Source organism: Dendropsophus ebraccatus, chromosome 7, assembly GCF_027789765.1.
Source record: "Dendropsophus ebraccatus isolate aDenEbr1 chromosome 7, aDenEbr1.pat, whole genome shotgun sequence".
Lineage (NCBI taxonomy): Eukaryota > Metazoa > Chordata > Amphibia > Anura > Hylidae > Dendropsophus > Dendropsophus ebraccatus.
The window spans coordinates 115,236,434-115,308,522 of record NC_091460.1 but is presented as its reverse complement, the minus strand read 5'-3'; the positions used below and the strand labels follow the sequence as shown (position 1 = coordinate 115,308,522).

The 72,089-nt window shown below is 46.4% G+C and overlaps 1 long non-coding RNA gene across 2 annotated transcripts; it reads left to right on the top strand.

Annotated features, from left to right (window-relative positions):
• Positions 1 to 15,348: 15,348 nt before the first annotated feature.
• On the top strand, positions 15,349 to 30,497 carry LOC138796980 (uncharacterized). Of its 2 annotated transcripts, XR_011363871.1 has the most exons (4): positions 15,349 to 15,542; positions 22,899 to 23,007; positions 24,199 to 24,278; positions 29,608 to 30,497. It is a non-coding gene; the product is annotated as an uncharacterized lncRNA (long non-coding RNA). The 2 variants fall into 2 exon arrangements; XR_011363872.1 differs by lacking the exon at positions 22,899 to 23,007.
• The last annotated feature ends 41,592 nt before the right edge of the window (positions 30,498 to 72,089 follow it).

Sequence of the window (72,089 nt, the reverse complement as noted above, 5' to 3'; positions counted from 1 at the left end):
AGCTTGTGACTATTCATTGGGGAGAGACCCGGGGCCATTTCCCCTTGTACAAGTCCATTGAAAAAGACTGGCCAAAAAATCATGGCCACACTCTTTCCCGGTCTTAATAGTCACTTCCTGAGCATAAACTCTCACCCAAGGAGGCGCATTAACAGCATTTCTGCCACCACCAGCTGCCTCCTCATTTGCATACGGCCCTCTGGCTGGCTCCTCATTTGCATACGGCACTCTGGCTGAAGCCTCAGCCTGTGCTTGTCTGTGGCAGTTGACAACTGTTGCTTAGGGACCCTCAGGTCCTGGGTTCTAATCCCGCATGGGCAAGAAGTGTGGATGCTCTCCCTGTGTGGGTGTGCGCGGGGCGGGCCTGCTTTTCCTGCCACAATCCAAACATACAGCCAGCAGGGGGATTGGGAATTTACACATTCAACCCTAGAAGGGGACAGGGAGCTGCAGTCAGTATATACAGTGAGTACACAGGTGGCTGCTGTCAGTATATACTGTGCGTACACTGGGAGCTGGTGTCGGTATATACAGTGAGTACACAGGTGGCTGCTGTCAGTATATTCTGTGCGTACACTGGGAGATGGTGTCGGTATATACAGTGAGTACACAGGAAGCTACTGTTGGTATATACAGTGAGTACACAGGAAGCTGCTGTCGGTATATACAGTGAGTACACAAGGAGCTGCTGTCAGTATATACAGTGAGTACAGGAGGCTGTTTTAAGTATATACAGTGAGTACACAGGGAGCTGCTGTCAGTATATACAGTGAGTACACAAGAAGCTTCTGTAAGTATATACAGTGAGTACACAGGGAGCTGCTGTCAGTATATACAGTGAGTACAGGGAGCTGCTGTCAGTATATACAGTGAGTATACAGGGAGCTGTTGTCAGTATATACAGTGAGTACACAGGAAGCTGCTGTCAGTATATACAGTGAGTACACAGGAAGCTGCTGTCAGTATATACAGTGAGTACACAGGGAGCTGCTGTCAGTATATACAGTGAGTACACAGGGAGCTGCTGTCAGTATATACAATGTGTGGTATAATCGGTAGTCTGATCTACCCAACGATATTACCTTATTCTTGCAGCACTTCCATCCGGATAAATTTGTCCTTCTGTGATTAGAAAGACACCTACTCACAGTATATACTTTCCATTGCTTTTATTTTTCTTTTGCAAGGTATATCGCAATCATAGCTTAAGTGACTATTTTCCACTACAGCTTTTTGTCTGTTTAACGCAATGTGAATATGTCGGTGAGCTATGATTGCGATATACCTTGCAAAAGAAAAATAAAAGCAATGGAAAGTATATACTGTGAGTAGGTGTCTTTCTAATCACAGAAGGACAAATTTATCCGGATGGAAGTGCTGCAAGAATAAGGTAATATCGTTGGGCAGATCAGACTACCGATTATACCACACATTGTTTCTTATTATGGACTATTGTATTACCGGATTTGTGGAAGTCTGGACTGTGTGGATTTGGATCAGTATCCTATAAAGTGCGATGTTGGTTGTTTGTTTAAAGTATATACAATGAGTACACAAGAAGCTGCTGTCAGTATATACAGTGAGTACACAGGGAGCTGCTCTCAGTATATACGGGGAGTACACAGGGGGCTGCTGTCAGTATATACAGTGAGTACACAGGGAGCTGCTCTCAGTATATACCGGGAGTACACAGGGAGCTGCTGTCAGTATATACAGTGAGTACACAGGGAGCTGCTGTCAGTATATACAGTAAGTAGACGGGGAGCTGCTGTCAGTATATACAGTGAGTACACAGGGAGATGCTGTCAATATATACAGTGAGTACAGGGAGCTGCTGTCAGTATATACAGTGAGTACACAGGGAGCTGCTGTCAGTATATACAGTGAGTACACAGGGAGCTGCTGTCAGTATATACAGTGAGTACACAAGAAGCGTCTGTAAGTGTATACAGTGAGTACACAGGGAGCTGCTGTCAGTATATACAGTGAGTACAGGGAGCTGCTGTCAGTATATACCGTGAGTATACAGGGAGCTGTTGTCAGTATATACAGTGAGTACACAGGGAGCTGCTCTCAGTATATACAGTGAGTACACAGGGAGCTTCTCTCAGTATATACAGTGAGTACACAGGGAGCTGCTCTCAGTATATACAGTGAGTACACAGGGAGCTGCTCTCAGTATATACAGTGAGTACAGGAAGCTGCTGTCAGTATATACAGTGAGTACACAGGGAGCTGCTGTCAGTATATACAGTGAGTACATGGAGCTGCTGTCAGTATATACAGTGAGTACACAGGGAGCTGCTGTCAGTATATACAGTGAGTACACTTAAGTGAACTATTTTACTATAAAGTGACCAACCCCTTTAAAAATTAAACGCCCGTACTCCGCTAGTGGCTGATATGTGACCCCCAACTCCCTCCTTACTCCATGAAGGCAGGCAGATGAGTAGGTAGTTAAAGGGGCATAAGTAGTGGGCGGTGGTTTTTGCAGTGATAGAGGGCAGGGGGCAATGGCTGTGATTCCTCTGTCCCTCAAAAAGCAAATGAAGTAAAAGTTATGTGTAAAAAGAAGAAGCCAAAAGTGTCAGGGAGGCATTGCAATCATTCAAGTCCTCAATGAATCTTCTTGGGTCCGTCGTCGGTCCTTTCGGACATATATCCTGGTGGGTGTCTTCCTTGTGGGTGTCATTGAGGGTGGTTGAATGATACAAGCTCCGCCTTCCTAGCACACTATATGAGTGGGTCATCTTGGTATTTATAACCCCACAGGAGCTTGTGACTATTCATTGGGGAGAGACCCGGGGCCATTTCCCCTTGTACAAGTCCATTAAAAAAGACTGGCCAAAAAATCATGGCCACACTCTTTCCCGGTCTTAATAGTCACTTCCTGAGCATAAACTCTCTCCCAAGGAGGCGCATTAACAGCATTTCTGCCACCACCAGCTGCCTCCTCATTTGCATACGGCCCTCTGGCTGGCTCCTCATTTGCATACGGCACTCTGGCTGAAGCCTCAGCCTGTGCTTGTCTGTGGCAGTTGACAACTGTTGCTTAGGGACCCTCAGGTCCTGGGTTCTAATCCCGCATGGGCAAGAAGTGTGGATGCTCTCCCTGTGTGGGTGTGCGCGGGGCGGGCCTGCTTTTCCTGCCACAATCCAAACATACAGCCAGCAGGGGGATTGGGAATTTACACATTCAACCCTAGAAGGGGACAGGGAGCTGCAGTCAGTATATACAGTGAGTACACAGGTGGCTGCTGTCAGTATATACTGTGCGTACACTGGGAGCTGGTGTCGGTATATACAGTGAGTACACAGGTGGCTGCTGTCAGTATATTCTGTGCGTACACTGGGAGATGGTGTCGGTATATACAGTGAGTACACAGGAAGCTACTGTTGGTATATACAGTGAGTACACAGGAAGCTGCTGTCGGTATATACAGTGAGTACACAAGGAGCTGCTGTCAGTATATACAGTGAGTACAGGAGGCTGTTGTAAGTATATTCAGTGTGTACACAGGAAGCTGTCGTCAGTATATACATTGAGAATGAGTACACAGGAATCTGCTGTCAGTATATACAGAGTACACAGGGAGCTGCTGTCAGTATATACTGTGCGTACACTGGAAGCTGGTGTCAATATATACAGTGAGTACACAGGAAGCTGCTGTTGGTATATACAGTGAGTACACAGGAAGCTGCTGTCGGTATATACAGTGAGTACACAAGGAGCTGCTGTGAGTATATACAGTGACTATACATGGAGCTGCTATCAGTATATACATTAAGAATGAGTAAACAGGAAGCTGCTGTCAGTATATGCAGAGAGTACACAGGGAGCTGCTGTCAGTATATACAGTGAGTACAGGGAGCTACTGTCAGTATATACCGTGAGTAAACAGGGAGCTGTTGTCAGTATATACAGTGAGTACACAGGGAGCTGCTGTCAGTATATACAGTGAGTACACAAGAAGCTGCTGTCAGTATATACAATGAATACACAGGGAGCTGCTGTCAGTATATACAGTGAGTACACAAGAAGCTGCTGTCAGTATATACAGTGAGTACACAGGGAGCTGCTGTCAGCATATACAGTGAGTATACAGGAAGCTGCTGTCAGTATATACAGTGAGTACACAGGGAGCTGCTGTCAGTATATACAGTGAGTATACAGGAAGCTGCTGTCAGTATATACAGTGAGTACACAGGGAGCTGCTGTCAGCATATACAGTGAGTATACAGGAAGCTGCTGTCAGTATATACAGTGAGTACACAGGGAGCTGCTGTCAGTATATACAGTGAGTATACAGGAAGCTGCTGTCAGTATATACAGTGAGTACACAGGGAGCTGCTGTCAGTATATACAGTGAGTACAGGGAGCTGCTGTCAGTATATACAGTGAGTACACAGGGAGCTGCTGTCAGTATATACAGTGTGTACACTGGGAGCTGCTGTCAGTATATACAGTGAGTACAGGGAGCTGCTGTCAGTATATACAGTAAGTACACAGGGAGCTGCTGTCAGTATATACAGTGAGTATACAGGAAGCTGCTGTCAGTATATACAGTGAGTACACAGGGAGCTGCTGTCAGTATATACAGTGAGTACACAAGAAGCTTCTGTAAGTGTATACAGTGAGTACACAGGGAGCTGCTGTCAGTATATACAGTGAGTACAGGGAGCTGCTGTCAGTATATACCGTGAGTATACAGGGAGCTGTTGTCAGTATATACAGTGAGTACACAGGGATCTGCTCTCAGTATATACAGTGAGTACACAGGGAGCTGCTCTCAGTATATACAGTGAGTACACAGGGAGCTGCTCTCAGTATATACAGTGAGTACACAGGGAGCTGCTCTCAGTATATACAGTGAGTACAGGAAGCTGCTGTCAGTATATACAGTGAGTACATGGAGCTGCTGTCAGTATATACAGTGAGTACACAGGGAGCTGCTGTCAGTATATACAGTGAGTACACTTAAGTGAACTATTTTACTATAAAGTGACCAACCCCTTTAAAAATTAAACGCCCGTACTCCGCTAGTGGGTGAATGTGACCCCCAACTCCCTCCTTACTCCATGAAGGCAGGCAGATGAGTAGGTAGTTAAAGGGGCATAAGTAGTGGGCGGTGGTTTTTGCAGTGATAGAGGGCAGGGGGCAATGGCTGTGATTCCTCTGTCCCTCAAAAAGCAAATGAAGTAAAAGTTATGTGTAAAAAGAAGAAGCCAAAAGTGTCAGGGAGGCATTGCAATCATTCAAGTCCTCAATGAATCTTCTTGGGTCCGTCGTCGGTCCTTTCGGACATATATCCTGGTGGGTGTCTTCCTTGTGGGTGTCATTGAGGGTGGTTGAATGATACAAGCTCCGCCTTCCTAGCACACTATATGAGTGGGTCATCTTGGTATTTATAACCCCACAGGAGCTTGTGACTATTCATTGGGGAGAGACCCGGGGCCATTTCCCCTTGTACAAGTCCATTAAAAAAGACTGGCCAAAAAATCATGGCCACACTCTTTCCCGGTCTTAATAGTCACTTCCTGAGCATAAACTCTCACCCAAGGAGGCGCATTAACAGCATTTCTGCCACCACCAGCTGCCTCCTCATTTGCATACGGCCCTCTGGCTGGCTCCTCATTTGCATACGGCCCTCTGGCTGAAGCCTCAGCCTGTGCTTGTCTGTGGCAGTTGACAACTGTTGCTTAGGGACGCTCAGGTCCTGGGTTCTAATCCCGCATGGGCAAGAAGTGTGGATGCTCTCCCTGTGTGGGTGTGCGCGGGGCGGGCCTGCTTTTCCTGCCACAATCCAAACATACAGCCAGCAGGGGGATTGGGAATTTACACATTCAACCCTAGAAGGGGACAGGGAGCTGCAGTCAGTATATACAGTGAGTACACAGGTGGCTGCTGTCAGTATATACTGTGCGTACACTGGGAGCTGGTGTCGGTATATACAGTGAGTACACAGGTGGCTGCTGTCAGTATATTCTGTGCGTACACTGGGAGATGGTGTCGGTATATACAGTGAGTACACAGGAAGCTACTGTTGGTATATACAGTGAGTACACAGGAAGCTGCTGTCGGTATATACAGTGAGTACACAAGGAGCTGCTGTCAGTATATACAGTGAGTACAGGAGGCTGTTGTAAGTATATTCAGTGAGTACACAGGAAGCTGTCGTCAGTATATACATTGAGAATGAGTACACAGGAATCTGCTGTCAGTATATACAGAGTACACAGGGAGCTGCTGTCAGTATATACTGTGCGTACACTGGAAGCTGGTGTCGGTATATACAGTGAGTACAAAGGAAGCTGCTGTTGGTATATACAGTGAGTACACAGGAAGCTGCTGTCGGTATATACAGTGAGTACACAAGGAGCTGCTGTGAGTATATACAGTGACTATACATGGAGCTGCTATCAGTATATACATTAAGAATGAGTAAACAGGAAGCTGCTGTCAGTATATGCAGAGAGTACACAGGGAGCTGCTGTCAGTATATACAGTGAGTACAGGGAGCTACTGTCAGTATATACCGTGAGTAAACAGGGAGCTGTTGTCAGTATATACAGTGAGTACACAGGGAGCTGCTGTCAGTATATACAGTGAGTACACAAGAAGCTGCTGTCAGTATATACAATGAATACACAGGGAGCTGCTGTCAGTATATACAGTGAGTACACAAGAAGCTGCTGTCAGTATATACAGTGAGTACACAGGGAGCTGCTGTCAGTATATACAGTAAGCTGCTGTCAGTATATACAGTGAGTACACAGGGAGCTGCTGTCAGTATATACAGTGAGTATACAGGAAGCTGCTGTCAGTATATACAGTGAGTACACAGGGAGCTGCTGTCAGCATATACAGTGAGTATACAGGAAGCTGCTGTCAGTATATACAGTGAGTACACAGGGAGCTGCTGTCAGTATATACAGTGAGTATACAGGAAGCTGCTGTCAGTATATACAGTGAGTACACAGGGAGCTACTGTCAGTATATACAGTGAGTACAGGGAGCTGCTGTCAGTATATACAGTGAGTGCACAGGGAGCTGCTGTCAGTATATACAGTGTGTACACTGGGAGCTGCTGTCAGTATATACAGTGAGTATAGGGAGCTGCTGTCAGTATATACAGTGAGTACACAGGGAGCTGCTGTCAGTATATACAGTAAGTATACAGGAAGCTGCTGTCAGTATATACAGTGAGTACACAGGGAGCTGCTGTCAGTATATACAGTGAGTACACAAGAAGCTTCTGTAAGTGTATACAGTGAGTACACAGGGAGCTGCTGTCAGTATATACAGTGAGTACAGGGAGCTGCTGTCAGTATATACCGTGAGTATACAGGGAGCTGCTGTCAGTATATACTGTGAGTATACAGGGAGCTGTTGTCAGTATATACAGTGAGTACACAGGGAGCTGCTGTCAGTATATACAGTGAGTACACAGGGAGCTGCTCTCAGTATATACAGTGAGTACACAGGGAGCTGCTCTCAGTATATACAGTGAGTACACAGGGAGCTGCTGTCAGTATATACAGTGAGTACAGGAAGCTGCTGTCAGTATATACAGTGAGTACACAGGGAGCTGCTGTCAGTATATACAGTGAGTACATGGAGCTGCTGTCAGTATATACAGTGAGTACACAGGGAGCTGCTGTCAGTATATACAGTGAGTACAGGGAGCTGCTGTCAGTATATACAGTGAGTACAGGGAGCTGCTGTCAGTATATACAGTGAGTACACAGGGAGCTGCTGTCAGTATATACAGTGAGTACACTTGAGTGAACTATTTTACTATAAAGTGACCAACCCCTTTAAAAATTAAACGCCCGTACTCCGCTAGTGGCTGATATGTGACCCCCAACTCCCTCCTTACTCCATGAAGGCAGGCAGATGAGTAGGTAGTTGAAGAGGCATAAGTAGTGGGCGGTGGTTTTTGCAGTGATAGAGGGCAGGGGGCAATGGCTGTGATTCCTCTGTCCCTCAAAAAGCAAATGAAGTAAAAGTTATGTGTAAAAAGAAGAAGCCAAAAGTGTCAGGGAGGCATTGCAATCATTCAAGTCCTCAATGAATCTTCTTGGGTCCGTCGTCGGTCCTTTCGGACATATATCCTGGTGGGTGTCTTCCTTGTGGGTGTCATTGAGGGTGGTTGAATGATACAAGCTCCGCCTTCCTAGCACACTATATGAGTGGGTCATCTTGGTATTTATAACCCCACAGGAGCTTGTGACTATTCATTGGGGAGAGACCCGGGGCCATTTCCCCTTGTACAAGTCCATTGAAAAAGACTGGCCAAAAAATCATGGCCACACTCTTTCCCGGTCTTAATAGTCACTTCCTGAGCATAAACTCTCACCCAAGGAGGCGCATTAACAGCATTTCTGCCACCACCAGCTGCCTCCTCATTTGCATACGGCCCTCTGGCTGGCTCCTCATTTGCATACGGCACTCTGGCTGAAGCCTCAGCCTGTGCTTGTCTGTGGCAGTTGACAACTGTTGCTTAGGGACCCTCAGGTCCTGGGTTCTAATCCCGCATGGGCAAGAAGTGTGGATGCTCTCCCTGTGTGGGTGTGCGCGGGGCGGGCCTGCTTTTCCTGCCACAATCCAAACATACAGCCAGCAGGGGGATTGGGAATTTACACATTCAACCCTAGAAGGGGACAGGGAGCTGCAGTCAGTATATACAGTGAGTACACAGGTGGCTGCTGTCAGTATATACTGTGCGTACACTGGGAGCTGGTGTCGGTATATACAGTGAGTACACAGGTGGCTGCTGTCAGTATATTCTGTGCGTACACTGGGAGATGGTGTCGGTATATACAGTGAGTACACAGGAAGCTACTGTTGGTATATACAGTGAGTACACAGGAAGCTGCTGTCGGTATATACAGTGAGTACACAAGGAGCTGCTGTCAGTATATACAGTGAGTACAGGAGGCTGTTTTAAGTATATACAGTGAGTACACAGGGAGCTGCTGTCAGTATATACAGTGAGTACACAAGAAGCTTCTGTAAGTATATACAGTGAGTACACAGGGAGCTGCTGTCAGTATATACAGTGAGTACAGGGAGCTGCTGTCAGTATATACAGTGAGTATACAGGGAGCTGTTGTCAGTATATACAGTGAGTACACAGGAAGCTGCTGTCAGTATATACAGTGAGTACACAGGGAGCTGCTGTCAGTATATACAGTGAGTACACAGGGAGCTGCTGTCAGTATATACAGTGAGTACACAGGGAGCTGCTGTCAGTATATACAATGTGTGGTATAATCGGTAGTCTGATCTACCCAACGATATTACCTTATTCTTGCAGCACTTCCATCCGGATAAATTTGTCCTTCTGTGATTAGAAAGACACCTACTCACAGTATATACTTTCCATTGCTTTTATTTTTCTTTTGCAAGGTATATCGCAATCATAGCTTAAGTGACTATTTTCCACTACAGCTTTTTGTCTGTTTAACGCAATGTGAATATGTCGGTGAGCTATGATTGCGATATACCTTGCAAAAGAAAAATAAAAGCAATGGAAAGTATATACTGTGAGTAGGTGTCTTTCTAATCACAGAAGGACAAATTTATCCGGATGGAAGTGCTGCAAGAATAAGGTAATATCGTTGGGCAGATCAGACTACCGATTATACCACACATTGTTTCTTATTATGGACTATTGTATTACCGGATTTGTGGAAGTCTGGACTGTGTGGATTTGGATCAGTATCCTATAAAGTGCGATGTTGGTTGTTTGTTTAAAGTATATACAATGAGTACACAAGAAGCTGCTGTCAGTATATACAGTGAGTACACAGGGAGCTGCTCTCAGTATATACGGGGAGTACACAGGGGGCTGCTGTCAGTATATACAGTGAGTACACAGGGAGCTGCTCTCAGTATATACCGGGAGTACACAGGGAGCTGCTGTCAGTATATACAGTGAGTACACAGGGAGCTGCTGTCAGTATATACAGTAAGTAGACGGGGAGCTGCTGTCAGTATATACAGTGAGTACACAGGGAGATGCTGTCAATATATACAGTGAGTACAGGGAGCTGCTGTCAGTATATACAGTGAGTACACAGGGAGCTGCTGTCAGTATATACAGTGAGTACACAGGGAGCTGCTGTCAGTATATACAGTGAGTACACAGGGAGATGCTGTCAATATATACAGTGAGTACAGGGAGCTGCTGTCAGTATATACAGTGAGTACACAGGGAGCTGCTGTCAGTATATACAGTGAGTACACAGGGAGCTGCTGTCAGTATATACAGTGAGTACACAGGGAGTTGCTGTCAGTATATACAGTGAGTACACAGGGAGTTGCTGTCAACAGTTTAGTAGATGACAGTTTAGTAGATGACAGTTTAGTAGACTGTGTCACACATGCTAGGAGTAGATACACAGCCTAGTAGACTGTATCCAACATGACAAGATTAGATACATAGCTTAGTAGACAGGATAGGATACACAATGTCATACATGGTAACAGCCTATATAGGAGATGTAAGTTAGAGAGAGGCTTCCCTTATTTTTCCTGTGTATCTCAGCACTCAGCGCTCGCTCCTGCTCCAGCCTCAGGGTCAGCGCTCGCTCCTGCTCCAGCCTCAGGGTCAGCGCTCGCTCCTGCTCCAGCCTCAGGGTCAGCGCTCGCTCCTGCTCCAGCCTCAGGGTCAGCGCTCGCTCCTGCTCCAGCCTCAGGGTCAGCGCTCGCTCCTGCTCCAGCCTCAGGGTCAGTGCTCGCTCCTGCTCCAGCCTCAGGGTCAGCGCTCGCTCCTGCTCCAGCCTCAGGGTCAGCGCTCGCTCCTGCTCCAGCCTCAGGGTCAGCGCGCTCAGCTCCACATCCGGCCTGGAGGGAAGAGAAGGTGAGACATCCTATTATATATCTCCATATAGAGGTAAGATGGCGGCAGAGTTACATAACATACAATCTGCTCCCCACTATAATAAACTCCTGGAATCATCGAGATTCCGCCTATATGGACACAAGAAGCAACAGTGAAAAATTTACATTTTTGTAGCAAGTAAAATTAAAAAAAAATTTTTAAAAAAAAACTCCTAGAACTAAAAATGTCTGAAAAGTAATAGTGGAATAAATCAGCACAGACTGCCGGCCCCACCCTCATCTGCATAACAATAGGGCTGTGATGTCATACAACGGAATATAAATAGGTATATATATATATAGTGTTATTAGTACAGTATATATATATATATATATATATATACACACACACAACATTATGGAAAATAAACAATTCTCTTCTTCTCTCCTCCTTTCTTTGCTTCTCTTTCTCTATTTTTGTTCTTTCCTTCCCCTTTTCTCTGCTTCTCTCACATTCTTTTTTTTTCTTCTTTCCTTCTCCCTCTCTCCCTTCCGCTCACGCTCTCTCTTTTCTTCTCCCTCTCCCTTTCTTCCGCTTTCTCACTATCTTTTTCTCTCTTTTCTTCTCCCTCTCTCTTCCGCTCTCTCTCTCCCACATTCTCTCTCTATTTTCTTTTTTCACTCTCTGCTTCTCTCTCTCTGCTTCTTTCTTTTCTTCTCACACTCTCTTTCGCTCTCTCCTCTCTTTTGCACTCTCTTTTTCTTTCTCTCTTCGCTCTCTCCCACTTTCATATTTTCTTCTATCTCTCATTTCTTCTCTCTTCTGCTCTCTTTTCTCTTTCTTTTCTTATCCCTCTCTCTCTTCCACTCTCTCACATTCTCTCCCTCTCTCTTTTCTTCTCTCTCTTCTACTCTTTCCTGTTCACTCTTTTCTTCTCCCTCCTTCTCTCCCTTCCACTCTCTTTTATTCTCCCGCTCTCTCTTATGCATTCTTTTCTTCTATCTCTCTTTTCTTTTCCCTCTCTCTCTTTTCTTCTCCCTCTCATTTTTATGCTCTCTTTTCTTCTATCTCTCTTTTCTTTTCCCTCTCTCTCTTTTCTTCTCCCTCTCATTTTTATGCTCTCTTTTCTTATATCTCTCTTTTCTTCTCCCCCTCTCTTTTTTCTCACTCTTTTCTTTTCCCTCTCTCTTTTTTCTCTTTTCTTTTCCCTCTCTCTCTCTTCTTCTCCCTCTCTCTTTTCTTCTTTCTCTTTTCTTCTCCCTCTCTATCTTATGCTCTCTCTTTTCCTATATCTCTCTTTTCCTCTCCCCCTCTCTTTTCTTTTCCCTCTCCCTCTCTTTTTCTCCCCCTGTCTTTTCTTTTCCATCTCTCTTTTCTCCTCCCCCTCTCTCCTTTCTTTCTCTTTTCTTCTCCCTCTCTCTTTTCTTCTCTTCTCCTCCTCTCTTTTCTTTGCCCTCTCTCTCTTTTCTTCTCCCTCTCTCTCTGCTTCGTAGTCTTTTTTTCTTCTCTTTTACAATCTCCTCACTTTCTTCTGTCTTCACTTTCTTCTCTCACAGACACAGTCTCTTTCCTTCTTTCTCACAGTCTCTTTTACACCCAAATCTTCTGTACCCTGTAGGAGAATTCGGCAGGTGTGGAGTAGTAGTAGATATGGAGGGAGCAGCACTGATATTACTGTGTACAGGAGAAAGAGAATCTGAAAGAGCGAGTGGTGAGGAAGAGGGCATTACAGTCTCTATAACAGTCTCTACTACATGTATAAGAGGGGATGACAGTCTCTATAACAGTCTCTACTACATGTATAAGAGGGGATGACAGTCTCTATAACAGTCTCTGCTACATGTATAAGAGGGGATGACAGTATAACAGTCTCTGCTACATGTATAAGAGGGGATGACAGTATAACAGTCTCTACTACATGTATAAGAGGGGATGACAGTTTAGCAGTCTCTGCTACATGTATAAGAGGGGATGACAGTATAACAGTCTCTACTACATGTATAAGAGGGGATGACAGTATAACAGTCTCTACTACATGTATTATTATGAGTGGGTCTCTAGATGGTTGATCAGGGTGTTACTGCCCTGGTATTGGGGGGCTCTGGTGTGTATGAGGGGCAATCATCTGGATTTACAGTCACTCAGGAAGTGTTACGGCTTGTACAGAGTATGGCGATATGTGTGATCCGTGGTGGAGACGCGAGGCACCTGCTGCCTCCTGCCAGCTGATACAGTCAGGATTCCAGCTCTGGAGGCTGACCTCACAGTAAACCCTGGATGATCTGGCACCTTCTGTTTAGTCCATTACATTATATTCAGCTGGAAAGAGCAAAAATATTTTGGATTCTCAATTGTGAAAAATTCCGTCCAAACCGGAATATTCCGCACGAGCAGAAGGTCCAGTAGTCTGGCGGCTGGTAGTCCAGAAGTTGTGCAGTGGGTGGGGCTTATGTAACCATTACCAACATTATAAATTCCCATAAACCACTATTGACCCACAAGTCTTTACATACAATCACCAAACTACCATAAATAATGAATATCACCCTTCATTCTGTGATCACTCTAGACCACCAGGGATCCTGGATATTGCCTACTATACAGTTCTTGACCACAGGGTACACTAAACATATCCGGCAATACCACTATAGACCACTGGGAATGTTGGGTAACACCAGTTGTACGATTGTACGAACTACCAGGCATAGTGGAAACTACCATCTGTACCACTCTACATCACCAGGGACATTGGATCTTACTATGTATACCACTCCCTACACTCTCCCTAGACCACCAGGGATGTCATTGTCATTCCACTGTACACCATTAGGAAGATTGGGTATTACCAGCTAAACCACGATAGACACCGGGGATAGTGGAATATTAATATTACCAGCTATACCACTCTAGACCACCTAGAATAGGGTACCACCAGCTATACAGCTTTAGACCGCCAGTGATAGTGGATATTACCAGCAATAGCACTCTAGACCACTAAGGATAATGGTACTCCAAACGATATCACTCTAGACCACCAGTGATATTCGATATTACCAGTTATCGCACTCTAGACCACCAGGGATAATGTGTATTACCAGCTACTGGACCCTAGACCACCAGGGATAATGTGTATTACCAGCTACAGGACTCTAGACCACCAGGGATAATGTGTATTACCAGCTACAGGAATCTAGACCACCAGGGATAATGTGTATTACCAGCTACAGGACTCTAGACCACCTGGGATAATGTGTATTACAAGCTACAGGAATCTAGACCACCAGGGATAATGTGTATTACCAGCTACAGGACTCTAGACCACCTGGGATAATGTGTATTACCAGCTACAGGACTCTAGACCACCAGGGATAATGTGTATTACCAGCTACAGGACTCTAGACCACCAGGGATAATGTGTATTACCAGCTACAGGACTCTAGACCACCAGGGATAATGTGTATTACCAGCTACAGGAATCTAGACCACCTGGGATAATGTGTATTACCAGCTACAGGACTCTAGACCACCAGGGATAATGTGTATTACCAGCTACAGGACTCTAGACCACCTGGGATAATGTGTATTACCAGCTACAGGAATCTAGAACACCAGTGATAGTGGACATTACCAGCAATAGCACTCTAGACCACCAAGGATAATGTGTATTACCAGCTACAGGACTCTAGACCACCAGGGATAATGTGTATTACCAGCTACAGGAATCTAGACCACCAGGGATAATGTGTATTACCAGCTACAGGAATCTAGACCACCAGGGATAATGTGTATTACCAGCTACAGGACTCTAGACCACCAGGGATAATGTGTATTACCAGCTACAGGAATCTAGACCACCAGGGATAATGTGTATTACCAGCTACAGGACTCTAGACCACCTGGGATAATGTGTATTACCAGCTACAGGACTCTAGACCACCACAGATAATGTGTATTACCAGCTACAGGACTCTAGACCACCAGGGATAATGTGTATTACCAGCTACAGGACTCTAGACCACCAGGGATAATGTGTATTACCAGCTACAGGAATCTAGACCACCAGGGATAATGTGTATTACCAGCTACAGGACTCTAGACCACCACAGATAATGTGTATTACCAGCTACAGGACTCTAGACCACCAGGGATAATGTGTATTACCAGCTACAGGACTCTAGACCACCAGGGATAATGTGTATTACCAGCTACAGGACTCTAGACCACCAGGGATAATGTGTATTACCAGCTACAGGACTCTAGACCACTAAGGATAATGTGTATTACCAGCTACAGGACTCTAGACAACCAGGGAAAATGTGTATTACCAGCTACAGGACTCTAGACCAGGGTTTCTCAGCGTACGGTACGCGGCGCAGGTTAAGGGGGTACGCGGGAGCCGGCCGGGAGAGGTGCGGGAGTGGAGGGCAGCAGTGGAGGCGCTGATGACGCACATGTCTGTGCACTGGGCCTCAGCTCCCCTGTCCCGCTGCTGCAGTGCGGCCCTGGTGGTTGTCGGGAAGGAGGAGGAGGCTGCAGCAGCTTCCTGTGGGCTCCAGTCACCGTGCAGTACATGTACTGCGGGCTCTGTCTGTGGGGGAGCTGACAAAACAGTACGGCTGCAAAAGCCTCCAGCCGACAAGCGTCTCCCTGGGATGAGGCGGCTGCATCTGCACTTGGCAGATCTGCTGGAGGCCAGGGAGCACCACTACTGATGTAGGTAATAGGGTTGGGGGATGCTGAAAGGCTGGGGGCCACTGACAGAGGATTACCTTCCCCTCCGGCAATTCCCGAGTGTCCCGACAAGCCCCGCCCCCTGGTGACAAGCCCCGCCCCCTGCGCCGACCATGGTTAGTAAGTTAACTCACTGCCAGTTAGAAGTCTCCCGGCTATCCAGCATAGTGTGTAACAGAGGTCCCCCGGCTATCCAGCATAGTGTGTAACAGAGGTCACCCGGCTATCCAGCATAGTGTGTAACAGAGGTCTCCCGGCTATCCAGCATAGTGTGTAACAGAGGTCACCCGGCTATCCAGCATAGTGTGTAACAGAGGTCTCCCGGCTATCCAGCATAGTGTGTAACAGAGGTCCCCCGGCTATCCAGTATATTGTGTAACAGAGGTGACCCGGCTATCCAGCATAGTGTGTAACAGAGGTCCCCCGGCTATCCAGCATAGTGTGTAACAGAGGACCCCCGGCTATCCAGCATAGTGTGTAACAGAGGTCCCCCGGCTATCCAGTATAGTGTGTAACAGAGGTGACCCGGCTATCCAGCATAGTGTGTAACAGAGGTGACCCGGCTATCCAGCATAGTGTGTAACAGAGGTCATCCAGCATAGTGTGTAACAGAGGTCCCCCGGCTATCCAGCATAGTGTGTAACAGAGGTCCCCCGGCTATCCAGTATATTGTGTAACAGAGGTGACCCGGCTATCCAGCATAGTGTGTAACAGAGGTCCCCCGGCTATCCAGTATATTGTGTAACAGAGATCTCCCGGCTATCCAGCATAGTGTGTAACAGAGGTCCCCCGGCTATCCAGCATAGTGTGTAACAGAGGTCTCCCGGCTATCCAGCATAGTGTGTAACAGAGGTCCCCCGGCTATCCAGCATAGTGTGTAACAGAGGTCCCCCGGCTATCCAGCATAGTGTGTAACAGAGGTCCCCCGGCTATCCAGTATAGTGTGTAACAGAGGTCCCCCGGCTATCCAGCATAGTGTGTAACAGAGGTCACCCAGCTATCCAGCATAGTGTGTAACAGAGGTCACCCGGCTATCCAGCATAGTGTGTAACAGAGGTCACCCGGCTATCCAGCATAGTGTGTAACAGAGGTCACCCGGCTATCCAGCATAGTGTGTAACAGAGGTCTCCCGGCTATCCAGCATAGTGTGTAACAGAGGTCATCCAGCATAGTGTGTAACAGAGGTCCCCCGGCTATCCAGCATAGTGTGTAACAGAGGTCCCCCGGCTATCCAGTATATTGTGTAACAGAGGTGACCCGGCTATCCAGCATAGTGTGTAACAGAGGTCTCCCGGCTATCCAGCATAGTGTGTAACAGAGGTCCCCCGGCTATCCAGCATAGTGTGTAACAGAGGTCTCCCGGCTATCCAGCATAGTGTGTAACAGAGGTCACCCGGCTATCCAGCATAGTGTGTAACAGAGGTCTCCCGGCTATCCAGCATAGTGTGTAACAGAGGTCCCCCGGCTATCCAGCATAGTGTGTAACAGAGGTCTCCCGGCTATCCAGCATAGTGTGTAACAGAGGTCACCCGGCTATCCAGCATAGTGTGTAACAGAGGTCCCCCAGATATCCAGCATAGTGTGTAACAGAGGTCTCCCGGCTATCCAGCATAGTGTGTAACAGAGATCTCCCGGCTATCCAGCATAGTGTGTAACAGAGATCTCCCGGCTATCCAGTATAGTGTGTAACAGAGGTCCCCCGGCTATCCAGCATAGTGTGTAACAGAGGTCCCCCGGCTATCCAGCATAGTGTGTAACAGAGGACCCCCGGCTATCCAGTATAGTGTGTAACAGAGGTCACCCGGCTATCCAGCATAGTGTGTAACAGAGATCTCCCGGCTATCCAGCATAGTGTGTAACAGAGATCTCCCGGCTATCCAGCATAGTGTGTAACAGAGGTCCCCCGGCTATCCAGCATAGTGTGTAACAGAGGTCCCCCGGCTATCCAGCATAGTGTGTAACAGAGGTCTCCCGGCTATCCAGCATAGTGTGTAACAGAGGTCCCCCGGCTATCCAGCATAGTGTGTAACAGAGGTGACCCGGCTATCCAGCATAGTGTGTAACAGAGGTCATCCAGCATAGTGTGTAACAGAGGTCCCCCGGCTATCCAGCATAGTGTGTAACAGAGGTCATCCAGCATAGTGTGTAACAGAGGTCCCCCGGCTATCCAGCATAGTGTGTAACAGAGGTCTCCCGGCTATCCAGCATAGTGTGCAACAGAGGACCCCCGGCTATCCAGCATAGTGTGTAACAGAGGTCTCCCGGCTATCCAGCATAGTGTGTAACAGAGGTCCCCCGGCTATCCAGCATAGTGTGTAACAGAGGTCACTCGGCTATCCAGCATAGTGTGTAACAGAGGTCCCCCGGCTATCCAGCATAGTGTGTAACAGAGGTCCCCCGGCTATCCAGCATAGTGTGTAACAGAGGTCTCCCGGCTATCCAGCATAGTGTGTAACAGAGGTCTCCCGGCTATCCAGCATAGTGTGTAACAGAGGTCTCCCGGCTATCCAGCATAGTGTGCAACAGAGGACCCCCGGCTATCCAGCATAGTGTGTAACAGAGGTCTCCCGGCTATCCAGCATAGTGTGTAACAGAAGTCCCCCAGCTATCCAGCATAGTGTGTAACAGAGGTCTCCCGGCTATCCAGCATAGTGTGTAACAGAGGTCTCCCGGCTATCCAGCATAGTGTGTAACAGAGGTCTCCCGGCTATCCAGCATAGTGTGTAACAGAGGTCATCCAGCATAGTGTGTAACAGAGGTCTCCCGGCTATCCAGCATAGTGTGTAACAGAGGTCTCCCGGCTATCCAGCATAGTGTGTAACAGAGGTCTCCCGGCTATCCAGCATAGTGTGTAACAGAGGACCCCCGGCTATCCAGCATAGTGTGTAACAGAGGTCACCCGGCTATCCAGCATAGTGTGTAACAGAGATCTCCCGGCTATCCAGCATAGTGTGTAACAGAGATCTCCCGGCTATCCAGCATAGTGTGTAACAGAGGTCCCCCGGCTATCCAGCATAGTGTGTAACAGAGGTCCCCCGGCTATCCAGCATAGTGTGTAACAGAGGTCTCCCGGCTATCCAGCATAGTGTGTAACAGAGGTCCCCCGGCTATCCAGCATAGTGTGTAACAGAGGTGACCCGGCTATCCAGCATAGTGTGTAACAGAGGTCATCCAGCATAGTGTGTAACAGAGGTCCCCCGGCTATCCAGCATAGTGTGTAACAGAGGTCATCCAGCATAGTGTGTAACAGAGGTCCCCCGGCTATCCAGCATAGTGTGTAACAGAGGTCCCCCGGCTATCCAGCATAGTGTGTAACAGAGGTCTCCCGGCTATCCAGCATAGTGTGCAACAGAGGACCCCCGGCTATCCAGCATAGTGTGTAACAGAGGTCTCCCGGCTATCCAGCATAGTGTGTAACAGAAGTCCCCCAGCTATCCAGCATAGTGTGTAACAGAGGTCTCCCGGCTATCCAGCATAGTGTGTAACAGAGGTCTCCCGGCTATCCAGCATAGTGTGTAACAGAGGTCTCCCGGCTATCCAGCATAGTGTGTAACAGAGGTCATCCAGCATAGTGTGTAACAGAGGTCCCCCGGCTATCCAGCATAGTGTGTAACAGAGGTCATCCAGCATAGTGTGTAACAGAGGTCCCCCGGCTATCCAGCATAGTGTGTAACAGAGGTCTCCCGGCTATCCAGCATAGTGTGTAACAGAAGTCCCCCAGCTATCCAGCATAGTGTGTAACAGAGGTCTCCCGGCTATCCAGCATAGTGTGTAACAGAGGTCTCCCGGCTATCCAGCATAGTGTGTAACAGAGGTCTCCTGGCTATCCAGCATAGTGTGTAACAGAGGACCCCCGGCTATCCAGCATAGTGTGTAACAGAGATCTCCCGGCTATCCAGCATAGTGTGTAACAGAGGTCCCCCGGCTATCAGGCCCGGATTGGTAATCTGGCAAATGCCTGCTGGGCTGCCAGGATTACCAGTCCGGGGGCCGCCGGTCCTGGCCCCCATGTGCACCGACCCTCAGCAGTGGCTGCAAGAATAGCGCAGCTGGCTGCTGCGCTATTCATTCAGCCTCTGCAGAGGGTCGGTGACCTGGCCCTTTAACTGTGAGCGTTCAAGATGAACGCTCACAGTCTGCAGCGGCCGTGCTCTGACTGACAGAACCAGGGAGCCATTGGCCCCTGGCCCTGCCAGTCACTCCTGTGGCCGTCCGGTCTTCGTAGCCGGAAGGTGTCAGGGCCGGCCCGGGGTCGCAGACGTGCCGCGCGCAGGCACGTCTGCAGGAACCTCTGCCAGGCCCCCAGTGGCTGACGTCACTTCCGTGACACGCCACTGAGGACCTGGCAGGAGAGAGCCGCCGCCGCGCTGCAGCAGGAGGCAGGTGCAGTGACCGAAGATCCGGGAGGAAGAAGCTGCCAGGAGCGAGTTGTCAGGTGAGAATGTGTGTGGTTTTTTTTTATTACCCCTTCACATGTGGCCATGGGGGGGGGGGGATTTATGTGGATGCACAGCAGGGGGCTATTCTACATTGGGGGGATGCAGGGGGAGGCTATTCTATATTGGGGGGGATGCAGGGGGAGGCTATTCTATATTGGGGGGATGCAGGGGGAGGCTATTCTATATTGGGGGGATGCAGGGGGGCTATTCTATATTGGGGGGATGCACAGCAGGGGAGGCTATTCTATATTGGGGGGATGCAGGGGGGGGCTATTCTATATTGGGGGGATGCATAGCAGGGGAGGCTATTCTATATTGGGGGATGCAGGGGGGGCTATTCTATATTGGGGGGATGCAGGGGGGCTATTCTATATTGGGGGGATGCAGGGGGGGCTATTCTATATTGGGGGGATGCAGGGGGGCTATTCTATATTGGGGGATGCACAGCAGGGGAGGCTATTCTATATTGGGGGGAAGCAGGGGGGCTATTCTATATTGGGGGGATGCAGGGGGGGCTATTCTATATTGGGGGGATGCAGGGGGGCTATTCTATATTGGGGGATTCACAGCAGGGGAGGCTATTCTATATTGGGGGATGCAGGGGGGGGCTATTCTATATTGGGGGGATGCAGGGGGGGCTATTCTATATTGGGGGGATGCAGGGGGAGGCTATTCTATATTGGGGGATGCAGGGGGGCTATTCTAAATTGGGGGGATGCACAGCAGGGGAGGCTATTCTATATTGGGGGGATGCAGGGGGGGCTATTCTATATTGGGGGGATGCAGGGGGGGGGCTATTCTATATTGGGGGATGCAGGGGGGGCTATTCTATATTGGGGGATGCAGGGGGGCTATTCTATATTGGGGGATGCAGGGGGGCTATTCTAAATTGGGGGGATGCAGGGGGGCTATTCTATATTGGGGAGATGCAGGGGGAGGCTATTCTATATTGGGGCGATGCAGGGGGAGGCTATTCTATATTGGGGCGATGCAGGGGGAGGCTATTCTATATTGGGGGGATGCACTGCAGGGGAGGCTATTCTATATTGGGGGGATGCACAGCAGGGGAGGCTATTCTATATTGGGGGATGCAGGGGGGCTATTCTATATTGGGGGATGCAGGGGGGGGGCTATTCTATATTGGGGGGACGCAGGGCGGGCTATTCTATATTAGGGGGATGCAGGGGGGCTTTTCTATATTGGGGGATGCAGGGGGCTATTCTATATTGGGGGATGCAGGGGAGGCTATTCTATATTGGGGGGATGCAAGGGGGGCTATTCTATATTGGAGGGATGCAGGGGGGCTATTTTATATTGGGGGATGCACAGCAGGGGGGCTATTCTATATGGGGGGAATGCACGGGGGGGCTATTCTATATTGGGGGGATGCAGGGGAGGCTATTCTATATTGGGGGGATGCAAGGGGGGCTATTCTATATTGGAGGGATGCAGGGGGGCTATTTTATATTGGGGGGATGCACAGCAGGGGGGCTATTCTATATGGGGGGGAATGCACGGGGGGCAATTCTATATTGGGGGGATGCAGGGGGGCTATTCTATATTGGGGGGATGCAGGGGGCTTTTCTATATAGGAGGGGGATGCAGGGGGGCTATTCTATATGGGGGGAATGCACGGGGGGCTATTCTATATGGGGTGGAATGCACGGGGGGCTATTCTATATTGGGGGATGCAGGGGGGCTATTCTATATTGGGGGATGCAGGGGGGGGGGCTATTCTATATTGGGGGGACGCAGGGGGGGCTATTCTATATTGGGGGGACGCAGGGGGGGCTATTCTATATTAGGGGGATGCAGGGGGGCTTTTCTATATTGGGGGATGCAGGGGGCTATTCTATATTGGGGGATGCAGGGGAGGCTATTCTATATTGGGGGGATGCAAGGGGGGCTATTCTATATTGGAGGGATGCAGGGGGGCTATTTTATATTGGGGGATGCACAGCAGGGGGGCTATTCTATATGGGGGGGAATGCACGGGGGGCTATTCTATATTGGGGGGATGCAGGGGAGGCTATTCTATATTGGGGGGATGCAAGGGGGGCTATTCTATATTGGAGGGATGCAGGGGGGCTATTTTATATTGGGGGGATGCACAGCAGGGGAGCTATTTTATATGGGGGGGAATGCACGGGGGGCAATTCTATATTGGGGGGATGCAGGGGGGCTATTCTATATTGGGGGGATGCAGGGGGCTTTTCTATATAGGAGGGGGATGCAGGGGGGCTATTCTATATGGGGGGAATGCACGGGGGGCTATTCTATATGGGGTGGAATGCACGGGGGGCTATTCTATATGGGGGGATGCAAGGGGGGCTATTCTATATGGGGGGATGCAGGGGGGCTATTCTATATGGGGGGATGCAAGGGGGGCTATTCTATATGGGGGGGATGCAGGGGGGGCCATTCTATATGGGGGGAAGCACAGCAGGGGGGCTATTCTATATGGGGGGATGCACGTGGGAGCTATTCTATATGGGGGGATGCACAGCAGGGGGGGCCATTCTATATGGGGGGGGGGTGAACGGGGGGCTATTCTATATATGGGGGGATGCACGGGGGGCTATTCTATATGGGGTGGAATGCACAGGGGGCTATTCTATATGGGGGGATGCAGGGGGGGGGCCATTCTATATGGGGGGAAGCACAGCAGGGGGGCTATTCTATATGGGGGGATGCACGTGGGGGCTATTCTTTATGGGGGGATGCACAGCAGGGGGGCCATTCTATATGGGGGGGTGCACGGGGGGCTATTCTATATATGGGGGGATGCACGGGGGGCTATTCTATATGGAAAGGTGTGAAGCAGGAGGCTATTCTATATGGAGGGATGTATTGATGAGGATGTTGCTGGAGCATGAAGCCTAAAATGTCTGTCTGACAGATCCCGTGGAGAGGAGGAGTCATGGCCAGAGAAGCCTTCATGATGGCCGGAGCCAGATGGAGAAGAAAAGGAAAAGTGGACGTCTCTTCCTGCAGAGAAGACGCCTACTGTGAGTCACAGGATGTAACTGCACTATAATCACTTATAAGATCTGCAGAACCTTTATACAGCTGGGATCTACCTCTGTATCAGGGTGTCACACTCCATCCTTCCAGGTGTTGCAAAAATACAATTCCCATCATGGTTTATCTGTCCAGGCATGATGGGATTTGTAGTGATGTAACAGCTGGAAGGCTGGTGTTTGACACCTGTGTTTTATGGTCACTGCTTTGGAAGAATATTGGTCTTTATATGGTGGCTGTTATTTTGTACATATAACAATACTTGGCACATTTGGCCCAATGACCATTGGCAGAACTGCACAGATACGGTAATACATTGTATAGACACATCTATATAACTTTTAAATGGAATCTGTCAGCACCTTTTCGTCTTCTGAGGTGTTGACATTGTGAGGAAGGTGTGTGTGTGTTACCTTTCTTTTTCTGGTAGCTGCTGTACTTTTTCCATAATCTGTTCTGTAACTTGCGGCACAAGTGTCAAAGAGGAGTCTTGGTGCCGCACTTCGTCCCTCCTCCAACTACCCCCTCCTCCCAGCTTCACCTGAATATTCATTGGGGCCTTCCTGGCGACGTCATCTGACTGCAAAGACCTCGCACACACTTGTCAGTTCACGTATGCGGCCTGGCTCTGTGCGGCGCGCACGCTCCCGACGAACAATTCGCAGACGTGGTAGCGCTGAGGGCCAGAGTTGATGCGCACAGTGCGCCTGCGCCGCTCTGATGCTTTACGGCGCATGTGCAAATTGTTCGTCGGGAGCGCACGTACTGCACAGAGCGGGCCGTATGCGCGAACTGACAAGTGTGCATGGGGCCTTTGCCGTCAGATAACGTCGCCAGGAAGGCCGCAGCCAGCCCCCAATGAATATTCAGGTGAAGCTGGGAGGAGGAGATAGTTGGAGACGGGACGAAGTGCATCACGAACGCAGCACCAAGACTCCTGTTTGGCACTTGTGCCGCAAGTTACAGAACAGATTATGGAAAAATTACAGCAGCTACCAGAAAAAGAAAGGTAATACACACACGAACACACACACACCTTCCTCACAATGTCAGCACCTCAGAAGCTGAAAAGGTGCTGACAGATTCCCTTTGATGTACTTTTAATAGAAAACAAGTTTTTCTTATCCGGAGTTCCCTTTAAATATTACCCATTTATTGTCATCCCCTATTTGTTTTAGGACGACCATCTATTCAACAGTAATGAGCGCAGAATACCCACATTTGTATCAAACCTGGATAAAGATTGAGGATTAAAAAGGTAAGTCTTCCAGTACTTATCAGCTGCTGTATGTCCTGCAGGAAGCAATGCATTCTTTCCAGTAACCTAAGATGTTTTATCTGGTAATTTTTTACTTTGAAGGTTTATCCATCAATAACAGGGAGATGAAGCAGCAGCTCATCAATACTTCAGACTACAGATTACACGCTCACTCCGTAGTCCGAGTTAGTAAACTTCATTTTTACCAAACCTATGGTATTAGGGGAAAAATACTATAGGTAGGGTGCTGGGCCTATGGACCCTTTGTCATAGTTGCCTTTTGATGTGGCCTCTGATGGCAGCTGTGCTGAATTGAAAAACATATGTAAACCCTTCTTAAGGCTATGTTCACACTATGTAAGTTTTTGGTTGTAGCGCGTTCCTTGAATAATCGGCCGGAGATTTACGTAGTTTGCGTACAATGGAAAGTATACGATCTACGGCTGCACAGTTCACACTACGCCAGGATCGTACGCGGCGCCGTAAAAAATTTACCAGACCATTGATTGAGGACGAAAATGCCGTAACTTACACCCGTAGCGTTACATGCGGTCCCGTACGTAGTGGTGATTTCTTCATTTTTGCACTTTTCTTTGCCGATCCAAAAGGTTCTGTGGGGTGTCCGGGGCTAGCCGAAGATTTCCAAGTAAAAGACCGCTGTCAGATCGCTACGTAGGGCGCTCGGGAAGCGTAAGTAGACTACGGCGTAAGTTCGCGGACCGTACGTAGCCGGCCGCAACTTACGTAAAACCCCGGCCGGAGTTTAACACGTATATGTCCGGCCGCGAAAATATGCGGCCGGACATATACATAGTGTGAACATAGCCTAAGGCTGGGTTCACACTACGTATATTTCAGTCAGTATTGCGATCCTCATATTGCAACCAAAACCAGGAGTGGATTAAAAACACAGAAAGGATCTGTTCACACAATGTTGAAATTGAGTGGATGGCCGCCATATAACAGTAAATAACTGCCATTATTCAATATAACAGCCGTTGTTTTAAAATAACAGCAAATATTTGCCATTAAATGGCGGCCATCCACTCAATTACAACATTGTGGAAACAGAGCCTTTCTGTGTTTTCAATCCACTCCTGGTTTTGGATGCAATATGAGGACCACAATACTGACTGAAATATACGTAGTGTGAACCCAGCCTAAAGGAGAAGTTCGGCATTTAAAAAAAAAAAAATCGACAGCTGGCAGGGGGGGGAACATAATAAGCAACAGCTACACAACTACTTACCTGCGAATTGTCATGTGCCCGCAAAAGGTTTGGGACCCGCAACAGAAGGCATTTTCCCCTGGGTTCTGATAACGTCACAACTTGGGGGGAAATGCCTGACCTGGCTGATGGATGCCCCATCAGCCAACCAGTGACTGCAGCGGTGTCCCACCGCAGTCATTGACTGGCTGAGTGGAGTATTCATCAACTGGGCTGTGACGTTGAAGAGCTGGGAGCCCTGGAGTAGGATGTGCAAAGTGCTGGCACTGGGAACGTTAAATATGTGTTCTTTATCATGTTCCCCCCACCTGAACTGTATTTTTGTTTCCTTCATGTTGCTGCCCATGTTTAGACGAACAATTCATTCCATACTTATTATCTATTCAGTCTTCTATCCCCAGTTCTGAGCTGCTGCTTTCTGCTGAAGACACAAAAAAGTATGTGTGAGCTGTTCCCTCTGCCCCCCTCCTCCCCCTTCCCTTCTGAGACGGCTGATGTAAACAAGTGCTTGACTGGCTTTATCTGCAGCATTGTAGCTTCTTTGTAATGCAGTGAGTTGTTTACATTAGCTGTCCCAGAAGAGAGGGAGGGAGGAGGAGTGAAAGACGAAGAGAGAGGCTCACACACAGATTTTTGTGTCTTCAGCAGAAAGCAGCAGCTCAGAACTGGGGGAAGGAGACTGAATAGATAATAACAAGTATGGAATGAATTGTTAGTCTCACCATGGGCAGCAATAAACCAAAAGTTATGTTTGAGTGGAATACCACTTTAGGACTGCTACACAGATGAATTTTAATGCAAAATTCTCACATAATTTTCCAAAGTGTGTCTATTTTCTGCATACATATACACATAGAAAAATTAGGTAAGTAAAGAAATGTTAGATCATCTGAAGCTAAGTTAATTAATAAATGACTATGACAGGCAGGTTAATCATTCATGAACATACAGGGGAAGAGTCCAAGTGAAACTTCAAATAACAGAAATCCACAAAAGAAAAGTCTAAAGAACCATGAATAATGTGCTGCAGTACGGTCTTACTGTATTTTTAAAGTTTTCCACCCTTATTACTAGGTTAGTTTTTAAGGTAGGGCACAATAAATTAGATACACGAGTGAGGATATAAAAATTGTTTTTTGTACATGTAAATCACTACATGTTACACAACTACATGTTACAGTTACACAACTAATATGTAATAGCTAAACCAATAACCCCTCCAACATAGATAAAGCCAGTGCATATGATACAATTACAGGGAGACTAAACAGGGTTATACTACAGCAAAACAATATAGACCACCAACAAAAACAAAATGCTCTACCCAAAAGATATGTAATAAAATGAATCTTTATTAATCATGAGCAAAAATACCATATTGTAAAAACAATGGATGGATCAGAACAGCTGCTTGCAGACACATGGCCAAAAGAACAAAACGTATAATGTGGTTATGGGACAGAAATTACATAAAGTCTATATATAGATGGTAATAATAAGGTGCCTAACACCAGTAATCCAAATACAGTGATCCCTCAATTTACAATGGCCTTAAGATACAATATTTTCAACATACAATAATACTTTCTGGACCATTGTAACTTGAGACCAGACTCAACATACAGTGCTACAGAAAGTCCAGATCTGCGAAACATGTAAAAAAAAAAATAGCTGATCGACCAATGAGAGTGGCTATTTTACTGGTAAAATCCCAGTATTAGTGAAGTATCTGCACTGGTTGGCTGGTTGGTATCTCCTTCCTACAGTACGGTGTGATACTACATGTTCTGTACCTGGGCCAGGATGAGTCGCTCCTTTGGGCACCAGGTGAGAGCGGCTTCATTTTATTTTTCTGGGACCCTGTGTGATCTGTACAGAACCCTGAAAACGCTCCAGTCCTCTACACAGAAAGAAATTTAGAATCTCTTGTAGCTCTTTCTCACAGTTGTATGTAAGGGCTTGCTTTATCCATATTAGTTAGTTGCTTATTTTCCTTTAATGTTTCATTTTTTCTCATTTTGGGGGATTTAGAACCAATTTCCAGTTTTCCATAGAGTTTTGGTCTCAACATTCAATGGTTTCAACACACAATGGTCGTCCTGGAACCAATTATTATTGTATGTTGAGGGACCACTGTATTCTACATAACCAGTTGGACTATATGCAATATGAAAATGACATGTGTCGACAATCTAAAAAAAATAACAATATTCCCTACTGGTAAAGCATTACCTAAAGTGCTGGTTCACACTACGCCCATGCGGTATGCCCCAACGTGCGTTTCGGCAACACGCCTTTCTCGAGGGGTGAAAGGCAAGAATGTGCTTTATCTACTGTTAATTTAAATTATGAATGTTATAAAGACAGTGACACTTTAGAGGTGAAGTCTGGGGGGGGAGGGGCAAAAAAATTATTTCTGGCCGGAGGTGGGGGAACTTAAAAAAGAGATCATATTCACCTGCACAGCGCCACAGACCCCTCGCGGACCCCAGCCGCCTGTCTTCTTAGCTCTTCTACGGCTACATCACAACCCGCCTGACTGATTCCCTGCTTAGTCAGTCAGTGACTGGGTCGGGGCACCTCTGCCATTACTGATTGCCTGAGCTGGATAAATTCCACACACTTGTGACGCCGAGTTTCAGCCGAGTCGTGACATATCCGGAACCCAGAAGATGACACCTGGCGGGATATGGGAACCCAGTCATGTGGCACAACGCGGGGACAGGAAAGCTTAGTGTCTTTTTTATTGTCGCCCTACCCCTTGCCCATAATGATTTTTGCCCCCCCCCCCCCTTTGGCTTTCCAGTATATTTCCCTTGAACCTTCTTCCAGCCCGCTTGAAGGCAACCATTTAGCATGATCACGCTGCTATAGCTCCAAGCTGTAACAAATAGATCTCCAACACAACTCCCATACTAAATCTGTGGTGTCTTCATCAGTAAATGTAGCTACTCGAAAAACATCTTTTTTTATTTTCCTGCACACGAGGCAGGGGGAGAGCTGTGAACTAGTCGTGTTTGTGGTGTCTGGGCTGCGACTAGTCATGGCTCTGCCTGTCAGTGTGCTCTACAGCTATGATTGACATGCAAAGAGGCAACTAACGTGTATCTCTGCCAGTCAATCATCCTGGCAGAGCACACAGACAGGCAGAGAGCCGTGATTAGTCACAGCCCGGACACCGCCCACATGACTATCTCACGTCTCTCTCTCTGCCTCCCGTGCCGGAATAAAAGATGTTTTTCCAGTGACTACACTTACTATTGAAGACACCACAGATACAGTATGGGAGCTGTGTAGGAGTTCTATTTGCTGCAGCTGGAAGCTATGTGTGTGTTTATTTGCAAATGGGACACAAGTCACCCATGGCAAAGAAATCCTGACCTAGATAAGATTTCTAGATATTACATAAACCAATGCTCCATAGTAAATGAGTACTGATCTCTTAGATCGGCACTTGTTTACAGAGCCTTTACATTGCTTGAGCATCAGGTAGGTAGGGCCTCACTAAGGATTGCTGGATCTTTTATGCAACCCTTAGACCACTACAGACAGTGGTCAAAATGAGAATGAAACAGTGGACAGGTAAAGTAAACTGTTGAATCGTCAGCTGTTGGCCTCGCATCACTATTACACTATTACACCACTATTACGCGATACGTGGTCGGCCGCCGATGATTTTAGGTCAGGGCCCAAAGAAACGATCAGCCAATAATCGTTTCATCAGCTGATCGTTGTCTCTGTTACACAGAGTGATAATCAGCCGAATTGGGCCGATTTTGCTGATTGTCGCTTTGTGTAATAGGGCCCTTAGTCTTTGACGTTAAAGGGGTTATCCAGCGCTACAAAAATATGGCCACTTTCCCCCTACTGTTGTCTCCAGTTCGGGTGGGGTTTTGAAACTCACTTCCATTGAAGTAAATGGAGCTTAATTGCAAACCGCACCTGAACTGGAGACAACAGTAGGGGGAAAAGTGGCCATGTTTTTTGTAGCGCTGGATAACCCCTTTAAAATAAAGACGCAAACACATTACCATCTACATGGGTAAACATGTTCTTGCCAATGTTATATGCAACTGATGTCATCATTTTACCTTATTTCAGCTGGTGGAAGAAAAGTAAAACCTGTCAGAGGAGAATAATTTCACTTCATCTTGAGATCGAGGTTCTTTCCTGTTGGCGCTCTTTAAATGACTGGAAACCCTTCTGTATAAATACAGGCAACAATATATGTGTGTTCAATCACGTCACCTATACAATGGGAACCACATAATCATAAAATAGGTGGTGGCTCCCTAAACCACTATATACAGAAACATGTATGTATAGCTTAACATGTAAAGTTGAGTGGTAAGTAGAGATAAGCGCAACTCGAGCATGTTAGAGTCTGATTGTTCGCCATTTGATTACCAGAGGCTGAAGAGGAGTGGGAATCTGGGTAAATATGGATACAGCCATGAAAAACAGATACGAGCATGCTTTAGTTGTGCTCATCTCTAATGGTAAGTAAGGTCTATTCCTAATGTCTATTTTCACAAATATTAAACTCCTATCCCAGCAATAGAGATACCAACCAACCTGGGAATGGGTCCCCAACACATATTTTCACATTTATTCATAAATCCAGCACTTCTTTGTCTGTCAAAGTGACAGTCCTAAAAATTTATTACAGCTCCTAGCTAGAGTATATTTCTACTATAGTTTACGCCACTTGATGGTTCATTCCCTTTGTTGTGAAGTCCCACCCACTTTTTTAAAAAAATTCTGTTATGCTGTTCTACACATGTGCTGCATGGATTCATGCTCCAAACTGGTGCACATAGATACCTTTCACTAAAACTGTGCAAAATAAACTTTATTGCTCCATGTGGTAAGTGTTAATAGTCATAGCGTTTCTCCTGCATAATGTACGTGTCACTATCTGGATATCATGTCAATTACTCTCCTGTTATACACCATTTTGATTATATTGTACATGATCTTTTCTGTGCGTTAGAAGTAAAATTTACTATTCCCATAAAGTCTGAATGCTGGTTCTTCTGCTGCAAACTGACACCATCTGCAGCAATGTGTGTTGGTATCTTTCTTATACTGAGCTTGGTAAACATTAGACAGGACATGGCAGCATAACACCATATTACAAAGCAACATCACACATAAAACAAGGCAGTGCAATGTCAGTAATACAAAGTAACAAAACTGTGGTGACAACCAACCGTTTCAGTATAACAGGACCCTGTACTTGGACACTGCACATGTTTGTGTTTTACTGCTACTTGAACTTACACTTAGTACACTTTGCACTCATGGTAGCCAGTGTTCATGCCTGGAGCCTTTAAAGTGAACCTGTGCCCTGGGCTGGTTTAATAGATTGTCTTCTTCAAGGTGGTGACACCTATAGTTATAAAAAATGAATTGGGTAAGGCAGTGAAAGTGTGACAAGTATTATCAGAGCTGGATCTTAAAGCGACTCTGTACCCACAATCTGCCCCCCCCCCCCAAAAAAAAAAAACCCGCTTGTACCTTCGTTTAGCTGCTTTTAATCCAAGAGCTGTCCTGGGGTCAGTTCGGCAGGTAATGCAGTTATTGTCCTAAAAAACAACTTTTAAACTTGCAGCCCTGTGCCAAACTGCGGCCTAGAGCATGGGTCTCCAAACTAGGGCCCTCCAGCTGTTGCAAAACTACATTTCCCATCATGCCTGGACAGCCAAATCCAAAGCTTTAGCTGTCCAGGCATGATGGAAGTTGCGGTTTTGCAACAGCAGGAGGGCCGCAGTTTGGAGACCCAAGGCCTAGAGCAGGGGTACTCAACAACTTTTAGTGAAGGTCCACTTCCCGGGGTCTATTGTCAGGTGAAGGTCCGAGCTGAACAACTGTAGGAAACGTGTTTTGTTACTTTTCACAAACGTTCAACTATTTATATACAGAATTGCTGCTTATTAGCGGGAAAACTGGCATTTTTTTCTCTCTCACCAGCCCTTTGATATTAGGTACAAAAGGTACCTCGTATTAGGTATTAGGTACCTCGTTCCCCGCTGCGGCTGTCCTCTTCTCCTGTCGGCCCGGCCCCCGGCTAATACGCGCTCTCTGGGGACATCCCAGTGACCTCAGTGTATGCTGCCGGCCTCAACTTCCCGGAAGTTCAGGCCGGCGGCGTACACTGAGGTCTGTGGTGCGCGCTCTGCTGGGGAGTTCCCGGGACTTCCCCAGAGAGCGCGTATCATCCAGGGGCCGGGCCGACACTGCCCCCAGCCCCACAGGCGTACTGCAACCTAAGGACAGTACGCCTATAGGGCGGGAGGCAGTGCAGTGGGGAGCAGGACCTCCTAACCGCCCCGGGACGGACCGGATCCGGGGCGGTTAGGTCTGACCAGGGGTGCGGACAGCTGGCATCCGCGGTCTGGACCGCGGTCTGCCAGTTGAGTCCCCCTGGTATATACAGTGAGTACAGGAGGCTGTTGTAAGTATATTCAGTGAGTAAACAGGAAGCTGTTGTCAGTATATACATTGAGAATGAGTACACAGGAAGCTGCTGTCAGTATATACAGAGAGTACACAGGGAGCTGCTGTCAGTATATACAGTGAGTACAGGAGGCTGTTGTAAGTATATTCAGTGAGTAAACAGGAAGCTGTTGTCAGTATATACATTGAGAATGAGTACACAGGGAGCTGCTGTCAGTATATACAGTGGGTACACAGGGAGCTGCTGTCAGTATATACAGTGACTACACAGGGAGCTGCTGTCAGTATATACAGTGAGTACACAAGAAGCTTCTGTCAGTATATACAGTGAGTACACAGGGAGCTGCTGTCAGTATATACAGTGAGTACAGGGAGATGCTGTCAGTATATACCGTGAGTATACAAGAAGCTGCTGTCAGTATATACAGTGAGTACACAGGGAGCTGCTGTCAGTATATACAGTGAGTACACAAGAAGCTGCTGTCAGTATATACAATGAGTACACAGGGAGCTGCTGTCAGTATATACAGTGAGTACACAAGAAGCTGCTGTCAGTATATACAGTGAGTACACAGGGAGCTGCTGTATATACAGTGAGTACACAGGGAGCTGCTGTATATACAGTGAGTACAGGGAGCTGCTGTCAGTATATACAGTGAGTACACAGGGAGCTGCTGTATATACAGTGAGTACACAGGGAGCTGCTGTATATACAGTGAGTACAGGGAGCTGCTGTCAGTATATACAGTGAGTACACAGGGAGCTGCTGTCAGTATATACAGTGAGTACAGGGAGCTGCTGTCAGTATATACAGTGAGTACACAAGAAGCTGCTGTCAGTATATACAATGAGTACACAGGGAGCTGCTGTCAGTATATACAGTGAGTACACAAGAAGCTGCTGTCAGTATATACAGTGAGTACACAGGGAGCTGCTGTATATACAGTGAGTACACAGGGAGCTGCTGTATATACAGTGAGTACAGGGAGCTGCTGTCAGTATATACAGTGAGTACACAGGGAGCTGCTGTATATACAGTGAGTACACAGGGAGCTGCTGTATATACAGTGAGTACAGGGAGCTGCTGTCAGTATATACAGTGAGTACACAGGGAGCTGCTGTCAGTATATACAGTGAGTACAGGGAGCTGCTGTCAGTATATACAGTGAGTACACAGGGAGCTGCTGTCAGTATATACAGTGAGTACACATAAGTGAACTATTTTACTATAAAGTGACCAACCCCTTTAAAAATTAAATGCCCGTACTCCGCTAGTGGGTGATATGTGACCCCCAACTCCCTCCTTACTCCATGAAGGCAGGCAGATGAGTAGGTAGTTGAAGGGGCATAAGTAGTGGGCGGTGGTTTTTGCAGTGATAGAGGGCAGGGGGCAATGGCTGTGATTCCTTTGTCCCTCAAAACGTAAATGAAGTAAAAGTTATGTGTAAGAAGAAGCCAAAAGTGTCAGGGAGGCATTGCAATCATTCAAGTCCTCAATGAATCTTCTTCGGTCCATTGTCGGTCCTTTCGGACATATATCCTGGTGGGTGTCATCCTGGTGGGTGTCATTGAGGGTGGTTGAATGATACAAGCTCCGCCTTCCTAGCACTCTATTTGAGTGGGTCATCTTGGTATTTATATCCCCACAGGAGCTTGTGACTATACATTGGGGAGAGACCCGGGGCCATTTCCCCTTGAACGAGTCCATTAAAAAAGACTGGCCAAAAAATCATGGCCACACTCTTTCCCGGTCTTAATAGTCACTTCCTGAGCATAAACTCTCACCCAAGGAGGCGCATTAACAGCATTTCTGCCACCACCAGCTGCCTCCTCATTTGCATACGGCCCTCTGGCTGGCTCCTCATTTGCATACGGCACTCTGGCTGAAGCCTCAGCCTGTGCTTGTCTGTGGCAGTTGACAACTGTTGCTTAGGGACGCTCAGGTCCTGGGTTCTAATCCCGCATGGGCAAGAAGTGTGGATGCTCTCCCTGTGTGGGTGTGCGCGGGGCGGGCCTGCTTTTCCTGCCACAATCCAAACATACAGCCAGCAGGGGGATTGGGAATTTACACATTCAACCCTAGAAGGGGACAGGGAGCTGCAGTCAGTATATACAGTGAGTACACAGGTGGCTGCTGTCAGTATATACTGTGCGAACACTGGGAGCTGGTGTCGGTATATACAATGACTACACAGGGAGCTGCTGTCAGTATATACAGTGAGTACACAAGAAGCTTCTGTCAGCATATACAGTGAGTACACAGGGAGCTGCTGTCACTATATACAGTGATTACAGGGAGCTGCTGTCAGTATATACCGTGAGTATACAGGGAGCTGTTGTCAGTATATACAGTGAGTACACATGGAGCTGCTATCAGTATATACATTGAGAATGAGTACACAGGAAGCTGCTGTCAGTATATACAGAGAGTACACAGGGAGCTGCTGTCAGTATATACAGTGGGTACACAGGGAGCTGCTGTCAGTATATACAGTGAGTACACAAGAAGCTGCTGTCAGTATATACAGTGAGTACACAGGGAGCTGCTGTCAGTATATACAGTGAGTACACAAGAAGCTGCTGTCAGTATATACAGTGAGTACACAGGGAGCTACTGTCAGTATATACAGTGAGTACGCAAGAAGCTGCTGTCAGTATATACAGTGAGTACAAAGGGAGCTGCTGTCAGAATATACAGTGAGTACATTGGGAACTGCCGTCAGTATATACAGTGTGTACACTGGGAGCTGCTGTCAGTTTATACAGTGAGTACACAGGGAGCTGCTGTCAGTATATACAGTGAGTACAGGGAGCTGCTCTCAGTATATACAGTGAGTACACAGGGAGCTGCTGTCAGTATATACCGTGAGTATACAGGGAGCTGCTGTCAGTATACACAGTGAGTACACAGGGAGCTGCTGTCAGTATATACAGTAAGTACAAAAGAAGCTGCTGTCAGTATATACAGTGAGTACACAGGGAGCTGCTGTCAGTATATACAGTGAGTACACAAGAAGCTGCTGTCAGTATATACAGTGAGTTCATTGGGAACTGCCGTCAGTATATACAGTGTGTACACTGGGAGCTGCTGTCAGTTTATACAGTGAGTACACATGGAGCTGCTGTCAGTAAATACAATGAGTACACAGGGAGCTGCTGTCAGTATATATAGAGAGTACAGGGAGCTGCTGTCAGTATATACAGTGAGTACACAGGGAGCTGCTGTCAGCATATACAGTGAGTATACAGGAAGCTGCTGTCAGTATATACAGTGCGTACACAGGGAGCTGCTGTCAGTATATACAGTGAGTATACAGGAAGCTGCTGTCAATATATACAGTGAGTACACAGGGAGCTGCTGTCAGTATATAAAGTGAGTACAGGGAGCTGCTGTCAGTATATACAGTGAGTACACAGGGAGCTGCTGTCAGTATATACAGTGTGTACACTGGGAGCTGCTGTCAGTATATACAGTGAGTACAGGGAGCTGCTGTCAGTATATACAGTGAGTACACAGGGAGCTGCTGTCAGTATATACAGTGAGTATACAGGAAGCTGCTGTCAGTATATACAGTGAGTACACAGGGAGCTGCTGTCAGTATATACAGTGAGTACAGGGAGCTGCTGTCAGTATATACAGTGAGTACACAGGGAGCTGCTGTCAGTATATACAGTGTGTACACTGGGAGCTGCTGTCAGTATATACAGTGAGTACAGGGAGCTGCTGTCAGTATATACAGTGAGTACACAGGGAGCTGCTGTCAGTATATAGTGAGTACACAGGGAGCTGCTGTCAGTATATACAGTGAGTATACAGGAAGCTGCTGTCAGTATATACAGTGAGTACACAGGGAGCTGCTGTCAGTATATACAGTGAGTACACAAGAAGCTTCTGTAAGTGTATACAGTGAGTACACAGGGAGCTGCTGTCAGTATATACAGTGAGTACAGGGAGCTGCTGTCAGTATATACCGTGAGTATACAGGGAGCTGTTGTCAGTATATACAGTGAGTACACAGGGAGCTGCTCTCAGTATATACAGTGAGTACACAGGGAGCTGCTCTCAGTATATACAGTGAGTACACAGGGAGCTGCTCTCAGTATATACAGTGAGTACACACGGAGCTGCTCTCAGTATATACAGTGAGTACAGGAAGCTGCTGTCAGTATATACAGTGAGTACACAGGGAGCTGCTGTCAGTATATACAGTGAGTACATGGAGCTGCTGTCAGTATATACAGTGAGTACACAGGGAGCTGCTGTCAGTATATACAGTGAGTACACTTAAGTGAACTATTTTACTATAAAGTGACCAACCCCTTTAAAAATTAAACGCCCGTACTCCGCTAGTGGGTGATATGTGACCCCCAACTCCCTCCTTACTCCATGAAGGCAGGCAGATGAGTAGGTAGTTAAAGGGGCATAAGTAGTGGGCGGTGGTTTTTGCAGTGATAGAGGGCAGGGGGCAATGGCTGTGATTCCTCTGTCCCTCAAAAAGCAAATGAAGTAAAAGTTATGTGTAAAAAGAAGAAGCGAAAAGTGTCAGGGAGGCATTGCAATCATTCAAGTCCTCAATGAATCTTCTTCGGTCCGTCGTCGGTCCTTTCGGACATATATCCTGGTGGGTGTCTTCCTTGTGGGTGTCATTGAGGGTGGTTGAATGATACAAGCTCCGCCTTCCTAGCACACTATATGAGTGGGTCATCTTGGTATTTATAACCCCACAGGAGCTTGTGACTATTCATTGGGGAGAGACCCGGGGCCATTTCCCCTTGTACAAGTCCATTGAAAAAGACTGGCCAAAAAATCATGGCCACACTCTTTCCCGGTCTTAATAGTCACTTCCTGAGCATAAACTCTCACCCAAGGAGGCGCATTAACAGCATTTCTGCCACCACCAGCTGCCTCCTCATTTGCATACGGCCCTCTGGCTGGCTCCTCATTTGCATACGGCACTCTGGCTGAAGCCTCAGCCTGTGCTTGTCTGTGGCAGTTGACAACTGTTGCTTAGGGACGCTCAGGTCCTGGGTTCTAATCCCGCATGGGCAAGAAGTGTGGATGCTCTCCCTGTGTGGGTGTGCGCGGGGCGGGCCTGCTTTTCCTGCCACAATCCAAACATACAGCCAGCAGGGGGATTGGGAATTTACACATTCAACCCTAGAAGGGGACAGGGAGCTGCAGTCAGTATATACAGTGAGTACACAGGTGGCTGCTGTCAGTATATACTGTGCGTACACTGGGAGCTGGTGTCGGTATATACAGTGAGTACACAGGTGGCTGCTGTCAGTATATTCTGTGCGTACACTGGGAGATGGTGTCGGTATATACAGTGAGTACACAGGAAGCTACTGTTGGTATATACAGTGAGTACACAGGAAGCTGCTGTCGGTATATACAGTGAGTACACAAGGAGCTGCTGTCAGTATATACAGTGAGTACAGGAGGCTGTTGTAAGTATATTCAGTGAGTACACAGGAAGCTGTCATCAGTATATACATTGAGAATGAGTACACAGGAATCTGCTGTCAGTATATACAGAGTACACAGGGAGCTGCTGTCAGTATATACTGTGCGTACACTGGAAGCTGGTGTCGGTATATACAGTGAGTAATATACTGATGATAGAGGAAAACTTTAAAATATAACCTTTATTATTATTACCTTGTTAAAACTCTCAGTTCGTAGAATCAGCAAATTCATTACTTTGATTTTTTACTTTTTACTTATACAGTGGCCATCACCAAAACACCGTACATAAATCCATCAGGATAGTTCATATTGCACTTATAGAAATTGCACAGTCCTTGTAATAGTCGTATTGCACTATTCACATTATCTTTGCACTTTTCCCGCAATCGTGTAATGTGCATAACAATTATAAAGTGCTTATTCTCAAATTCATATTGCAACTTGATTTAAATTGCTCAATCCCCTTCACTGTATTGCACATTTCACCGGTGTTTTTTTGCAACCTTTCCGCAATAGTGTAATATGCACAGCAATTTTTTGGTGCTTATTTTATTTCATTAAGTTCATATCACAGTTTATATTAGTTCCATATACAATGTTTTTCTGTGAGCTTCAAAATTCATACTTTTTTTAAAATATTTCAAAGAAGGTTTTTGTACTTCCCTTAGTGTATTTCTTTACTTTTATAGGGGTTCCTTCATACTTCATTTCGCTGGCCCAACGCGTTTCTTGAACCACTCATCATCAGGGGCCGGTTGGTAGCTTCACAGATATCCCGTTATTATATCCATATGCACAGCACTGGTGATGGCCGCACACTGACTCCCATTACTGAGCTCTCTTTTATATCTCTCTAGGGTCCTCCTCCCGATTTGATTGATTGCTATTGTGGCCTATCCCCTCCTCTGGGTCCGGCCCATCTATTACGCAACAGAGAGGTGATCACATGATCGCTTATTTCCTATCAGATGACCTGAACCGCATATTGCGTGTCAAGCCTCGCTACGGACTTTTAGCCTGAACGGTACATTTATCTTCCATCTTGGAGGTATTTTGTTTTAATCATTGCTAGGAGACCTGGGACGCTGTTTGTGTGTCAAGCCTCCTACTGTGTATAGCAGCGCCGAGTCAATATGTAGATCATTCATTTTATATATATTGTTTTTATCGGAAACATACAAATGAAATGTAATCATTTAAGCCGTGCGGCTTCACAGTATTTAGCCGGTATGTCCACCGTGCTTCACATTGCAGGAGTTTTTATCATAGTTACCCCGAAGTCGTGATCTCTCCACCACTTCTATCACTTGACATCTGAGAGATTCACAGTCACTTCGGTGTTTTTCAGCAAAATGCAAGGCTACAGGGGTCTCTCTTTTGTTCCTTATATCACCCACATGTTCGCTCAGTCTCTTTTTTAATGGTCTGAACGTCTTTCCCACATAGTTTTGTGGGCATGGGCAAGTAAGCATATACACCACTCCACTCGTAGAGCAGTTAGCAAAGCTTCTTGTTTCATATGATTCTCCTGTGCTACTGCTTGTAAATATTTTACCAGGAATTATATGCTTGCACATAGTGCAGTTGTTACACTTGTAAGTTCCTGTCGGTTTTGTGGATTTAACCTTATCAGTGAGTGGTAGATAGCTGTGGACCAATCGGTCCCTTAAATTACGTCCACGTCTGAACGTAATCTGTGGGGTCTCTGATATCGCATTTGCAATCGTAGAGTCCAACTGTAGCACCGGCCAATATTGTGTCAATATAGCTCTTACTTCGTCCGATTTCACATCATAGGTCCCTATAATGCGAGACAAATGGTCATCACTTACTTCTTTTTGTCCCATGGCAAGCAATTCATTTCTGCTTTTTTGTAGCGCTTTCCAATAGGCCTGCCTCAAGACTTTTTTTGGGTACCCTCTATCCATTAGCCTATTCCTCAAATCCTCAGCCTTGATCTTAAATTCTCCCAAGCTCGAACAGTTTCGCCGTAGGCGCAAGTATTGGCCAACAGGTATACCGGCTTTTAATGGCCGTGGATGACAGCTATCCCATTTTAATAAGGAATTTGTAGCTGTCTCCTTCCGGTGGACAGTAGTTTTAAGTTTCTTTGTGGGTGCTACTTGTATGTCCAAATCCAGAAAGACCATATGGTGTTGGTCAATGGTCTTTGTAAACCGTAGGCCCATCTCATTTCTGTTGAGCTCATCAACAAATTGGCTGAAATTTTCAGGAGTAGAGGACCAAATAAGCAGCACATCGTCTATGAATCTAATCCATAGCTGGATGTGCCTGGACCACCGTAGCATTTCCTCTCCGAAGACGACCCTATCCTCCCACCAGCCGAGGTACAGATTTGCGTAAGTTGGGGCACATGGACTCCCCATCGCTGTACCCCGCTGCTGTGCGTACACTGGGAGCTGGTGTCGGTATATACAGTGAGTACACAGGTGGCTGCTGTCAGTATATTCTGTGCGTACACTGGGAGATGGTGTTGGTATATACAGTGAGTACACAGGAAGCTACTGTTGGTATATACAGTGAGTACACAGGAAGCTGCTGTCGGTATATACAGTGAGTACACAAGGAGCTGCTGTCAGTATATACAGTGAGTACAGGAGGCTGTTGTAAGTATATTCAGTGAGTACACAGGAAGCTGTCGTCAGTATATACATTGAGAATGAGTACACAGGAATCTGCTGTCAGTATATACAGAGTACACAGGGAGCTGCTGTCAGTATATACTGTGCGTACACTGGAAGCTGGTGTCGGTATATACAGTGAGTACAAAGGAAGCTGCTGTTGGTATATACAGTGAGTACAAAGGAAGCTGCTGTTGGTATATACAGTGAGTACACAGGAAGCTGCTGTCGGTATATACAGTGAGTACACAAGGAGCTGCTGTGAGTATATACAGTGACTATACATGGAGCTGCTATCAGTATATACATTAAGAATGAGTAAACAGGAAGCTGCTGTCAGTATATGCAGAGAGTACACAGGGAGCTGCTGTCAGTATATACAGTGAGTACAGGGAGCTACTGTCAGTATATACCGTGAGTAAACAGGGAGCTGTTGTCAGTATATACAGTGAGTACACAGGGAGCTGCTGTCAGTATATACAGTGAGTACACAAGAAGCTGCTGTCAGTATATACAATGAATACACAGGGAGCTGCTGTCAGTATATACAGTGAGTACACAAGAAGCTGCTGTCAGTATATACAGTGAGTACACAGGGAGCTGCTGTCAGCATATACAGTGAGTATACAGGAAGCTGCTGTCAGTATATACAGTGAGTACACAGGGAGCTGCTGTCAGTATATACAGTGAGTATACAGGAAGCTGCTGTCAGTATATACAGTGAGTACACAGGGAGCTGCTGTCAGCATATACAGTGAGTATACAGGAAGCTGCTGTCAGTATATACAGTGAGTACACAGGGAGCTGCTGTCAGTATATACAGTGAGTATACAGGAAGCTGCTGTCAGTATATACAGTGAGTACACAGGGAGCTGCTGTCAGTATATACAGTGAGTACAGGGAGCTGCTGTCAGTATATACAGTGAGTACACAGGGAGCTGCTGTCAGTATATACAGTGTGTACACTGGGAGCTGCTGTCAGTATATACAGTGAGTACAGGGAGCTGCTGTCAGTATATACAGTGAGTACACAGGGAGCTGCTGTCAGTATATACAGTGAGTATACAGGAAGCTGCTGTCAGTATATACAGTGAGTACACAGGGAGCTGCTGTCAGTATATACAGTGAGTACACAAGAAGCTTCTGTAAGTGTATACAGTGAGTACACAGGGAGCTGCTGTCAGTATATACAGTGAGTACAGGGAGCTGCTGTCAGTATATACCGTGAGTATACAGGGAGCTGTTGTCAGTATATACAGTGAGTACACAGGGAGCTGCTCTCAGTATATACAGTGAGTACACAGGGAGCTGCTCTCAGTATATACAGTGAGTACACAGGGAGCTGCTCTCAGTATATACAGTGAGTACACAGGGATCTGCTCTCAGTATATACAGTGAGTACAGGAAGCTGCTGTCAGTATATACAGTGAGTACACAGGGAGCTGGTGTCGGTATATACAGTGAGTACACAGGTGGCTGCTGTCAGTATATTCTGTGCGTACACTGGGAGATGGTGTTGGTATATACAGTGAGTACACAGGAAGCTACTGTTGGTATATACAGTGAGTACACAGGAAGCTGCTGTCGGTATATACAGTGAGTACACAAGGAGCTGCTGTCAGTATATACAGTGAGTACAGGAGGCTGTTGTAAGTATATTCAGTGAGTACACAGGAAGCTGTCGTCAGTATATACATTGAGAATGAGTACACAGGAATCTGCTGTCAGTATATACAGAGTACACAGGGAGCTGCTGTCAGTATATACTGTGCGTACACTGGAAGCTGGTGTTGGTATATACAGTGAGTACAAAGGAAGCTGCTGTTGGTATATACAGTGAGTACACAGGAAGCTGCTGTCGGTATATACAGTGAGTACACAAGGAGCTGCTGTGAGTATATACAGTGACTATACATGGAGCTGCTATCAGTATATACATTAAGAATGAGTAAACAGGAAGCTGCTGTCAGTATATGCAGAGAGTACAAAGGGAGCTGCTGTCAGTATATACAGTGAGTATACAGGAAGCTGCTGTCAGTATATACAGTGAGTACACAGGGAGCTACTGTCAGTATATACAATGAGTACAGGGAGCTGCTGTCAGTATATACAGTGAGTACACAGGGAGCTGCTGTCAGTATATACAGTGTGTACACTAGGAGCTGCTGTCAGTATATACAGTGAGTACAGGGAGCTGCAGTCAGTATATACAGTGAGTACACAGGGAGCTGCTGTCAGTATATACAGTGAGTATACAGGAAGCTGCTGTCAGTATATACAGTGAGTACACAGGGAGCTGCTGTCAGTATATACAGTGAGTACACAAGAAGCTTCTGTAAGTGTATACAGTGAGTACACAGGGAGCTGCTGTCAGTATATACAGTGAGTACAGGGAGCTGCTGTCAGTATATACCGTGAGTATACAGGGAGCTGTTGTCAGTATATACAGTGAGTACACAGGGAGCTGCTCTCAGTATATACAGTGAGTACACAGGGAGCTGCTCTCAGTATATACAGTGAGTACACAGGGAGCTGCTCTCAGTATATACAGTGAGTACACAGGGAGCTGCTCTCAGTATATACAGTGAGTACAGGAAGCTGCTGTCAGTATATACAGTGAGTACACAGGGAGCTGCTGTCAGTATATACAGTGAGTACATGGAGCTGCTGTCAGTATATACAGTGAGTACACAGGGAGCTGCTGTCAGTATATACAGTGAGTACACTTAAGTGAACTATTTTACTATAAAGTGACCAAAAAAATTAAACGCCCGTACTCCGCTAGTGGGTGATATGTGACCCCCAACTCCCTCCTTACTCCATGAAGGCAGGCAGATGAGTAGGTAGTTAAAGGGGCATAAGTAGTGGGCGGTGGTTTTTGCAGTGATAGAGGGCAGGGGGCAATGGCTGTGATTCCTCTGTCCCTCAAAAAGCAAATGAAGTAAAAGTTATGTGTAAAAAGAAGAAGCCAAAAGTGTCAGGGAGGCATTGCAATCATTCAAGTCCTCAATGAATCTTCTTCGGTCCGTCGTCGGTCCTTTCGGACATATATCCTGGTGGGTGTCTTCCTTGTGGGTGTCATTGAGGGTGGTTGAATGATACAAGCTCCGCCTTCCTAGCACACTATATGAGTGGGTCATCTTGGTATTTATAACCCCACAGGAGCTTGTGACTATTCATTGGGGAGAGACCCGGGGCCATTTCCCCTTGTACAAGTCCATTGAAAAAGACTGGCCAAAAAATCATGGCCACACTCTTTCCCGGTCTTAATAGTCACTTCCTGAGCATAAACTCTCACCCAAGGAGGCGCATTAACAGCATTTCTGCCACCACCAGCTGCCTCCTCATTTGCATACGGCCCTCTGGCTGGCTCCTCATTTGCATACGGCACTCTGGCTGAAGCCTCAGCCTGTGCTTGTCTGTGGCAGTTGACAACTGTTGCTTAGGGACGCTCAGGTCCTGGGTTCTAATCCCGCATGGGCAAGAAGTGTGGACGCTCTCCCTGTGTGGGTGTGCGCGGGGCGGGCCTGCTTTTCCTGCCACAATCCAAACATACAGCCAGCAGGGGGATTGGGAATTTACACATTCAACCCTAGAAGGGGACAGGGAGCTGCAGTCAGTATATACAGTGAGTACACAGGTGGCTGCTGTCAGTATATACTGTGCGTACACTGGGAGCTGGTGTCGGTATATACAGTGAGTACACAGGTGGCTGCTGTCAGTATATTCTGTGCGTACACTGGGAGATGGTGTCGGTATATACAGTGAGTACACAGGAAGCTACTGTTGGTATATACAGTGAGTACACAGGAAGCTGCTGTCGGTATATACAGTGAGTACACAAGGAGCTGCTGTCAGTATATACAGTGAGTACAGGAGGCTGTTGTAAGTATATTCAGTGAGTACACAGGAAGCTGTCGTCAGTATATACATTGAGAATGAGTACACAGGAATCTGCTGTCAGTATATACAGAGTACACAGGGAGCTGCTGTCAGTATATACTGTGCGTACACTGGAAGCTGGTGTCGGTATATACAGTGAGTAATATACTGATGATAGAGGAAAACTTTAAAATATAACCTTTATTATTATTACCTTGTTAAAACTCTCAGTTCGTAGAATCAGCAAATTCATTACTTTGATTTTTTACTTTTTACTTATACAGTGGCCATCACCAAAACACCGTACATAAATCCATCAGGATAGTTCATATTGCACTTATAGAAATTGCACAGTCCTTGTAATAGTCGTATTGCACTATTCACATTATCTTTGCACTTTTCCCGCAATCGTGTAATGTGCATAACAATTATAAAGTGCTTATTCTCAAATTCATATTGCACCTTGATTTAAATTGCTCAATCCCCTTCACTGTATTGCACATTTCACCGGTGTTTTTTGCAACCTTTCCTCAATAGTGTAATATGCACAGCAATTTTTTGGTGCTTATTTTATTTCATTAAGTTCATATCACAGTTTATATTAGTTCCATATACAATGTTTTTCTGTGAGCTTCAAAATTCATACTTTTTTTAAAATATTTCAAAGAAGGTTTTTGTACTTCCCTTAGTGTATTTCTTTACTTTTATAGGGGTTCCTTCATACTTCATTTCGCTGGCCCAACGCGTTTCTTGAACCACTCATCATCAGGGGCCGGTTGGTAGCTTCACAGATATCCCGTTATTATATCCATATGCACAGCACTGGTGATGGCCGCACACTGACTCCCATTACTGAGCTCTCTTTTATATCTCTCGAGGGTCCTCCTCCCGATTTGATTGATTGCTATTGTGGCCTATCCCCTCCTCTGGGTCCGGCCCATCTATTACGCAACAGAGAGGTGATCACATGATCGCTTATTTCCTATCAGATGACCTGAACCGCATATTGCGTGTCAAGCCTCGCTACGGACTTTTAGCCTGAACGGTACATTTATCTTCCATCTTGGAGGTATTTTGTTTTAATCATTGCTAGGAGACCTGGGACGCTGTTTGCGTGTCAAGCCTCCTACTGTGTATAGCAGCGCCGAGTCAATATGTAGATCATTCATTTTATATATATTGTTTTTATCGGAAACATACAAATGAAATGTAATCATTTAAGCCGTGCGGCTTCACAGTATTTAGCCGGTATGTCCACCGTGCTTCACATTGCAGGAGTTTTTTATCATAGTTACCCCGAAGTCGTGATCTCTCCACCACTTCTATCACTTGACATCTGAGAGATTCACAGTCACTTCGGTGTTTTTCAGCAAAATGCAAGGCTACAGGGGTCTCTCTTTTGTTCCTTATATCACCCACATGTTCGCTCAGTCTCTTTTTTAATGGTCTGAACGTCTTTCCCACATAGTTTTGTGGGCATGGGCAAGTAAGCATATACACCACTCCACTCGTAGAGCAGTTAGCAAAGCTTCTTGTTTCATATGATTCTCCTGTGCTACTGCTTGTAAATATTTTACCAGGAATTATATGCTTGCACATAGTGCAGTTGTTACACTTGTAAGTTCCTGTCGGTTTTGTGGATTTAACCTTATCAGTGAGTGGTAGATAGCTGTGGACCAATCGGTCCCTTAAATTACGTCCACGTCTGAACGTAATCTGTGGGGTCTCTGATATCGCATTTGCAATCGTAGAGTCCAACTGTAGCACCGGCCAATATTGTGTCAATATAGCTCTTACTTCGTCCGATTTCACATCATAGGTCCCTATAATGCGAGACAAATGGTCATCACTTACTTCTTTTTGTCCCATGGCAAGCAATTCATTTCTGCTTTTTTGTAGCGCTTTCCAATAGGCCTGCCTCAAGACTTTTTTTGGGTACCCTCTATCCATTAGCCTATTCCTCAAATCCTCAGCCTTGATCTTAAATTCTCCCAAGCTCGAACAGTTTCGCCGTAGGCGCAAGTATTGGCCAACAGGTATACCGGCTTTTAATGGCCGTGGATGACAGCTATCCCATTTTAATAAGGAATTTGTAGCTGTCTCCTTCCGGTAGACAGTAGTTTTAAGTTTCTTTGTGGGTGCTACTTGTATGTCCAAATCCAGAAAGACCATATGGTGTTGGTCAATGGTCTTTGTAAACCGTAGGCCCATCTCATTTCTGTTGAGCTCATCAACAAATTGGCTGAAATTTTCAGGAGTAGAGGACCAAATAAGCAGCACATCGTCTATGAATCTAATCCATAGCTGGATGTGCCTGGACCACCGTAGCATTTCCTCTCCGAAGACGACCCTATCCTCCCACCAGCCGAGGTACAGATTTGCGTAAGTTGGGGCACATGGACTCCCCATCGCTGTACCCCGCTGCTGTGCGTACACTGGGAGCTGGTGTCGGTATATACAGTGAGTACACAGGTGGCTGCTGTCAGTATATTCTGTGCGTACACTGGGAGATGGTGTTGGTATATACAGTGAGTACACAGGAAGCTACTGTTGGTATATACAGTGAGTACACAGGAAGCTGCTGTCGGTATATACAGTGAGTACACAAGGAGCTGCTGTCAGTATATACAGTGAGTACAGGAGGCTGTTGTAAGTATATTCAGTGAGTACACAGGAAGCTGTCGTCAGTATATACATTGAGAATCAGTACACAGGAATCTGCTGTCAGTATATACAGAGTACACAGGGAGCTGCTGTCAGTATATACTGTGCGTACACTGGAAGCTGGTGTCGGTATATACAGTGAGTACAAAGGAAGCTGCTGTTGGTATATACAGTGAGTACACAGGAAGCTGCTGTCGGTATATACAGTGAGTACACAAGGAGCTGCTGTGAGTATATACAGTGACTATACATGGAGCTGCTATCAGTATATACATTAAGAATGAGTAAACAGGAAGCTGCTGTCAGTATATGCAGAGAGTACACAGGGAGCTGCTGTCAGTATATACAGTGAGTACAGGGAGCTACTGTCAGTATATACCGTGAGTAAACAGGGAGCTGTTGTCAGTATATACAGTGAGTACACAGGGAGCTGCTGTCAGTATATACAGTGAGTACACAAGAAGCTGCTGTCAGTATATACAATGAATACACAGGGAGCTGCTGTCAGTATATACAGTGAGTACACAAGAAGCTGCTGTCAGTATATACAGTGAGTACACAGGGAGCTGCTGTCAGCATATACAGTGAGTATACAGGAAGCTGCTGTCAGTATATACAGTGAGTACACAGGGAGCTGCTGTCAGTATATACAGTGAGTATACAGGAAGCTGCTGTCAGTATATACAGTGAGTACACAGGGAGCTGCTGTCAGCATATACAGTGAGTATACAGGAAGCTGCTGTCAGTATATACAGTGAGTACACAGGGAGCTGCTGTCAGTATATACAGTGAGTATACAGGAAGCTGCTGTCAGTATATACAGTGAGTACACAGGGAGCTGCTGTCAGTATATACAGTGAGTACAGGGAGCTGCTGTCAGTATATACAGTGAGTACACAGGGAGCTGCTGTCAGTATATACAGTGTGTACACTGGGAGCTGCTGTCAGTATATACAGTGAGTACAGGGAGCTGCTGTCAGTATATACAGTGAGTACACAGGGAGCTGCTGTCAGTATATACAGTGAGTAAACAGGAAGCTGCTGTCAGTATATACAGTGAGTACACAGGGAGCTGCTGTCAGTATATACAGTGAGTACACAAGAAGCTTCTGTAAGTGTATACAGTGAGTACACAGGGAGCTGCTGTCAGTATATACAGTGAGTACAGGGAGCTGCTGTCAGTATATACCGTGAGTATACAGGGAGCTGTTGTCAGTATATACAGTGAGTACACAGGGAGCTGCTCTCAGTATATACAGTGAGTACACAGGGAGCTGCTCTCAGTATATACAGTGAGTACACAGGGAGCTGCTCTCAGTATATACAGTGAGTACACAGGGATCTGCTCTCAGTATATACAGTGAGTACAGGAAGCTGCTGTCAGTATATACAGTGAGTACACAGGGAGCTGCTGTCAGTATATACAGTGAGTACATGGAGCTGCTGTCAGTATATACAGTGAGTACACAGGGAGCTGCTGTCAGTATATACAGTGAGTACACTTAAGTGAACTATTTTACTATAAAGTGACCAACCCCTTTAAAAATTAAACGCCCGTACTCCGCTAGTGGGTGATATGTGACCCCCAACTCCCTCCTTACTCCATGAAGGCAGGCAGATGAGTAGGTAGTTAAAGGGGCATAAGTAGTGGGCGGTGGTTTTTGCAGTGATAGAGGGCAGGGGGCAATGGCTGTGATTCCTCTGTCCCTCAAAAAGCAAATGAAGTAAAAGTTATGTGTAAAAAGAAGAAGCCAAAAGTGTCAGGGAGGCATTGCAATCATTCAAGTCCTCAATGAATCTTCTTCGGTCCGTCGTCGGTCCTTTCGGACATATATCCTGGTGGGTGTCTTCCTTGTGGGTGTCATTGAGGGTGGTTGAATGATACAAGCTCCGCCTTCCTAGCACACTATATGAGTGGGTCATCTTGGTATTTATAACCCCACAGGAGCTTGTGACTATACATTGGGGAGAGACCCGGGGCCATTTCCCCTTGTACAAGTCCATTGAAAAAGACTGGCCAAAAAATCATGGCCACACTCTTTCCCGGTCTTAATAGTCACTTCCTGAGCATAAACTCTCACCCAAGGAGGCGCATTAACAGCATTTCTGCCACCACCAGCTGCCTCCTCATTTGCATACGGCCCTCTGGCTGGCTCCTCATTTGCATACGGCACTCTGGCTGAAGCCTCAGCCTGTGCTTGTCTGTGGCAGTTGACAACTGTTGCTTAGGGACGCTCAGGTCCTGGGTTCTAATCCCGCATGGGCAAGAAGTGTGGATGCTCTCCCTGTGTGGGTGTGCGCGGGGCGGGCCTGCTTTTCCTGCCACAATCCAAACATACAGCCAGCAGGGGGATTGGGAATTTACACATTCAACCCTAGAAGGGGACAGGGAGCTGCAGTCAGTATATACAGTGAGTACACAGGTGGCTGCTGTCAGTATATACTGTGCGTACACTGGGAGCTGGTGTCGGTATATACAGTGAGTACACAGGTGGCTGCTGTCAGTATATTCTGTGCGTACACTGGGAGATGGTGTCGGTATATACAGTGAGTACACAGGAAGCTACTGTTGGTATATACAGTGAGTACACAGGAAGCTGCTGTCGGTATATACAGTGAGTACACAAGGAGCTGCTGTCAGTATATACAGTGAGTACAGGAGGCTGTTGTAAGTATATTCAGTGAATACACAGGAAGCTGTCGTCAGTATATACATTGAGAATGAGTACACAGGAATCTGCTGTCAGTATATACAGAGTACACAGGGAGCTGCTGTCAGTATATACTGTGCGTACACTGGAAGCTGGTGTCGGTATATACAGTGAGTACAAAGGAAGCTGCTGTTGGTATATACAGTGAGTACACAGGAAGCTGCTGTCGGTATATACAGTGAGTACACAAGGAGCTGCTGTGAGTATATACAGTGACTATACATGGAGCTGCTATCAGTATATACATTAAGAATGAGTAAACAGGAAGCTGCTGTCAGTATATGCAGAGAGTACAAAGGGAGCTGCTGTCAGTATATACAGTGAGTATACAGGAAGCTGCTGTCAGTATATACAGTGAGTACACAGGGAGCTACTGTCAGTATATACAGTGAGTACAGGGAGCTGCTGTCAGTATATACAGTGAGTACACAGGGAGCTGCTGTCAGTATATACAGTGTGTACACTAGGAGCTGCTGTCAGTATATACAGTGAGTACAGGGAGCTGCAGTCAGTATATACAGTGAGTACACAGGGAGCTGCTGTCAGTATATACAGTGAGTATACAGGAAGCTGCTGTCAGTATATACAGTGAGTACACAGGGAGCTGCTGTCAGTATATACAGTGAGTACACAAGAAGCTTCTGTAAGTGTATACAGTGAGTACACAGGGAGCTGCTGTCAGTATATACAGTGAGTACAGGGAGCTGCTGTCAGTATATACCGTGAGTATACAGGGAGCTGTTGTCAGTATATACAGTGAGTACACAGGGAGCTGCTCTCAGTATATACAGTGAGTACACAGGGAGCTGCTCTCAGTATATACAGTGAGTACACAGGGAGCTGCTCTCAGTATATACAGTGAGTACACAGGGAGCTGCTCTCAGTATATACAGTGAGTACACAGGGAGCTGCTCTCAGTATATACAGTGAGTACAGGAAGCTGCTGTCAGTATATACAGTGAGTACACAGGGAGCTGCTGTCAGTATATACAGTGAGTACATGGAGTTGCTGTCAGTATATACAGTGAGTACACAGGGAGCTGCTGTCAGTATATACAGTGAGTACACTTAAGCGAACTATTTTACTATAAAGTGACCAACCCCTTTAAAAATTAAACGCCCGTACTCCGCTAGTGGGTGATATGTGACCCCCAACTCCCTCCTTACTCCATGAAGGCAGGCAGATGAGTAGGTAGTTAAAGGGGCATAAGTAGTGGGCGGTGGTTTTTGCAGTGATAGAGGGCAGGGGGCAATGGCTGTGATTCCTCTGTTCCTTAAAAAGCAAATGAAGTAAAAGTTATGTGTAAAAAGAAGAAGCCAAAAGTGTCAGGGAGGCATTGCAATCATTCAAGTCCTCAATGAATCTTCTTGGGTCCGTCGTCGGTCCTTTCGGACATATATCCTGGTGGGTGTCTTCCTTGTGGGTGTCATTGAGGGTGGTTGAATGATACAAGCTCCGCCTTCCTAGCACACTATATGAGTGGGTCATCTTGGTATTTATAACCCCACAGGAGCTTGTGACTATTCATTGGGGAGAGACCCGGGGCCATTTCCCCTTGTACAAGTCCATTAAAAAAGACTGGCCAAAAAATCATGGCCACACTCTTTCCCGGTCTTAATAGTCACTTCCTGAGCATAAACTCTCACCCAAGGAGGCGCATTAACAGCATTTCTGCCACCACCAGCTGCCTCCTCATTTGCATACGGCCCACTGGCTGGCTCCTCATTTGCATACGGCACTCTGGCTGAAGCCTCAGCCTGTGCTTGTCTGTGGCAGTTGACAACTGTTGCTTAGGGACGCTCAGGTCCTGGGTTCTAATCCCGCATGGGCAAGAAGTGTGGATGCTCTCCCTGTGTGGGTGTGCGCGGGGCGGGCCTGCTTTTCCTGCCACAATCCAAACATACAGCCAGCAGGGGGATTGGGAATTTACACATTCAACCCTAGAAGGGGACAGGGAGCTGCAGTCAGTATATACAGTGAGTACACAGGTGGCTGCTGTCAGTATATACTGTGCGTACACTGGGAGCTGGTGTCGGTATATACAGTGAGTACACAGGTGGCTGCTGTCAGTATATTCTGTGCGTACACTGGGAGATGGTGTCGGTATATACAGTGAGTACACAGGAAGCTACTGTTGGTATATACAGTGAGTACACAGGAAGCTGCTGTCGGTATATACAGTGAGTACACAAGGAGCTGCTGTCAGTATATACAGTGAGTACAGGAGGCTGTTGTAAGTATATTCAGTGAGTACACAGGAAGCTGTCGTCAGTATATACATTGAGAATGAGTACACAGGAATCTGCTGTCAGTATATACAGAGTACACAGGGAGCTGCTGTCAGTATATACTGTGCGTACACTGGAAGCTGGTGTCGGTATATACAGTGAGTACAAAGGAAGCTGCTGTTGGTATATACAGTGAGTACACAGGAAGCTGCTGTCGGTATATACAGTGAGTACACAAGGAGCTGCTGTGAGTATATACAGTGACTATACATGGAGCTGCTATCAGTATATACATTAAGAATGAGTAAACAGGAAGCTGTTGTCAGTATATGCAGAGAGTACAAAGGGAGCTGCTGTCAGTATATACAGTGAGTATACAGGAAGCTGCTGTCAGTATATACAGTGAGTACACAGGGAGCTACTGTCAGTATATACAGTGAGTACAGGGAGCTGCTGTCAGTATATACAGTGAGTACACAGGGAGCTGCTGTCAGTATATACAGTGTGTACACTGGGAGCTGCTGTCAGTATATACAGTGAGTACAGGGAGCTGCTGTCAGTATATACAGTGAGTACACAGGGAGCTGCTGTCAGTATATACAGTGAGTATACAGGAAGCTGCTGTCAGTATATACAGTGAGTACACAGGGAGCTGCTGTCAGTATATACAGTGAGTACACAAGAAGCTTCTGTAAGTGTATACAGTGAGTACACAGGGAGCTGCTGTCAGTATATACAGTGAGTATACAGGGAGCTGTTGTCAGTATATACAGTGAGTACACAGGGAGCTGCTCTCAGTATATACAGTGAGTACACAGGGAGCTGCTCTCAGTATATACAGTGAGTACACAGGGAGCTGCTCTCAGTATATACAGTGAGTACACAGGGAGCTGCTCTCAGTATATACAGTGAGTACAGGAAGCTGCTGTCAGTATATACAGTGAGTACACAGGGAGCTGCTGTCAGTATATACAGTGAGTACATGGAGCTGCTGTCAGTATATACAGTGAGTACACAGGGAGCTGCTGTCAGTATATACAGTGAGTACACTTAAGTGAACTATTTTACTATAAAGTGACCAACCCCTTTAAAAATTAAACGCCCGTACTCCGCTAGTGGGTGATATGTGACCCCCAACTCCCTCCTTACTCCATGAAGGCAGGCAGATGAGTAGGTAGTTAAAGGGGCATAAGTAGTGGGCGGTGGTTTTTGCAGTGATAGAGGGCAGGGGGCAATGGCTGTGATTCCTCTGTCCCTCAAAAAGCAAATGAAGTAAAAGTTATGTGTAAAAAGAAGAAGCCAAAAGTGTCAGGGAGGCATTGCAATCATTCAAGTCCTCAATGAATCTTCTTCGGTCCGTCGTCGGTCCTTTCGGACATATATCCTGGTGGGTGTCTTCCTTGTGGGTGTCATTGAGGGTGGTTGAATGATACAAGCTCCGCCTTCCTAGCACACTATATGAGTGGGTCATCTTGGTATTTATAACCCCACAGGAGCTTGTGACTATTCATTGGGGAGAGACCCGGGGCCATTTCCCCTTGTACAAGTCCATTGAAAAAGACTGGCCAAAAAATCATGGCCACACTCTTTCCCGGTCTTAATAGTCACTTCCTGAGCATAAACTCTCACCCAAGGAGGCGCATTAACAGCATTTCTGCCACCACCAGCTGCCTCCTCATTTGCATACGGCCCTCTGGCTGGCTCCTCATTTGCATACGGCACTCTGGCTGAAGCCTCAGCCTGTGCTTGTCTGTGGCAGTTGACAACTGTTGCTTAGGGACGCTCAGGTCCTGGGTTCTAATCCCGCATGGGCAAGAAGTGTGGATGCTCTCCCTGTGTGGGTGTGCGCGGGGCGGGCCTGCTTTTCCTGCCACAATCCAAACATACAGCCAGCAGGGGGATTGGGAATTTACACATTCAACCCTAGAAGGGGACAGGGAGCTGCAGTCAGTATATACAGTGAGTACACAGGTGGCTGCTGTCAGTATATACTGTGCGTACACTGGGAGCTGGTGTCGGTATATACAGTGAGTACACAGGTGGCTGCTGTCAGTATATTCTGTGCGTACACTGGGAGATGGTGTCGGTATATACAGTGAGTACACAGGAAGCTACTGTTGGTATATACAGTGAGTACACAGGAAGCTGCTGTCGGTATATACAGTGAGTACACAAGGAGCTGCTGTCAGTATATACAGTGAGTACAGGAGGCTGTTGTAAGTATATTCAGTGAATACACAGGAAGCTGTCGTCAGTATATACATTGAGAATGAGTACACAGGAATCTGCTGTCAGTATATACAGAGTACACAGGGAGCTGCTGTCAGTATATACTGTGCGTACACTGGAAGCTGGTGTCGGTATATACAGTGAGTACAAAGGAAGCTGCTGTTGGTATATACAGTGAGTACACAGGAAGCTGCTGTCGGTATATACAGTGAGTACACAAGGAGCTGCTGTGAGTATATACAGTGACTATACATGGAGCTGCTATCAGTATATACATTAAGAATGAGTAAACAGGAAGCTGCTGTCAGTATATGCAGAGAGTACAAAGGGAGCTGCTGTCAGTATATACAGTGAGTATACAGGAAGCTGCTGTCAGTATATACAGTGAGTACACAGGGAGCTACTGTCAGTATATACAGTGAGTACAGGGAGCTGCTGTCAGTATATACAGTGAGTACACAGGGAGCTGCTGTCAGTATATACAGTGTGTACACTAGGAGCTGCTGTCAGTATATACAGTGAGTACAGGGAGCTGCAGTCAGTATATACAGTGAGTACACAGGGAGCTGCTGTCAGTATATACAGTGAGTATACAGGAAGCTGCTGTCAGTATATACAGTGAGTACACAGGGAGCTGCTGTCAGTATATACAGTGAGTACACAAGAAGCTTCTGTAAGTGTATACAGTGAGTACACAGGGAGCTGCTGTCAGTATATACAGTGAGTACAGGGAGCTGCTGTCAGTATATACCGTGAGTATACAGGGAGCTGTTGTCAGTATATACAGTGAGTACACAGGGAGCTGCTCTCAGTATATACAGTGAGTACACAGGGAGCTGCTCTCAGTATATACAGTGAGTACACAGGGAGCTGCTCTCAGTATATACAGTGAGTACACAGGGAGCTGCTCTCAGTATATACAGTGAGTACACAGGGAGCTGCTCTCAGTATATACAGTGAGTACAGGAAGCTGCTGTCAGTATATACAGTGAGTACACAGGGAGCTGCTGTCAGTATATACAGTGAGTACATGGAGTTGCTGTCAGTATATACAGTGAGTACACAGGGAGCTGCTGTCAGTATATACAGTGAGTACACTTAAGTGAACTATTTTACTATAAAGTGACCAACCCCTTTAAAAATTAAACGCCCGTACTCCGCTAGTGGGTGATATGTGACCCCCAACTCCCTCCTTACTCCATGAAGGCAGGCAGATGAGTAGGTAGTTAAAGGGGCATAAGTAGTGGGCGGTGGTTTTTGCAGTGATAGAGGGCAGGGGGCAATGGCTGTGATTCCTCTGTTCCTTAAAAAGCAAATGAAGTAAAAGTTATGTGTAAAAAGAAGAAGCCAAAAGTGTCAGGGAGGCATTGCAATCATTCAAGTCCTCAATGAATCTTCTTGGGTCCGTCGTCGGTCCTTTCGGACATATATCCTGGTGGGTGTCTTCCTTGTGGGTGTCATTGAGGGTGGTTGAATGATACAAGCTCCGCCTTCCTAGCACACTATATGAGTGGGTCATCTTGGTATTTATAACCCCACAGGAGCTTGTGACTATTCATTGGGGAGAGACCCGGGGCCATTTCCCCTTGTACAAGTCCATTAAAAAAGACTGGCCAAAAAATCATGGCCACACTCTTTCCCGGTCTTAATAGTCACTTCCTGAGCATAAACTCTCACCCAAGGAGGCGCATTAACAGCATTTCTGCCACCACCAGCTGCCTCCTCATTTGCATACGGCCCACTGGCTGGCTCCTCATTTGCATACGGCACTCTGGCTGAAGCCTCAGCCTGTGCTTGTCTGTGGCAGTTGACAACTGTTGCTTAGGGACGCTCAGGTCCTGGGTTCTAATCCCGCATGGGCAAGAAGTGTGGATGCTCTCCCTGTGTGGGTGTGCGCGGGGCGGGCCTGCTTTTCCTGCCACAATCCAAACATACAGCCAGCAGGGGGATTGGGAATTTACACATTCAACCCTAGAAGGGGACAGGGAGCTGCAGTCAGTATATACAGTGAGTACACAGGTGGCTGCTGTCAGTATATACTGTGCGTACACTGGGAGCTGGTGTCGGTATATACAGTGAGTACACAGGTGGCTGCTGTCAGTATATTCTGTGCGTACACTGGGAGATGGTGTCGGTATATACAGTGAGTACACAGGAAGCTACTGTTGGTATATACAGTGAGTACACAGGAAGCTGCTGTCGGTATATACAGTGAGTACACAAGGAGCTGCTGTCAGTATATACAGTGAGTACAGGAGGCTGTTGTAAGTATATTCAGTGAGTACACAGGAAGCTGTCGTCAGTATATACATTGAGAATGAGTACACAGGAATCTGCTGTCAGTATATACAGAGTACACAGGGAGCTGCTGTCAGTATATACTGTGCGTACACTGGAAGCTGGTGTCGGTATATACAGTGAGTACAAAGGAAGCTGCTGTTGGTATATACAGTGAGTACACAGGAAGCTGCTGTCGGTATATACAGTGAGTACACAAGGAGCTGCTGTGAGTATATACAGTGACTATACATGGAGCTGCTATCAGTATATACATTAAGAATGAGTAAACAGGAAGCTGTTGTCAGTATATGCAGAGAGTACAAAGGGAGCTGCTGTCAGTATATACAGTGAGTATACAGGAAGCTGCTGTCAGTATATACAGTGAGTACACAGGGAGCTACTGTCAGTATATACAGTGAGTACAGGGAGCTGCTGTCAGTATATACAGTGAGTACACAGGGAGCTGCTGTCAGTATATACAGTGTGTACACTGGGAGCTGCTGTCAGTATATACAGTGAGTACAGGGAGCTGCTGTCAGTATATACAGTGAGTACACAGGGAGCTGCTGTCAGTATATACAGTGAGTATACAGGAAGCTGCTGTCAGTATATACAGTGAGTACACAGGGAGCTGCTGTCAGTATATACAGTGAGTACACAAGAAGCTTCTGTAAGTGTATACAGTGAGTACACAGGGAGCTGCTGTCAGTATATACAGTGAGTATACAGGGAGCTGTTGTCAGTATATACAGTGAGTACACAGGGAGCTGCTCTCAGTATATACAGTGAGTACACAGGGAGCTGCTCTCAGTATATACAGTGAGTACACAGGGAGCTGCTCTCAGTATATACAGTGAGTACACAGGGAGCTGCTCTCAGTATATACAGTGAGTACAGGAAGCTGCTGTCAGTATATACAGTGAGTACACAGGGAGCTGCTGTCAGTATATACAGTGAGTACATGGAGCTGCTGTCAGTATATACAGTGAGTACACAGGGAGCTGCTGTCAGTATATACAGTGAGTACACTTAAGTGAACTATTTTACTATAAAGTGACCAACCCCTTTAAAAATTAAACGCCCGTACTCCGCTAGTGGGTGATATGTGACCCCCAACTCCCTCCTTACTCCATGAAGGCAGGCAGATGAGTAGGTAGTTAAAGGGGCATAAGTAGTGGGCGGTGGTTTTTGCAGTGATAGAGGGCAGGGGGCAATGGCTGTGATTCCTCTGTCCCTCAAAAAGCAAATGAAGTAAAAGTTATGTGTAAAAAGAAGAAGCCAAAAGTGTCAGGGAGGCATTGCAATCATTCAAGTCCTCAATGAATCTTCTTCGGTCCGTCGTCGGTCCTTTCGGACATATATCCTGGTGGGTGTCTTCCTTGTGGGTGTCATTGAGGGTGGTTGAATGATACAAGCTCCGCCTTCCTAGCACACTATATGAGTGGGTCATCTTGGTATTTATAACCCCACAGGAGCTTGTGACTATTCATTGGGGAGAGACCCGGGGCCATTTCCCCTTGTACAAGTCCATTGAAAAAGACTGGCCAAAAAATCATGGCCACACTCTTTCCCGGTCTTAATAGTCACTTCCTGAGCATAAACTCTCACCCAAGGAGGCGCATTAACAGCATTTCTGCCACCACCAGCTGCCTCCTCATTTGCATACGGCCCTCTGGCTGGCTCCTCATTTGCATACGGCACTCTGGCTGAAGCCTCAGCCTGTGCTTGTCTGTGGCAGTTGACAACTGTTGCTTAGGGACGCTCAGGTCCTGGGTTCTAATCCCGCATGGGCAAGAAGTGTGGATGCTCTCCCTGTGTGGGTGTGCGCGGGGCGGGCCTGCTTTTCCTGCCACAATCCAAACATACAGCCAGCAGGGGGATTGGGAATTTACACATTCAACCCTAGAAGGGGACAGGGAGCTGCAGTCAGTATATACAGTGAGTACACAGGTGGCTGCTGTCAGTATATACTGTGCGTACACTGGGAGCTGGTGTCGGTATATACAGTGAGTACACAGGTGGCTGCTGTCAGTATATTCTGTGCGTACACTGGGAGATGGTGTCGGTATATACAGTGAGTACACAGGAAGCTACTGTTGGTATATACAGTGAGTACACAGGAAGCTGCTGTCGGTATATACAGTGAGTACACAAGGAGCTGCTGTCAGTATATACAGTGAGTACAGGAGGCTGTTGTAAGTATATTCAGTGAGTACACAGGAAGCTGTCGTCAGTATATACATTGAGAATGAGTACACAGGAATCTGCTGTCAGTATATACAGAGTACACAGGGAGCTGCTGTCAGTATATACTGTGCGTACACTGGAAGCTGGTGTCGGTATATACAGTGAGTACAAAGGAAGCTGCTGTTGGTATATACAGTGAGTACACAGGAAGCTGCTGTCGGTATATACAGTGAGTACACAAGGAGCTGCTGTGAGTATATACAGTGACTATACATGGAGCTGCTATCAGTATATACATTAAGAATGAGTAAACAGGAAGCTGCTGTCAGTATATGCAGAGAGTACAAAGGGAGCTGCTGTCAGTATATACAGTGAGTATACAGGAAGCTGCTGTCAGTATATACAGTGAGTACACAGGGAGCTACTGTCAGTATATACAGTGAGTACAGGGAGCTGCTGTCAGTATATACAGTGAGTACACAGGGAGCTGCTGTCAGTATATACAGTGTGTACACTAGGAGCTGCTGTCAGTATATACAGTGAGTACAGGGAGCTGCAGTCAGTATATACAGTGAGTACACAGGGAGCTGCTGTCAGTATATACAGTGAGTATACAGGAAGCTGCTGTCAGTATATACAGTGAGTACACAGGGAGCTGCTGTCAGTATATACAGTGAGTACACAAGAAGCTTCTGTAAGTGTATACAGTGAGTACACAGGGAGCTGCTGTCAGTATATACAGTGAGTACAGGGAGCTGCTGTCAGTATATACCGTGAGTACACAGGGAGCTGTTGTCAGTATATACAGTGAGTACACAGGGAGCTGCTCTCAGTATATACAGTGAGTACACAGGGAGCTGCTCTCAGTATATACAGTGAGTACACAGGGAGCTGCTCTCAGTATATACAGTGAGTACACAGGGAGCTGCTCTCAGTATATACAGTGAGTACACAGGGAGCTGCTCTCAGTATATACAGTGAGTACAGGAAGCTGCTGTCAGTATATACAGTGAGTACACAGGGAGCTGCTGTCAGTATATACAGTGAGTACATGGAGTTGCTGTCAGTATATACAGTGAGTACACAGGGAGCTGCTGTCAGTATATACAGTGAGTACACTTAAGCGAACTATTTTACTATAAAGTGACCAACCCCTTTAAAAATTAAACGCCCGTACTCCGCTAGTGGGTGATATGTGACCCCCAACTCCCTCCTTACTCCATGAAGGCAGGCAGATGAGTAGGTAGTTAAAGGGGCATAAGTAGTGGGCGGTGGTTTTTGCAGTGATAGAGGGCAGGGGGCAATGGCTGTGATTCCTCTGTTCCTTAAAAAGCAAATGAAGTAAAAGTTATGTGTAAAAAGAAGAAGCCAAAAGTGTCAGGGAGGCATTGCAATCATTCAAGTCCTCAATGAATCTTCTTGGGTCCGTCGTCGGTCCTTTCGGACATATATCCTGGTGGGTGTCTTCCTTGTGGGTGTCATTGAGGGTGGTTGAATGATACAAGCTCCGCCTTCCTAGCACACTATATGAGTGGGTCATCTTGGTATTTATAACCCCACAGGAGCTTGTGACTATTCATTGGGGAGAGACCCGGGGCCATTTCCCCTTGTACAAGTCCATTAAAAAAGACTGGCCAAAAAATCATGGCCACACTCTTTCCCGGTCTTAATAGTCACTTCCTGAGCATAAACTCTCACCCAAGGAGGCGCATTAACAGCATTTCTGCCACCACCAGCTGCCTCCTCATTTGCATACGGCCCACTGGCTGGCTCCTCATTTGCATACGGCACTCTGGCTGAAGCCTCAGCCTGTGCTTGTCTGTGGCAGTTGACAACTGTTGCTTAGGGACGCTCAGGTCCTGGGTTCTAATCCCGCATGGGCAAGAAGTGTGGATGCTCTCCCTGTGTGGGTGTGCGCGGGGCGGGCCTGCTTTTCCTGCCACAATCCAAACATACAGCCAGCAGGGGGATTGGGAATTTACACATTCAACCCTAGAAGGGGACAGGGAGCTGCAGTCAGTATATACAGTGAGTACACAGGTGGCTGCTGTCAGTATATACTGTGCGTACACTGGGAGCTGGTGTCGGTATATACAGTGAGTACACAGGTGGCTGCTGTCAGTATATTCTGTGCGTACACTGGGAGATGGTGTCGGTATATACAGTGAGTACACAGGAAGCTACTGTTGGTATATACAGTGAGTACACAGGAAGCTGCTGTCGGTATATACAGTGAGTACACAAGGAGCTGCTGTCAGTATATACAGTGAGTACAGGAGGCTGTTGTAAGTATATTCAGTGAGTACACAGGAAGCTGTCGTCAGTATATACATTGAGAATGAGTACACAGGAATCTGCTGTCAGTATATACAGAGTACACAGGGAGCTGCTGTCAGTATATACTGTGCGTACACTGGAAGCTGGTGTCGGTATATACAGTGAGTACAAAGGAAGCTGCTGTTGGTATATACAGTGAGTACACAGGAAGCTGCTGTCGGTATATACAGTGAGTACACAAGGAGCTGCTGTGAGTATATACAGTGACTATACATGGAGCTGCTATCAGTATATACATTAAGAATGAGTAAACAGGAAGCTGTTGTCAGTATATGCAGAGAGTACACAGGGAGCTGCTGTCAGTATATACAGTGAGTATACAGGAAGCTGCTGTCAGTATATACAGTGAGTACACAGGGAGCTACTGTCAGTATATACAGTGAGTACAGGGAGCTGCTGTCAGTATATACAGTGAGTACACAGGGAGCTGCTGTCAGTATATACAGTGTGTACACTGGGAGCTGCTGTCAGTATATACAGTGAGTACAGGGAGCTGCTGTCAGTATATACAGTGAGTACACAGGGAGCTGCTGTCAGTATATACAGTGAGTATACAGGAAGCTGCTGTCAGTATATACAGTGAGTACACAGGGAGCTGCTGTCAGTATATACAGTGAGTACACAAGAAGCTTCTGTAAGTGTATACAGTGAGTACACAGGGAGCTGCTGTCAGTATATACAGTGAGTATACAGGGAGCTGTTGTCAGTATATACAGTGAGTACACAGGGAGCTGCTCTCAGTATATACAGTGAGTACACAGGGAGCTGCTCTCAGTATATACAGTGAGTACACAGGGAGCTGCTCTCAGTATATACAGTGAGTACACAGGGAGCTGCTCTCAGTATATACAGTGAGTACAGGAAGCTGCTGTCAGTATATACAGTGAGTACACAGGGAGCTGCTGTCAGTATATACAGTGAGTACATGGAGCTGCTGTCAGTATATACAGTGAGTACACAGGGAGCTGCTGTCAGTATATACAGTGAGTACACTTAAGTGAACTATTTTACTATAAAGTGACCAACCCCTTTAAAAATTAAACGCCCGTACTCCGCTAGTGGGTGATATGTGACCCCCAACTCCCTCCTTACTCCATGAAGGCAGGCAGATGAGTAGGTAGTTAAAGGGGCATAAGTAGTGGGCGGTGGTTTTTGCAGTGATAGAGGGCAGGGGGCAATGGCTGTGATTCCTCTGTCCCTCAAAAAGCAAATGAAGTAAAAGTTATGTGTAAAAAGAAGAAGCCAAAAGTGTCAGGGAGGCATTGCAATCATTCAAGTCCTCAATGAATCTTCTTCGGTCCGTCGTCGGTCCTTTCGGACATATATCCTGGTGGGTGTCTTCCTTGTGGGTGTCATTGAGGGTGGTTGAATGATACAAGCTCCGCCTTCCTAGCACACTATATGAGTGGGTCATCTTGGTATTTATAACCCCACAGGAGCTTGTGACTATTCATTGGGGAGAGACCCGGGGCCATTTCCCCTTGTACAAGTCCATTGAAAAAGACTGGCCAAAAAATCATGGCCACACTCTTTCCCGGTCTTAATAGTCACTTCCTGAGCATAAACTCTCACCCAAGGAGGCGCATTAACAGCATTTCTGCCACCACCAGCTGCCTCCTCATTTGCATACGGCCCTCTGGCTGGCTCCTCATTTGCATACGGCACTCTGGCTGAAGCCTCAGCCTGTGCTTGTCTGTGGCAGTTGACAACTGTTGCTTAGGGACGCTCAGGTCCTGGGTTCTAATCCCGCATGGGCAAGAAGTGTGGATGCTCTCCCTGTGTGGGTGTGCGCGGGGCGGGCCTGCTTTTCCTGCCACAATCCAAACATACAGCCAGCAGGGGGATTGGGAATTTACACATTCAACCCTAGAAGGGGACAGGGAGCTGCAGTCAGTATATACAGTGAGTACACAGGTGGCTGCTGTCAGTATATACTGTGCGTACACTGGGAGCTGGTGTCGGTATATACAGTGAGTACACAGGTGGCTGCTGTCAGTATATTCTGTGCGTACACTGGGAGATGGTGTCGGTATATACAGTGAGTACACAGGAAGCTACTGTTGGTATATACAGTGAGTACACAGGAAGCTGCTGTCGGTATATACAGTGAGTACACAAGGAGCTGCTGTCAGTATATACAGTGAGTACAGGAGGCTGTTGTAAGTATATTCAGTGAGTACACAGGAAGCTGTCGTCAGTATATACAGAGTACACAGGGAGCTGCTGTCAGTATATACTGTGCGTACACTGGAAGCTGGTGTCGGTATATACAGTGAGTACACAGGAAGCTGCTGTTGGTATATACAGTGAGTACACAGGAAGCTGCTGTCGGTATATACAGTGAGTACACAAGGAGCTGCTGTGAGTATATACAGTGACTATACATGGAGCTGCTATCAGTATATACATTAAGAATGAGTAAACAGGGAGCTGCTGTCAGTATATACAGTGAGTACAGGGAGCTACTGTCAGTATATACCGTGAGTAAACAGGGAGCTGTTGTCAGTATATACAGTGAGTACACAGGGAGCTGCTGTCAGTATATACAGTGAGTACACAAGAAGCTGCTGTCAGTATATACAATGAATACACAGGGAGCTGCTGTCAGTATATACAGTGAGTACACAAGAAGCTGCTGTCAGTATATACAGTGAGTACACAGGGAGCTGCTGTCAGCATATACAGTGAGTATACAGGAAGCTGCTGTCAGTATATACAGTGAGTACACAGGGAGCTGCTGTCAGTATATACAGTGAGTATACAGGAAGCTGCTGTCAGTATATACAGTGAGTACACAGGGAGCTGCTGTCAGCATATACAGTGAGTATACAGGAAGCTGCTGTCAGTATATACAGTGAGTACACAGGGAGCTGCTGTCAGTATATACAGTGAGTATACAGGAAGCTGCTGTCAGTATATACAGTGAGTACACAAGGAGCTGCTGTCAGTATATACAGTGAGTACAGGAGGCTGTTGTAAGTATATTCAGTGAGTACACAGGAAGCTGTCGTCAGTATATACATTGAGAATGAGTACACAGGAATCTGCTGTCAGTATATACAGAGTACACAGGGAGCTGCTGTCAGTATATACAGTGAGTATACAGGAAGCTGCTGTCAGTATATACAGTGAGTACACAGGGAGCTGCTGTCAGTATATACAGTGAGTACAGGGAGCTGCTGTCAGTATATACAGTGAGTACACAGGGAGCTGCTGTCAGTATATACAGTGTGTACACTGGGAGCTGCTGTCAGTATATACAGTGAGTACAGGGAGCTGCTGTCAGTATATACAGTGAGTACACAGGGAGCTGCTGTCAGTATATACAGTGAGTATACAGGAAGCTGCTGTCAGTATATACAGTGAGTACACAGGGAGCTGCTGTCAGTATATACAGTGAGTACACAGGGAGCTACTGTCAGTATATACAGTGAGTACAGGGAGCTGCTGTCAGTATATACAGTGAGTACACAGGGAGCTGCTGTCAGTACATACAGTGTGTACACTGGGAGCTGCTGTCAGTATATACAGTGAGTACAGGGAGCTGCTGTCAGTATATACAGTGAGTACACAGGGAGCTGCTGTCAGTATATACAGTGAGTATACAGGAAGCTGCTGTCAGTATATACAGTGATTACACAGGGAGCTGCTGTCAGTATATACAGTGAGTACACAAGAAGCTTCTGTAAGTGTATACAGTGAGTACACAGGGAGCTGCTGTCAGTATATACAGTGAGTATACAGGGAGCTGTTGTCAGTATATACAGTGAGTACACAGGGAGCTGCTCTCAGTATATACAGTGAGTACACAGGGAGCTGCTCTCAGTATATACAGTGAGTACACAGGGAGCTGCTCTCAGTATATACAGTGAGTACACAGGGAGCTGCTGTCAGTATATACAGTGAGTACAGGAAGCTGCTGTCAGTATATACAGTGAGTACACAGGGAGCTGCTGTCAGTATATACAGTGAGTACATGGAGCTGCTGTCAGTATATACAGTGAGTACACAGGGAGCTGCTGTCAGTATATACTGTGAGTACACTTAAGTGAACTATTTTACTATAAAGTGACCAACCCCTTTAAAAATTAAACGCCCGTACTCCGCTAGTGGGTGATATGTGACCCCCAACTCCCTCCTTACTCCATGAAGGCAGGCAGATGAGTAGGTAGTTAAAGGGGCATAAGTAGTGGGCGGTGGTTTTTGCAGTGATAGAGGGCAGGGGGCAATGGCTGTGATTCCTCTGTCCCTCAAAAAGCAAATGAAGTAAAAGTTATGTGTAAAAAGAAGAAGCCAAAAGTGTCAGGCAGGCATTGCAATCATTCAAGTCCTCAATGAATCTTCTTCGGTCCGTCGTCGGTCCTTTCGGACATATATCCTGGTGGGTGTCTTCCTTGTGGGTGTCATTGAGGGTGGTTGAATGATACAAGCTCCGCCTTCCTAGCACACTATATGAGTGGGTCATCTTGGTATTTATAACCCCACAGGAGCTTGTGACTATTCATTGGGGAGAGACCCGGGGCCATTTCCCCTTGTACAAGTCCATTAAAAAAGACTGGCCAAAAAATCATGGCCACACTCTTTCCCGGTCTTAATAGTCACTTCCTGAGCATAAACTCTCACCCAAGGAGGCGCATTAACAGCATTTCTGCCACCACCAGCTGCCTCCTCATTTGCATACGGCCCTCTGGCTGGCTCCTCATTTGCATACGGCACTCTGGCTGAAGCCTCAGCCTGTGCTTGTCTGTGGCAGTTGACAACTGTTGCTTAGGGACGCTCAGGTCCTGGGTTCTAATCCCGCATGGGCAAGAAGTGTGGATGCTCTCCCTGTGTGGGTGTGCGCGGGGCGGGCCTGCTTTTCCTGCCACAATCCAAACATACAGCCAGCAGGGGGATTGGGAATTTACACATTCAACCCTAGAAGGGGACAGGGAGCTGCAGTCAGTATATACAGTGAGTACACAGGTGGCTGCTGTCAGTATATACTGTGCGTACACTGGGAGCTGGTGTCGGTATATACAGTGAGTACACAGGTGGCTGCTGTCAGTATATTCTGTGCGTACACTGGGAGATGGTGTCGGTATATACAGTGAGTACACAGGAAGCTACTGTTGGTATATACAGTGAGTACACAGGAAGCTGCTGTCGGTATATACAGTGAGTACACAAGGAGCTGCTGTCAGTATATACAGTGAGTACAGGAGGCTGTTGTAAGTATATTCAGTGAGTACACAGGAAGCTGTCGTCAGTATATACAGAGTACACAGGGAGCTGCTGTCAGTATATACTGTGCGTACACTGGAAGCTGGTGTCGGTATATACAGTGAGTACAAAGGAAGCTGCTGTTGGTATATACAGTGAGTACACAGGAAGCTGCTGTCGGTATATACAGTGAGTACACAAGGAGCTGCTGTGAGTATATACAGTGACTATACATGGAGCTGCTATCAGTATATACATTAAGAATGAGTAAACAGGAAGCTGCTGTCAGTATATACAGTGAGTACAGGGAGCTACTGTCAGTATATACCGTGAGTAAACAGGGAGCTGTCGTCAGTATATACAGTGAGTACACAGGGAGCTGCTGTCAGTATATACAGTGAGTACACAAGAAGCTGCTGTCAGTATATACAATGAATACACAGGGAGCTGCTGTCAGTATATACTGTGAGTACACAAGAAGCTGCTGTCAGTATATACAGTGAGTACACAGGGAGCTGCTGTCAGCATATACAGTGAGTATACAGGAAGCTGCTGTCAGTATATACAGTGAGTACACAGGGAGCTGCTGTCAGTATATACAGTGAGTATACAGGAAGCTGCTGTCAGTATATACAGTGAGTACACAGGGAGCTGCTGTCAGCATATACAGTGAGTATACAGGAAGCTGCTGTCAGTATATACAGTGAGTACACAGGGAGCTGCTGTCAGTATATACAGTGAGTATACAGGAAGCTGCTGTCAGTATATACAGTGAGTACACAAGGAGCTGCTGTCAGTATATACAGTGAGTACAGGAGGCTGTTGTAAGTATATTCAGTGAGTACACAGGAAGCTGTCGTCAGTATATACATTGAGAATGAGTACACAGGAATCTGCTGTCAGTATATACAGAGTACACAGGGAGCTGCTGTCAGTATATACAGTGAGTATACAGGAAGCTGCTGTCAGTATATACAGTGAGTACACAGGGAGCTGCTGTCAGTATATACAGTGAGTACAGGGAGCTGCTGTCAGTATATACAGTGAGTACACAGGGAGCTGCTGTCAGTATATACAGTGTGTACACTGGGAGCTGCTGTCAGTATATACAGTGAGTACAGGGAGCTGCTGTCAGTATATACAGTGAGTACACAGGGAGCTGCTGTCAGTATATACAGTGAGTATACAGGAAGCTGCTGTCAGTATATACAGTGAGTACACAGGGAGCTGCTGTCAGTATATACAGTGAGTACACAAGAAGCTTCTGTAAGTGTATACAGTGAGTACACAGGGAGCTGCTGTCAGTATATACAGTGAGTACAGGGAGCTGCTGTCAGTATATACCGTGAGTATACAGGGAGCTGTTGTCAGTATATACAGTGAGTACACAGGGAGCTGCTGTCAGTATATACAGTGAGTACACAGGGAGCTGCTCTCAGTATATACAGTGAGTACACAGGGAGCTGCTCTCAGTATATACAGTGAGTACACAGGGAGCTGCTGTCAGTATATACAGTGAGTACAGGAAGCTGCTGTCAGTATATACAGTGAGTACACAGGGAGCTGCTGTCAGTATATACAGTGAGTACACAGGAAGCTGCTGTCGGTATATACAGTGAGTACACAAGGAGCTGCTGTCAGTATATACAGTGAGTACAGGAGGCTGTTGTAAGTATATTCAGTGAGTACACAGGAAGCTGTCGTCAGTATATACATTGAGAATGAGTACACAGGAATCTGCTGTCAGTATATACAGAGTACACAGGGAGCTGCTGTCAGTATATACTGTGCGTACACTGGAAGCTGGTGTCGGTATATACAGTGAGTACAAAGGAAGCTGCTGTTGGTATATACAGTGAGTACACAGGAAGCTGCTGTCGGTATATACAGTGAGTACACAAGGAGCTGCTGTGAGTATATACAGTGACTATACATGGAGCTGCTATCAGTATATACATTAAGAATGAGTAAACAGGAAGCTGCTGTCAGTATATACAGAGAGTACACAGGGAGCTGCTGTCAGTATATACAGTGAGTACAGGGAGCTACTGTCAGTATATACCGTGAGTAAACAGGGAGCTGTTGTCAGTATATACAGTGAGTACACAGGGAGCTGCTGTCAGTATATACAGTGAGTACACAAGAAGCTGCTGTCAGTATATACAATGAATACACAGGGAGCTGCTGTCAGTATATACAGTGAGTACACAAGAAGCTGCTGTCAGTATATACAGTGAGTACACAGGGAGCTGCTGTCAGCATATACAGTGAGTATACAGGAAGCTGCTGTCAGTAAATACAGTGAGTACACAGGGAGCTGCTGTCAGTATATACAGTGAGTATACAGGAAGCTGCTGTCAGTATATACAGTGAGTACACATGGAGCTGCTGTCAGCATATACAGTGAGTATACAGGAAGCTGCTGTCAGTATATACAGTGAGTACACAGGAAGCTGCTGTCAGTATATACAGTGAGTATACAGGAAGCTGCTGTCAGTATATACAGTGAGTACACAAGGAGCTGCTGTCAGTATATACAGTGAGTACAGGAGGCTGTTGTAAGTATATTCAGTGAGTACACAGGAAGCTGACGTCAGTATATACATTGAGAATGAGTACACAGGAATCTGCTGTCAGTATATACAGAGTACAAAGGGAGCTGCTGTCAGTATATACTGTGCGTACACTGGAAGCTGGTGTCGGTATATACAGTGAGTACAAAGGAAGCTGCTGTTGGTATATACAGTGAGTACACAGGAAGCTGCTGTCGGTATATACAGTGAGTACACAAGGAGCTGCTGTGAGTATATACAGTGACTATACATGGAGCTGCTATCAGTATATACATTAAGAATGAGTAAACAGGAAGCTGCTGTCAGTATATGCAGAGAGTACACAGGGAGCTGCTGTCAGTATATACAGTGAGTACAGGGAGCTACTGTCAGTATATACCGTAAGTAAACAGGGAGCTGTTGTCAGTATATACAGTGAGTACACAGGGAGCTGCTGTCAGTATATACAGTGAGTACACAAGAAGCTGCTGTCAGTATATACAATGAATACACAGGGAGCTGCTGTCAGTATATACAGTGAGTACACAAGAAGCTGCTGTCAGTATATACAGTGAGTACACAGGGAGCTGCTGTCAGCATATACAGTGAGTAAACAGGAAGCTGCTGTCAGTATATACAGTGAGTACACAGGGAGCTGCTGTCAGTATATACAGTGAGTAAACAGGAAGCTGCTGTCAGTATATACAGTGAGTACACAGGGAGCTGCTGTCAGCATATACAGTGAGTATACAGGAAGCTGCTGTCAGTATATACAGTGAGTACACAGGGAGCTGCTGTCAGTATATACAATGAGTATACAGGAAGCTGCTGTCAGTATATACAGTGAGTACACAGGGAGCTGCTGTCAGTATATACAGTGAGTACAGGGAGCTGCTGTCAGTATATACAGTGAGTACACAGGGAGCTGCTGTCAGTATATACAGTGAGTACACAGGGAGCTGCTGTCAGTATATACAGTGTGTACACTGGGAGCTGCTGTCAGTATATACAGTGAGTACAGGGAGCTGCTGTCAGTATATACAGTAAGTACACAGGGACCTGCTGTCAGTATATACAGTGAGTATACAGGAAGCTGCTGTCAGTATATACAGTGAGTACACAGGGAGCTGCTGTCAGTATATACAGTGAGTACACAAGAAGCTTCTGTAAGTGTATACAGTGAGTACACAGGGAGCTGCTGTCAGTATATACAGTGAGTACAGGGAGCTGCTGTCAGTATATACCGTGAGTATACAGGGAGCTGTTGTCAGTATATACAGTGAGTACACAGGGAGCTGCTCTCAGTATATACAGTGAGTACACAGGGAGCTGCTCTCAGTATATACAGTGAGTACACAGGGAGCTGCTCTCAGTATATACAGTGAGTACACAGGGAGCTGCTCTCAGTATATACAGTGAGTACAGGAAGCTGCTGTCAGTATATACAGTGAGTACACAGGGAGCTGCTGTCAGTATATACAGTGAGTACATGGAGCTGCTGTCAGTATATACAGTGAGTACACAGGGAGCTGCTGTCAGTATATACAGTGAGTACACTTAAGTGAACTATTTTACTATAAAGTGACCAACCCCTTTAAAAATTAAACGCCCGTACTCCGCTAGTGGCTGATATGTGACCCCCAACTCCCTCCTTACTCCATGAAGGCAGGCAGATGAGTAGGTAGTTAAAGGGGCATAAGTAGTGGGCGGTGGTTTTTGCAGTGATAGAGGGCAGGGGGCAATGGCTGTGATTCCTCTGTCCCTCAAAAAGCAAATGAAGTAAAAGTTATGTGTAAAAAGAAGAAGCGAAAAGTGTCAGGGAGGCATTGCAATCATTCAAGTCCTCAATGAATCTTCTTCGGTCCGTCGTCGGTCCTTTCGGACATATATCCTGGTGGGTGTCTTCCTTGTGGGTGTCATTGAGGGTGGTTGAATGATACAAGCTCCGCCTTCCTAGCACACTATATGAGTGGGTCATCTTGGTATTTATAACCCCACAGGAGCTTGTGACTATTCATTGGGGAGAGACCCGGGGCCATTTCCCCTTGTACAAGTCCATTAAAAAAGACTGGCCAAAAAATCATGGCCACACTCTTTCCCGGTCTTAATAGTCACTTCCTGAGCATAAACTCTCACCCAAGGAGGCGCATTAACAGCATTTCTGCCACCACCAGCTGCCTCCTCATTTGCATACGGCCCTCTGGCTGGCTCCTCATTTGCATACGGCCCTCTGGCTGAAGCCTCAGCCTGTGCTTGTCTGTGGCAGTTGACAACTGTTGCTTAGGGACGCTCAGGTCCTGGGTTCTAATCCCGCATGGGCAAGAAGTGTGGATGCTCTCCCTGTGTGGGTGTGCGCGGGGCGGGCCTGCTTTTCCTGCCACAATCCAAACATACAGCCAGCAGGGGGATTGGGAATTTACACATTCAACCCTAGAAGGGGACAGGGAGCTGCAGTCAGTATATACAGTGAGTACACAGGTGGCTGCTGTCAGTATATACTGTGCGTACACTGGGAGCTGGTGTCGGTATATACAGTGAGTACACAGGTGGCTGCTGTCAGTATATTCTGTGCGTACACTGGGAGATGGTGTCGGTATATACAGTGAGTACACAGGAAGCTACTGTTGGTATATACAGTGAGTACACAGGAAGCTGCTGTCGGTATATACAGTGAGTACACAAGGAGCTGCTGTCAGTATATACAGTGAGTACAGGAGGCTGTTGTAAGTATATTCAGTGAGTACACAGGAAGCTGTCGTCAGTATATACATTGAGAATGAGTACACAGGAATCTGCTGTCAGTATATACAGAGTACACAGGGAGCTGCTGTCAGTATATACTGTGCGTACACTGGAAGCTGGTGTCGGTATATACAGTGGGTACAAAGGAAGCTGCTGTTGGTATATACAGTGAGTACACAGGAAGCTGCTGTCGGTATATACAGTGAGTACACAAGGAGCTGCTGTGAGTATATACAGTGACTATACATGGAGCTGCTATCAGAATATACATTAAGAATGAGTAAACAGGAAGCTGCTGTCAGTATATGCAGAGAGTACAAAGGGAGCTGCTGTCAGTATATACAGTGAGTACAGGGAGCTACTGTCAGTATATACCGTGAGTAAACAGGGAGCTGTTGTCAGTATATACAGTGAGTACACAGGGAGCTGCTGTCAGTATATACAGTGAGTACACAAGAAGCTGCTGTCAGTATATACAATGAATACACAGGGAGCTGCTGTCAGTATATACAGTGAGTACACAAGAAGCTGCTGTCAGTATATACAGTGAGTACACAGGGAGCTGCTGTCAGCATATACAGTGGAGTATACAGGAAGCTGCTGTCAGTATATACAGTGAGTACACAGGGAGCTGCTGTCAGTATATACAGTGAGTACACAGGGAGCTGCTGTCAGCATATACAGTGAGTATACAGGAAGCTGCTGTCAGTATATACAGTGAGTACACAGGGAGCTGCTGTCAGTATATACAGTGAGTATACAGGAAGCTGCTGTCAGTATATACAGTGAGTACACAGGGAGCTACTGTCAGTATATACAGTGAGTACAGGGAGCTGCTGTCAGTATATACAGTGAGTACACAGGGAGCTGCTGTCAGTATATACAGTGTGTACACTGGGAGCTGCTGTCAGTATATACAGTGAGTACAGGGAGCTGCTGTCAGTATATACAGTGAGTACACAGGGAGCTGCTGTCAGCATATACAGTGAGTATACAG